This window comes from Amblyomma mixtum, chromosome 3 (assembly GCF_055824585.1).
Source record: "Amblyomma mixtum isolate Tamu chromosome 3, ASM5582458v1, whole genome shotgun sequence".
NCBI classification, from domain to species: Eukaryota; Metazoa; Arthropoda; class Arachnida; order Ixodida; family Ixodidae; genus Amblyomma; species Amblyomma mixtum.
Genome location: NC_143014.1, coordinates 319046948 through 319118840, shown reverse-complemented (window position 1 = coordinate 319118840; position 71893 = coordinate 319046948). Strand labels below are relative to the sequence as shown.

The following is a 71893-nucleotide window of genomic DNA, read 5'->3' as shown; positions in this document are numbered from 1 at the left end:
TATTCTATTATACTTGCCGCTGTTTGCTGGTTTTTTTGCGTCCTTTTAGCTTTGCTGAAGAGTACACTATGATTCCTTGTTGTTGGTCACAAGTGACTGCCCTCATTTTGTCATTGCACATAACACTACTGACTCTGTACAAACTATACTCATTGCTGTGTTAATATAGCCTGCATTCTGACAGCTTTAATTTCGTTTTGAGGCCTTTTTAAGAGCAGGTTACATTGGGCTGTATGTTGTTGTGTGCCGTGACAATGTTTGTTTTAGTTTTCTAACAATACTGAATCTTGATCTGCACACCTGGAATTCATTGTTTATAAATTTCATTTCATGGTGGTAGTATGGGCTTTGATTTGTCTTTGAGGTGGAAATTGTTTTATTATAATGCGAAGCCATTTAAAAAAACTTGGCCTATGCTTTATTTTAATCTGTGTGCTCTAGTGGAGCTATACACTCTCTCAATGCAGCACTAGTTTTACCAGATGTACTGGCCCCCAGTGTTCGTTTTTAGTTTTGCCCAACTGGTTCCCTTGCGTCAGAAGTGTCCGTAAAACGAGTATAGTACTGCTGTGATTTCTGCTCAGAATAATGCAACAACTGATCACAAGTCACACTTTTATTCGCTATTTTCTCGCCACATTCACTCTCCCTGCATAGTGGCCTAGTGATTGGAGTGTGCATCTCGCATGTTGGATGTGTCGAGTTGGATTCCCTGTGCCACTGGGTACCCCCCAGTGGTACTGTATGCAAGTTTTTGCCCTGGCATCTGCTGGATGGAATGCCTGGAAATGGGTCTTAGACCCCCTCCCCCTAGTGTTGACGAAAGTGCCTTGTGCCACAGTGCGCTTTGACCGAAGCTGCCCCTGCATCATACAAATTCATCATTGTCATCATCAACTCTCACTCTCGTTGCCTGTCCAATGAGCTCACCTCATCAGCATGTTCTCAGGGATGGACTTCTTCCGTGCTGTCCATGGTGTTAGGGAAAGCTGGTCATCTTGAACCCCTTTCAGAGCAGCGTATTGAGAAACTCAATCACGATAGTTTTTTCCTTTTTCCCCCTGATTTCTCGTCCTAAAATTTTAGATGCAGGTGTTACATAAGTAAATAAGGTATGCTTTTAGTCCACTTAAGACAGAGTAGTGTACTGTTTCAGATGTGCTTCTACTCTATTAATTGCACTCTTGGAGACTGTGGAGGTGTGTTGGGCATATTGGCAGCATTCATGGGCAGCTGTAAGCTATGCTTTTGTACAAGTAGCTATGCTCTGAAAGTTTTTTTCTGTGCACAGTCCAACGGGTATAAAAGGTTAATTAAAAAATAAATGCTCTGTCAATGTGTTATGTTATTAAGAACAACTGGCACTTGTTCTTAAGCCTGTTTAGGCAGACCTGTACTGCCCTTCCCCTGAAGCCCGAAGTTGTGCATGTTCATTCGTGAACGCAATGGCTGACTCATTTCCAACAGGTCTATAAATTTGTAGGCAATTGTCAGTTTTTCATGAGCATAAGCATAGTAGTCATCTGCTTGCAGAAATAAAAGTCGGGAATGTTTGCTCTGGAACTCACTTCATTTCGCCGCCGCGGTGGCTAAGTGGCTATGGTGCTCGGCTGCTGTCCCAAAAGACGCGGGTTCGATCCCGGCCGCGGCGGCTGGAATTTCTTTGGAGGAGAAATTCTAGAGGCCCGTGTACTGTGCGATGTCAGTGCACGTTAAAGAACCCCAGGTGGTCGAAATTTCCGGAGCCCTTCACTACGGCGTCTCTCATAGCCTCAGTCGCTTTGGGACGTTAAACCCCATAAACCAAACCAAACTTCATTTCAAGCTTGCCCTCTTGTGTTTAGACGATCTGGAAAAGCTGTTTTACAAGTGTGTATTCCATATTCGCCACCTCATGCAGATAACACCAGGTCAGCTTTTCCATGTGTAATCTTCTGTCTTAATGGATACAATCTGGCTTTCTGATGCAGGTTTGAGCTCCAGGGACCACAAGCATGGTGTACCTTCATCGCAGAACTCACCAGGTTAGAGTCTGCAGTTTTTCTCCATATATGCGTGAAGGTTGTCCAAAGAGCAGTCTATAAGATACGGAAGCTTTCATGTATGCTTTCTTGAAGGTTGTCTTTCAAAGAACAGTTTAGGATATGGAAGTTTAATTTATTGAACTGTGGTGAATGATGGTGACATGTGCCTTCGATATTCTGGAAAGTTGTTTTCCATCATAAGTGAACTATACTCACTGAACTCTCTCCGCTTTGAGTTCTGTTCATTGATGCAAGAAAATGTAGAGGGGACCAAGGCTTCCCCAGGCTTTTGGCCTTTAGCCTCACCTTCCTTAGACCAAATAAAATAAAAAAATGCCATTGTGCTTTGGGCTAAGCATAGCTGACTGCCACTTGTTTAGTTAATAACCCCTTTCCAGTCGAGTGTACTTTCCTCAGTGACTACTACGCCGGTCAGCATTCTTTTGGTCCCCCGCGTGAAGAAAGGGACTGCCACGTCACATTTTTATAGACACATTTTTAAAGCATTTTTGTTCAGCTTTGCGAGGGCTTCAGCTGAACTTGTTTAGAGTGGTACCTTGCGGGTAGAGGCCAGGCTTCCTCTCGCCAGTCTTGCAAGAAAAAACACCGTCACCCTTCTGCCTCCTTTTAATATTCTCTCATTCCATACAGCACGCAGTCCTTGTTGAAGGAGGCATATAGTTGTCTTCGTAACTAAAGTCATCTTTTCTACAAAGCCATTAGACAACTTTCAATGACATCCACCTAGGTACTGGAATGGAACTCATTCCGTGATTTTTTGGCGCCATTTAAGGCCTTTAAAACCTTGTGATAAAAAATTAATTTTGCATTCGTATGGGGAGCTATTCTTGGAAGGAACGACAAATAGTTAATTTGTGGGCTGCAGTAATTCCAACCTGATGGCTTGAAATTTTCCATACAGAAACAGCATGCAAAATGGTGTGTTGGCCCATGCCCTCAACTGACCGGACATGCAATTTTCCGCTGACAGGCACTGCACGGCAGACGACTGGAAAGGGTTAAAGGTTCACTTAAGAGAAATCTGAACTCGTCTTTTTTACCGTGGGAACTCGATCTGCGCGTTCCAAGCATTCTTAGAAAATTCGAATTATTGTCTTGAGTGGCCGATTTCCCTAACATATTAAACATCCCGGCTCCCGCTTTTTTTGAACTCATTGCTGACGGTAGGAGGAGTCGACCAACTCTTCAGCCAATCCCGTGGTGGCTTGCGACACTGCCATCGGCGGAGCGATACGTAGCGATCGGTGAAAGCAAACAGTCCACGCGTATTTTTATTTCCGTGGGCCTAATTTCCAGCTATGTAGTCTCTGACTGGATCTCTTTATTCACAGAAACCTAAAAAACAAAATAAAAGCGAAAATGAAGCCAGCATTCAACTGCTAAAAGGCACTCCACATGTTAGTTGAGTCCTCCTACCTTGAGCGGTGAGTTCAAAAAAAGGCACGAGCAGGGATGTTTAATCCAATTTAAATTAGGAAAATCGGCTGCTCAGGACAATATTTCAAAGTTTTTAAGAATGCTCAGAATGTGTAGATCAAGCTCCCTTGGTAAAAAGAGGAGTTCAGATTCCTCTTTAGTACACCTTTAAGCCCACTTGGATGGACTTTGGGCAGTGTCTTTCATGATGCCTGTAATGTAAGCACAAGGGTCAAATTTAGCATCTTTGGATGGATTACGAAGGCTGCCGTATTTTTTTTAGCAGTGATAACATTTCTAGCAGCCTAAATGCTTTTTTTGCCTGCATGCAGAATTGATTGTAGAGACATCTTGTTTCAGGCCTGAGTTTTTGTTAAGGATGATCTGTTGAATAAAACTTTTGATAGACATCCACAGCTTTTGATGAGTTGTCCACTGCATTCAACATTTATTCCTAACTCCAAGTGAGCTGTTGATTGTTGGTTCATGCATTTTATTTAAAGTACTCTGCCTGTGCTATGCAGGTTCAGTCATCCCACAGAACGACAATGGCGCACCTGCTGCGCAAGAGTCAACCAGTGAAAGGCACCCTGCGAGCCACTGCATGGAATCTACTCCTTCTGGCATGGGTAACCACCATGGTAAATGCCCAGGAAATCAGCTGCACAAATGCACCCACTGCGACGAGGGATTCCAGCTAGTGGAGCATCTCCGAGTCCAAACTGGCGACTGTCCATACCATTGTGACGACTGTGGTAGCAGCTTTGCACAAAAGGCCACCCTAAAGCAATACCAGCGCATTCACACAGACGAGTGTCCCTACCGTTGTGACCACTGTGGTTGCAGATTTACACAAATGTCCTCTCTAAAGCTACATGAGCGCAGACACACAGGTGACCGCCGTTACCCTTGTTACGACTGTGGGAGCAGCTTTGCATCAAAGGGTCAACTGGTGGTACACTGCCGCTCTCACACTGGTGAACGTCCTTACCATTGCGCCCACTGTGATAGCAGCTTTGCACACAGGAGTCTGCTGATGGGACACATCCGTACGCATACGGGTGAGAAGCCGTTTCAGTGCCAGCTGTGCCCCATGGCTTTTGCGGTACGTTCAGGCCTTGTACGTCATGCTAGATCCCATACGGGCGAAAAGCCATTCCAATGTGAACTATGTCAAAAGAAATTCAGTGAGAGGAGCAATTTGAACGATCACAAAAAGTCATTTCACAAACAATAGCAGTGGTTCGTGATGCCCTTAGTCAATAGTTTTGCTAGGTACCATTTTGTATGTCAGCTAACGAGATTCTTTTTTTTTTCTTAAGTTTTAGCGGATTGATTCCTTTTGATGTTCAAATGCTTATCCACACAATACTCGGCCGTTCGCTTATGGTTCATGTACATCATGTTTTCCTGTAATATCTTTCAAGTCGCGTTTCGTGTGTTTCTTGATACATTGTTTGAGATTATCAGTGCGAATTTTTATGCTGTGCTTTGTTGCGTAAAACAATGAGTGAGGGGCTAGATTGCAGAAAATTGAGCTATTTTTTTTTTCCAAACATTATTAGTCGTATAGTTTAGAAGAACTTCTGTTTAGGCTAGATGGTTCATTGTACTCAAGAAAAGAAAAACAGTAGTGCCGAAAAACACACACAGCTGAAGAACAACGTAGGACAAGCGCTCTGTCCTACGCTGAGCGCTTGTCCTACGTCGTTCTTCAGCTGCGTGTGTGTTTTTCGGCGCTACTGTTTTTCCTTTCTCGAATATTAGTCATGGGTGTCTAACAGCTACAAAGCTCTAGAGAGAGGCTGAATAGCCTTTATTGTAATAAGGAAAGCCAAGCCGCTGGTATACGTTTTTGCTTTTGTGATGTGAAACCAATGTAAATTATTAGCTGACTGGTTCTGTGTTATTGCTTGTTGCAGTGAGCACATTTCATTTCCTAGTTTTTGCTTGCATTTAGGCTTTCCATATAGATTGATTTTGGGCTTGAGTGTGGCAGGTTTTGTTTGTAATGGTACAATTTTTTCAGCTGCATCATAATTCCCCGGTGATATTGTCTGTAATTTTGGTATTGTATTTCTAAAGTGCATTTGATATTTGGCGCTGTTTGCAAGACATTACCAAATATCCAAGTATATGCCTTGCCTCATTTTCCCTCGCTGTGATCATCCCTACCTAGTCAATTGTCCAGTGTGTCAGTCATCTCTTTACACGCAATCATTCATACCTAGAACCATAAGTGAGTGGAATAACCTACCATCAGATATTGCTGCCGAGGTTCACCCAGAAAAATTCCACAAAATGCTGCTTACTCACATCAGAATGTGATGTTCCTGTGCACCACTGTATTCTTATAGAGTTAATAATCTTTCTTTTTTGCTCCCTCAAATACCAGTACCTTCTTTCAGATTTTTTTTTCTTAATCTGCGCTGTAACTGTTTTTTTTCTGCGTTGTTTTTGTATTCTTAATCTCAGCTGTTTGCATTTTTTTTAGCTTTTGTTGCGCTCTATTGCTGTTGTTGCTTTTTGTTTTTTATTTGTTTTTCTGTACTTCAAAAATGGTGTCTTTATTTAAATTTTCTCTCATTTCTGCACCTTGGATTTTGAGCAAAGTGTCACCAAAGTGCTTCGTTTGTCCCCCCTATGTAATACCCTTCCTGGAGGGTCTTTAGGGTATTTCAATAAATAAATTGTAGTGTAGCAGCCACGCTCTCTCACTGTGATGAACGGTGGTAGTGAAAGACGACGACGATCCTTAGGTGTGAAGCTCGCTCGCAGCCCGAACGTTTGGCTGAACCTTTGCTGAACGTTGCAGAGCGACCTAGGATCCGCTGAGTCACAACCACCATCCTACATTTGGTGGAGGCTGCTGTAAGATCCCCTCTCCTCCTCATCCTGGAGCTCCGTAGCCGCACCTTACCTTCGCCGCCAGTTATGCCTGAAGTCACCAGCCAGACAGCCCCCATCCCGTCGCCTACCATCCTCTGTTCTGGCGGGCTCCGGCAGCGAGATCCCAGCGTCTTCAGGGGTGCCGACGACCACGATGTTGACGACTGGTTGGCGACTTACGAGCGCGTCAGCGCCCACAACAAGTGGGACGATGCCACCAAGCTTGGTAACGTACTATTCTATCTCAGCGACGTTGCCAACTTGTGGTTCCGCAACAACGAGGCCGACTTGCCTACCTGGTCGTCCTTTAAGACCAGCTTCTCGGAGGTATTCGGCCGCCCAGCTGTGCGCAAACTGTGCGCCGAACAACGCCTCCGCGCTCGCGCTCAGCACGCCACTAAAACTTTCACCAGTTACATAGATGTTCTAGACCTGTGCAAACGCATCAATTCATCCATGCCGGAGGCCGAGAAAATTAGCAACATTTTGAAGGGCATCTCAGACGACGCGTTCCAAATGTTGCTCGCCAGGAATCCACAAACGGTGGTGGATGTCATTCAGCTTTGTCAGAGCTATGAAGTCCTCAGGAAGCAGAGGAATTCTACTCGCCGACCCGGCATGCTCGACGAGACCCTTCCTGCGCCGGCGGTCTGCAGTCTGGTCTCTGACTCGACCTCCCTGCTTCCCCAGATCAAGGCCTTCATACGGGAAGAAGTGGCCCGCCAACTGTCCCTACTGCCTGTGTCTGGCGACCATGCACCAGCCCTCGATCCCGCACTGCGACGCACCATCCAAGAGCAGGTCGCCGACGTTTTGCCCTCTAGCCCTCGGCTTCCGCCTGTGGCTGCCCCCCTCACCTACGCTGAGGTTGCCGCCAGACCCCGGCGCCACGACGCCTATGTGTCCCAACCATCTGTCGCGCCGCTACCACCTCCGCCGGCACCTATCCGTCGTCGCCTGCCACCTCGCCGTGCCGTCATGAACCCATGGCGTACCCCCGACAACCGCCCCATATGCTACGCCTGTGGCTTACCGGGCCACGTCGCCCGGCTTTGTCGCCAACACATGCCGAGGTTCCGGGACGAGGCAAGCCCATTCCACTACGACCCTGCGCCTCCTTCGCTACCAGTTCCCTCCAGCACCACTGCGGACTCCTTCCACCATGACCGCTCTTCATATTCTTCACGCCGGTCGCCTTCTCCCCGTCGCCGATCTATCTCTCCCGTGCGCCGGCGATCACCCTCTCGTCCGGAGGAAAACTAACAGCTGCAGTTCCGGAGGCAAGAACTGCGATTCCATCGAACTGCCTAAGTCCTCCGTCTTCACCTGCGAATGTTATCGAAGTATTTGTTGATGGCGTCGCCGTTCTCGCCCTTGTAGACACGGGCGCTGCTGTATCCGTTATTAGCGCAGCCCTTTGCCGTAGACTCCGTAAAGTGACGACGCCTGTTTCGAACTTTTGCCTCCGCACTGCAAGCTCGCACCGCATTCAACCTCTAGCATTATGTACAGCTCGCCTTGTTATCCGGGATGTTGTGTATATCGCCGAGTTTTTCGTGCTGTCCTCCTGTTCTCATGACGTCATTCTGGGCTGCGACTTTCTAACCCTTCATCATGCGATCATCGACTGTGCCCGTGCCAGCATTGAACTGTCTCCGCTCTGCGCTACTCTGCCGTGCGACACCTCTCTCCGCCTCGGTAAAATGCTGGTCGCTGCAGATACTGACATCCCTGCCTTCTCTGCTGCCCTGGTTCCCCTCACTTGCACCTGCGATACTGATTCAACTGTTCTCTTTACTCCGACCGATGCCGCTGCCCGTCGCCACTGTTTCCTCCTTCCGTTCGCTCTTCTGACTGTCTGCGATGACCACAGTGCAATCTATGTCACGAACCCTTTTTCTTGGCCATCAACGCTTCTCCGTGGCGAATGCCTGGGACATGTAGAAACAGTCGATCACGCTCTTCCATACTCCGTCTCTGAAGAACCTGCCCCTCTCCAGATAGATGCCATTGGTTCGCCTCCTGCTGCGCCAAACCAAGACACCGTTTCTGTTTTTTCCCGATCTATCGATGCCAGCCTTTCGCCGCACCAACGTGATCAGCTCGTCGCATTACTTCAACGTTTCCGTACGTCCTTCGACTTCCCGCACAGCTCTCTTGGCCGCACATCCGTCGTCACACACACCATTGACACCGGAACGCATGCCCCTTTGCGCCAGCGTCCTTATCGCGAGTCGGCCCCTGAATGCACCGTCATTACCAAGGAAGTGGACGACATGCTTCAGCGCGGCGTCATCCAGCCTTCTCACAGCCCCTGGGCCTCTCCCGTTGTTCTCGTGCGGAAGAAGGATGGATCCATCCGCTTTTGCGTTGATTACCGTTGCCTCAACAAGATTACGCGCAAGGATGTGTATCCACTTTCCCGTATTGACGATGCTCTCGACTGCCTGCAACGCGCGGAATTCTTTTCCTCATTGGACCTCCGCTCCGGCTATTGGCAGGTGCCCATGGCTGCTGCTGATCGGCCAAAGACAGCCTTTGTTACACCTGACGGCCTCTACGAATTCAATGTCATGCCGTTCGGCTTGTGCAATGCGCCGGCCACATTCGAGCGCATGATGGACACAGTTCTCAGCGGACTCAAGTGGCACACGTGTCTGTGCTATCTGGACGATATCGTCGTCTTTTCTCGAGACTTTTCGTCCCACCTGGTCCGCCTCGAGCGTGTCCTGCAATGTTTGACCGACGCCGGCCTGCAACTGAATTTGAAGAAATGCTGCTTCGCAGCCCGGCGGCTTACCATCTTGGGCCATGTCGTTTCCAAACAAGGCGTCCTTCCCGATCCTGCAAAACTGCGCGCAGTCGCCGAGTTCCCGCGACCCACTTCCCTGAAAGAGCTGCGGAGCTTCATCGGGCTGTGCTCATATTTTCGCCGCTTCGTGCGCAATTTCGCTTCCATCCTGTCTCCCCTGACTGATCTGCTTGCCGGCGACGCCAGCCTCTTGTCTTGGACACCAGACTGTGACGCGGCGTTCACCACGCTTCGGCGCCTGCTTGTGTCCCCTCCGATCCTCTGCCATTTCGACCCCAGCCTGCACACTGAAATTCACACTGACGCCAGCGGCGTGGGCCTCGGCGCCGTGCTGGCTCAGCAGAAGCCCGGTTGCGCCGACCATGTTGTTGCGTATGCCAGCCGCACTTTGACAAAGGCCGAGCGCAATTATTCCGTGACAGAAAAGGAGTGCTTGGCAATAATTTGGGCTATTGGAAAGTTCCGACCTTACCTATATGGTCGCCCATTCTCTGTCGTTACCGACCACCATGCTCTCTGCTGGCTGTCGTCCCTCAAAGACCCCTCAGGCCGTCTTGCTCGTTGGGCGTTGCGTTTACAAGAATACGACATTGAAGTAATCTATCGATCTGGCCGTAAGCATTCTGATGCCGACGCACTATCGCGTTCCCCTCTACCTCGTGACTTAGACTGCACATCTTCTGCCACCACTGATGTCTCCTCCCTTGATATTGCCGACATGTCGTTTGAACAACAACGGGACCCCTGGATCGCTTCCCTCCTCGCTCTCCTGTCTACACCATCTCAGCGACCTGCGACCCGCACTCTCCGTTGTCAAGCCCGCCACTTCGCAATACGGGATGGCCTCCTTTACCGCCGCAACTACCTTTCGGACGGGTGCAAATGGCTCCTTGTCATTCCTCGGCACCTACGTTCCGACATATGCGCCTCTTTTCACTCCGACCCCCAGTGTGCTCACGCCGGTGTGGTGAAGACCTACACGCGCCTTCGACTCCGCTTCTAATGGCGGGGAATGTACCGTTTCATTCGACAGTACGTTCGCTCCTGCCCGGAATGCCAACGCCACAAAACCCCTTCTCACCGTTCTATTGCTCCGATGCAGCCCTTGCCTTGCCCCACGCGCCCATTCGACCGCGTTGGCATCGATCTCTACGGGCCGCTTCCCATCACTCCGGCTGGACACCGCTGGGTCATAGTGGCAGTCGATCACCTTACCCGCTACGTCGAAACGTCATCCTTGCCATCCGCATCTGCGCCCGACGTTGCGTCTTTCATCCTGCATCATCTCGTTCTACGCCATGGTTCCCCTAAGGAGCTTCTGAGCGACTGCGGCCGTGTCTTCCTCTCAGACACCGTCGAAGCCCTACTTCGCCAATGCCGCATTGTTCACCGCTCTACAACGGTCTACCACCCGCAAACAAACGGCATTACTGAACGTTTCAATCGAACATTGACTGACATGATCGCCAAGTATGTTGCCTCGGACCACTCAAACTGGGACCGCATTCTCCCATTTGTGACATATGCGTACAACACTGCCACACAGAGCACAACTGGCTTCTCTCCTTTCTTTCTTCTTTACGGCCGCGAGCCTACCTGTACCATGGATACCGTGCTTCCGTATCGTCCTGATGTTTCCGAGTCTCTTACCCTTTCTCAAGCAGCGACCTACGCTGAAGAATGCCGCCAGCTCGCCCGCTCTTTTACCACGCAAGATCAGAATCGCCAGAAGTACCTTCGCGCCCCTACCAGTCCGCTTCCGTCCTATACCCCAGACTCGCTCGTGTGGCTTTGGGTTCCCTCAACCAGTCCCGGCCTCTCCACTAAACTCATCTCAAAGTACCACGGCCCGTACCGTGTCGTCTGCCAGTCCTCTCCAGTCAACTACATTATTGAACCGCTTTCGCCGCCTCAAGATGCGTGCCGTCGTGGCCATGAAACAGTGCACGTTGACCGTCTCAAGCCTTACTACGACCCGCCTACCGTGTGTGCGCCCTAAGTCGGCAGGATGCCTCCTTTTTCGCCGGGAGGTAATTGTAGTGTAGCAGCCGCGCTCTCTCACTGTGATGAACGGTGGTAGTGAAAGACGACGACGATCCTTAGGTGTGAAGCTCGCTCGCAGCCCGAACGTTTGGCTGAACCTTTGCTGAACGTTGCAGAGTGACCTAGGTTCCGCTGAGTCACAACCACCATCCTACAAAATAAATAAATGTGTACTGCATGGTTTTTGCTAGGTGTTAAACACAACCAGTCAACTTTTCATAGCTGCTCAACCAGCTGCGGTGTTTCTGTGATTAACGAAATGCTAGTCATATTTCTTATTTCGTCTTAGTTTTTAATGCTTATTCAAGTTTTAATGCTTGTTGCTTACCAGTAAACTCACTGCACGTGCATCTAGTTTATGAACTCTTAGTCTTGTGTTCCTTGAATATCAATGCCTTTATTTTACACTTTGTTGTTGATACTAGTCATTTCATCTTAAATGGCCTCCTGTTTTTGCTTTTTGTGGATGATATATAATGAGTCCTACTTGTTAACTGGTAGGCAGTTCACCTCATCTTGTCTTGGTTCCACTTGGAGCTATTCAGAGTGCAATTTTTGTTTTTCAGCAAGCCTAGAAGCTATGTTCTTGTATTTTTTTAGCGTCAATTTGGCATTCTTATGAACATATGTTTCTTCAAAAGGGTGGAAATTTGGGCTGGTTGGTGCATGATCTGAGGCTAAAAACAGCGCTAACGGGGACGAAGCAGCGTCGTGTCACTCTCTCTGCTTCGTCCCCGTTAGCGCTGTTTTTAGCCTCAGATATGTTTCTTATGTACTATGCCTTGCAAGTATTTGCATGGTCATTGCGTTTGCATGTTTGCACTGTGAAATGTTTTATGCCTTTTCCTAAATGGTAGTTTACTGGTCATTAGTGGCAATATCTTCATCATTGAACTGGAACTGCAGTTGCAGTGTTCTTCGCAGTGATACTTAGAAATAAAGTGCAATTTCGAATACTCGTTTCACTAAAATCTATGTACTAGTAAAGTACGCACATGCTTAAGCACCCATCATTTCGCATCATTTCGCAGTACATTTTTTTTATGTTAATAGTTTTCAACACTTGATACAGTATGCAGTCACATCTAAGAGGATACTTTTGTAGAATGAAATGAACTGCCAATTTTTACTCAGTATATGTTGATGCCGGTGTGTATTAAAGCTGCCATACCAAAGAAGGACAATATTTCAAAAACTGCTTCCTCACTGCAGTTACTGCATGTTTAACTCCTGCTGTAGATGGAAGCAAGTTTTATATGTTCAGATCGAGACAATTTTCCAGAGTACCAAGGTTCGTTGTGTGTCAGTGGCACGTACAGGACATTTCTTTTTGATCAAAAGAGGCGTATTGATGCAGTCTGTAGTGTATCAGCAATACTTACTACTGGCCCCTTGGTCAAGAAAACTCATTTCTGAGTGTGTAAACTTTATGACTCACATCCCACTGGCTGTCAGTTTGTGCATTTTTGAATGCCACTGGCACTTTTCCAGCAGGTGTGGAAACATGCTGCGCGTGCACGGTATGTTTCAGAGTCTGCTGGAAAGAACCAGTCAGTTTGTGCGTTGTTGAATGCCACTGGCGCTCTTCCAGCAGATAGCAGATGCCGAAACATGCTATGTGTGCATGGCATGTTTCCAAGTCTGCTGGAAAGAACCAGAACGGGAAGACACCTACTGGAGAAATTACGGCTACCTCTTGGTACACAAAGAGACAAGGAACTGATTAATAATGAAGACAGAAACAACATCCGGGTAAGACCAATACCCAGACACATGGATCCGAATTTACATCATGAAAGACGACAAGCCAGAGTCCGAGCACTCACCAGGGAACTCAGCGACAATCCCAACGTAATTTAACAAAACTTCTGTTTGGGCTAGATGGTGAATAGCTTATATTGAAATTAATTCAAGCGCAGAGGAACACACACACAAGAGGAGGAACACACAAGACAAGCCTGTGTGTTCCTCCTCTAGCGCCTGTCCTGTGTGTTCCTCCTCTTGTGTGCGCGTTCCTCTGCGCTTGAATTCATTTCAATCCCAGCGTAGTCTACACGGATGCAGCAAAGTACCAATACCAACACAAAACGATCGCCGTTGTAACAGACGAAGGAGGGCAAGAAATAACCACCGCAACGATAAACAACCCAAACATAGAAGCAGCTGAAGAAGCCGCCATTACTCTGGCAATATCGTACGGCAACGCAACAGGACACAACCTCAGTGACGGACTCCAAACAAGCATGTAGAAACTACACAAGAGGCAGGATCGACAGCATCGCCAATCATATTCTACACACGACGAGAAGACACAAAAACACTAAACATAGTATAGTGTGGGTTCCCGGACATGAGCGGATGAGGGGCAACGTGGCAGCAGACGAGTTAGCTCGAGGGTGCGTCAACCGAGCAGACTCAGCACTTTGCACCACAGGCACCTTTTGACCCAGTTACCCCCTTGTACTCAGATATACTTGATCATTACAGGGGTCAGCGGAAACGCTACCCAGCCCCACACAAAAGGCTCACCAAAGAGGAGGCGGTAGACTGGCGCAGACTACAAACCGGTACCCACCCACACCTGCACAAACTACACAAGATTTTCCCTACACAATATGCAGACGAATGTCCGTGGTGTCAGGGTAAACCTACACTAGAACATATCACATGGACCTGCCCTAAGGCAGACTTAGAGCCAAGAATAAACAACCCGAGTGTGATGCAGTGGGAGCTTGCTGGCCAGCGAAGACGAGGAAGCGCAACGATTCCTTGTGCGCCGAGCCACGATGGCAGCAGTCAAGTGCGGCATCCTGGACCAAGGACCGACCACGGCACCCAGTGACCCGTAAGGGTCACGAACACCAATTTATTTACAATAAAGTTTTTTCCATCCATCCATCTATCTTCTAGTCAGGGCGGGAAGCGATGACGGCTTTAATTCTTTCTGCGCGAAGACGCTTTGCGGCACAAGAATTCGCTCGACTGGACCGTCTTCCTTCCAAGACAAGAAGCCTCCTGCTTGGAGCGGACCAAACAAGGAGCAAAAAAAAAAAAGGATAACGCCACTCGGGCGCCCTACAAGAGGTGATCGCCCTTCCAGTCGGGAGCAGCGGGAAAAGGCGTCAGCATGGCTTCGCGCGGCTCGGGGGCAAAAAAAACAAACAAAACGGAACTCGCTGGGGCCCTGAGTGCTCCACGAAGAACGAGAAAACTCGCATTTTCAGCCATCCCATACTTTTTTAACTCGTGAGTAAATGTTGTTTACAGTTTCCTGAGATTTTCTCTTCCAGTTCTCGGCATTTAGGAGTAGCGTTAAAATACACGATGCTTAATAAATGTATTTGCGATACCGACACTCCGACTTTCGTTTTTGCCAAGCGATACCTGGTAATTATACACAAACGCATCGAAAGATAGTATCGAAGATACATATGTACAGTACCTGCAATACTGCCCATCTGCTTACCGGCTAACATTTCGTATTTTCCCGCATTTGATGACATCACAACGTTTCGACCAATCGCAAGTTTCCAAAGTCTCCACTTTTCTGGCCGATGAGTTTTCGTATTGTTGAGGTATCGAGTGTTTTCCTATTAATGAAACTTTTTTTGTCTTTTTTTGCATTTCGGCTAAGGAAATTTTGCAGCTTGACACTATCATCTTCACCATCTAAGTTTAAATCCAAAGTAAGCCAAAGCAATCGAATCCTGAAGTCGTAAACCCGGTATACCATGTTAGTGCACTGTTACCATGTGGAGCTATCGTGGAGTTTTGTGTGGTGCTCAGGAACTGTTTCCCCGGGTACTTGTAAAGGTAATATGAGGAACATTTTTTTATTTGCTGGCAGTTAAATCTCTCATGTTTTACTGAGTCCAGTTTAGCGTTGTTATTGCGCACTACTGGACGTCAGGAGAGCTTGGTTTCCCTTCGACGAGCTGACATTGGGTCAGCAGAAGAAGGGGCCGTGTATTTCGCATCTTTTATCGGCATCTGTCATAGCCGTACTTGCGGCGCGTACCTAAGCATCTGTACGGCGGCTGGCACTCCGGTTCCTGTGCTGCTGATTTTCATGCAACAGTAAAATGGCTAGCTGAGCGAGTTGGTACTGTACAGGGTCGTCCACTTAGAATGCGCTAGTACATGGCCGTGCTCTTTGGGGGGTCACTGCGTCCGAAGCGGCTGCGCATCGAAGCGAAGTGGCAGATGACGCGAAGCACCACGTCCAGGTACACCTTCTCCTGCGCCACTTTGCTGCGATGAGCGACTGTGTCGCACGCGGTGGCCCTCTGATGAGAGCGGCCATGTGCTAGCGCATTCTAATGGACGACCCTGTACATACCAAAACAGCGCAGCAACAGGGACGTTTTGCGTCGGTGTAACTGTTCGTGCCAGTTTGCCATAATTTACTATGTTGGCATTCTGCTCTTGTTGATGGGTGGCGGTGTGGTTCGCTGCGAATCACCGTCGGTTACAGAAGTAACACGCACAACAGCATTGTCGTGCGTGTTAGTTCCCCTTCCTTGTGTTACTTTCGAGCTCACGCCTCGAGAACATGAGAGATGGAGGCCCGGATTCACTGCGTTGCACCATCCGTGGAGTGTATATACTATATCATATGCAGTTCTTTCTCTCACCTTGTACGCAAGTCATGCGCCTGCGAGTGCTTCATTCTGATGGAGTTGCCCTTCGTGGCGATTTTGACATCAGATGACCGAAACGGCCTTGGTTTTAGAAAAGCGGACAAAAATTTGCAGCCTGTTTCTTTTTTTTTTTTTGGAGTCGCCGACAGATAAATCCTCAGAGTAATTAAGCCCACTTGGGACTCTTCAGTGTGAACTTACATAACAGAAGAGGTTTTGTGCTCCACCTTCATTGAAACGTGGCCTCATTTTAATGAAGGTGAAGAGTGAAAACCCTTGCGGTGATAAAGGCCCAGCATGTGCATGGGGAGGTGTAGAGTTTGGAAAAGGTGATTTCCCAGCATCTTCAGGGGTGTGTGTTCTGCCAGCAGTATACGTGAGTTGTGGAATGCCTTGCTCCAGCCGTGGATGACTTGCAGGAGGTTAGCGAAGAAAGGACTTGGAAGAGGGGAGCTCTCATGAGCCATGGTGGAGGCACACACTTCCAGTGTTGGCATACTGTCAACATGCACACAAATGAGTGTGGGTCCCAGCGTGTGCCATTGTGGTGTACCAGAGGGCACGGCATAGGCTTCGGATGAGGAGCCATGAAACACCACTCTCACTATGTTCACACTAGCAAAATACGAGCAATCATTTTGGTTCCTGCTTCTATGCAGGCCTCACCCCATTCTCTTCACTATTAGCACTCATTTGCTGCTTTCAGCCCAGTTTGGTTCCCTCACGTCACAATGGACCTGCACTTGGCATTTGAGGTTCGCTGGTCGTGTGCAGCTGAGAAATTGTTTTTTAAGGGGTGCATTTCAGTGAGATATATTTTTCCAGGTGAGGTTGTTCTGGCTTGTTTGAGAAGTGGTCATGTAGGAGAGGAATTCAGGAGGGGGTGGGGTTTCATTGCCACTTTTAGCAGCCTACCCACTACTGCACAGTGTAACAGCATTGGACTGAGGATATTTGTTTCCTTTCGTCGCATTGCATGCGCAGCTCCAGAAGCAGTATCTTGGGTAGGAGTGGGCAAGCCTTTTGTTTTTTCCCGACTCGGTCAAGAAGGGAGAAGGGCATTGATGTCTGAGCAGCTGCTAAGGAAATCAGTACACCTCTATTGTGGAGCTGTGGTGGAAGAGGGCTTTATGCTTGGTAGTGGCAGAGAAATGAATTTTTTTTTTTTACCTGTTGAGGGGGCTGTGTAGCATTTTGACATTTGTTTGGTTGAACTGAATTGGATGTTACAGTTGAAAGTGGGAATAAAAAGCTTAGACTAAAAAGTTTGCCATCCCCGTGCTTTTAATTCTATGGAAAGAAGTAATATTAAACCTGGGCTTAATTGTATTGCCAATGCTAGATACAACAGCATACAGATTTGTTGACTAAGTATTGTGGTACTAGCTTAAAGGTTTTAGAGGTTTGCATTTGGCAGTGGTCACATTTCCAGTAGCTTGTTTACATTAGCTAATTTTGGTTCATTGTACAAGTTGCATGAATGTGCAGTTCGGATGTCTTTTTGTGTGGCTGGGGAGAATTACTGGCATGAGAACCATCAGAAGGCATCAAGTTGGGTGTGTTTCGGGCTCCTGCCATTGATGATTTTTAGACATGAAATTAACAGATTTAACAAGTAGCATTGTCGTACAGTATAGAAGTGGCTTGAAAGAATTTGCAGGTATGCACACGAAACACTGGTCACAAAAGCTGCTGATATGCACTCCTACCAGCTGCCCCCCAGAAGCGCCTGTATTTTATGGAGGCCTACTTCTTTCTTTTCATCTTATTAAGTGTAGAAGCTCACCTGGATATGGTAGATAACCTATTTTGTTGCCTGCATGGGAATGGAAGCGGTGCGCTGTATATGTGGAAACATATATACAGCGAGTACGCTTGTGGAGACATGGGTGTTCTTTGTTGTTAGCCAGGTGAGCTCTGTAGTGCAGAGCTCTCTTTCTTCTGAAATTCATGGTGAATACAAGGGGGGGTACTGCGCACAAAAAGGCAAGGACAAGAAGATAACACAACAAGCGCAGACTCGCGACTAACGTTATTTGAAAACACGACACTCCTTTTATAGTTTCAAACTGTCACATCACACACATGTGGAAACCAAAAACCTGTCTTCATTGTGATACAGTTTGATAGAAGGGTCACTTACGCAATCTTTATCCTTCTGTTTGATGCAAAACGCCTCCGCTAACTCACGCGCCACCTGGTCACGGCTCCTCCTCAAAACTTTTGTATCTGTCAGCAAAGGCAGGCAAGGGTTATTGCGCGTAGCATCCGGGCATGCGCCACAATGCAGGGGTAAATTCGACCCTGTCCTTGATTTCATGGAAAGCTGGTGTTCCCTTAAGCGCTCATTCAAAGATCGGCCTGTCTGACCGATGTATACCCTGCCACAGGTGAGGGGAATCTGGTAAACGACACCCGTCTGGCAGCTGACAAAACGAGTGGCATGACGCTTCTCGCAGTCCGCTTTCCTCTTCCCTCCGGACATGACCTGAGGGCTCAATGAGGCCAACTTGCATGGGGCGGTAAAAACTACCGGCACGCTGTACCGTTTCGCCACGTTCTTCAGGTTGTGGGAAATTCTGTGAATATACGGTAGGACCGCTCGCCTCATTTCCTTAGAACGGCCACTATCCCGGCGCGTCCTATTTTTCAGTTTGCGCAGAAGCTTCTCTGCCACTGCAACAATGATTGAAGCAGGAAAACCAGCCTTCGTCGTCCTAATTACCTGATTATTGAGGCTCTCGTGCACCAGGTGAGCGCAAGACTTAGACAAGGCGCCCTGCAGGCAATACGTTCCGATAGCCCGTTTAACAGTCTTGGAATGTGCTGACCTGAACGGCAACAGGTCTTTCCGTGCACGTGGTAAGTACATCCAGCAAACGTGCTATCGGAACGTATTGCCTGCAGGGCGCCTTGTCTAAGTCTTGCGCTCACCTGGTGCACGAGAGCCTCTATAATCAGGTAATTAGGATGACGAAGGCTGGTTTTCCTGCTTCAATCATTGTTGCAGTGGCAGAGAAGCTTCTGCGCAAACTGAAAGATAGGACGCGCCGGGATAGTGGCCGTTCTAAGGAAATGAGGCCAGCGGTCCTACCGTATATTCACAGAATTTCCCACAACCTGAAGAACGTGGCGAAACGGTACGGCGTGCCGGTAGTTTTTACCGCCCCATGCAAGTTGGCCTCATTGTGCCCTCAGGTCATGTCCGGAGGGAAGAGGAAAGCGGACTGCGAGAAGCGTCATGCCACTCGTTTTGTCAGGTGCCAGACGGGTGTCGTTTACCAGATTCCCCTCACCTGTGGCAGGGTATACATCGGTCAGACAGGCCGATGTCTGAATGAGCGCTTAAGGGAACACCAGCTTTCCATGAAATCAGGGACAGGGTCGAATTTACCCCTGCATTGTGGCGCATGCCCGGATGCTACGCGCAATAACCCTTGCCTGCCTTTGCTGACAGATACAAAAGTTTTGAGGAGGAGCCGTGACCAGGTGGCGCGTGAGTTAGCGGAGGCGTTTTGCATCAAACAGATGGATAAAGATTGCGTAAGTGACCCTTCTATCAAACTGTATCACAATGAAGACAGGTTTTTGGTTTCCACATGTGTGTGATGTGACAGTTTGAAACTATAAAAGGAGTGTCGTGTTTTCAAATAAAGTTAGTTGCGAGTCTGCGCTTGTTGTGTTATCTTCTTGTCCTTGTCTTTTTGTGCGCAGTACCACCCTTGTATTCACCATGATTGACCGACTAGCCCAACAACGTACGCTCTTAAATTCTGAAATTCACTTTACAGTGTGGTAACGGTGCAGTCACTTTTTTTTTTTTGAACCGTCACGTCATCGCGTTGAATGATGCTCTGCCACCGCCGCTTCCGCAGCTGCTTGCTCCTCTTTCCACGCATCACTCTAGTGCAGTGACTCGCGGCAAGTCTAGGCATGCCTGGTGCAGCAGTGGCGCACCTTCTCTCTTCCCCTCCACTCTCCTACTCTGGCTCCTTCATGCTAGTTCCAGCTCTTTCCACTTTCTTCAACCTCTGCCATCACTGTGTCTACCCTCTCTACCGTGTTTCTCAGATTGTCTTCCCATTTGTGGATGCTGGCGTCACTACTGCAGCCGCACTGCAGTCTCAGGGAAAGGAGCCGTTAACAGCTCTTGCTGTAAGATTGAACACAGTGCAGGTGAAAAAAAGCTTCTTTACATCAGAAAATCAGTCCAATTCACCCTCTCAATGTGTTCATATAAAAAAAATTACATTCATACTCAACGTGATTCTTTAGAAAAGTACAGTGCCTTTTATAAAATACGTTTCGTACTATATGGCACAGCACGGTCTTCCAAGGGAATAGTGGTAAAATGCTATTCATGAAGGGGGAGTCTAGGAGGCATATCTCCCCACTGCTATTTATTGCATATCTACAGAGGTATTCAGAAGGTTGGATTGGAAAGAGCTAGAGATAAAAGTTAATGGAGAGCATCCCAGTAACCTCACATTTTTTTGATGACATTGACATGCTAAGTAACTCGGGAGGAAGTGCATTGTATAAATGAGTACTTGGAGACTGAAAAGAGAAGTGAGACTAAAATTTAATACAAGAGCGTAGACTGGTGGGCGAGTTGCCACGACATTCTAGGGAAAAGCAGCGCACGAACACAAACACGTGGGGAGAAGGGATGAGAGACAGTGCTGCGTCTCGTCCCTTCTTCCCTCAAGTTTGTATTAGTGCGCCATTTTTTACTAAAATTTAATGTAAGAAATTAATGTGCCACAATTTAGGGAAGAAAACATTTTACAATTAGACGGTAAGGTTTTGGATGTGGTGAGGGAATACATCTATCTAGGGCAAGTAGTGGGCACAGGTTAGGACCATGAAACGTTAAATAGCTAGGAGAACAATAATGGAGTGGGGTGCATTTGGTAGGTACTGTCAAATCATGACTTGCAGCCTATCAGCACCCCTCAAGAAGGAAGCATATATTAGCTGCATCTTCACAGTACTTGGTTATGGGGCAAAAACTCTAAGGCTAATAAAGATATTTGATATGAAATTGGGAACAGTGCAGTGAGCTAGGGATAAGGAAGTGATAGGGTTGGGATCCCAACCAGCGGCATGCAGTTGTTTTTTCTTCTGCTTTCTAATCAGTTATATTTCAGGGATAAATTAATTACACTAACAATTTCCCACTGATCGAGACCACAAATTAGAAAAAGAAACACTCCCTTTCCTTGCTCCTTGATTGCTCCTTCGTATTGTCACGTAGCAGTTGGTACAGGTAGCGCCGCGTCCAGACGGCAGAGGAACGCCAACACCGAGATGATGCCAGCGTACACCGAGACGGCCAGGATGGAACGTCGAGCTTCGTCTTCTTCAGCAGCGAACCGCGTGGCGCACGAGCTGCGTGGCGAACAGCCGCCGAGCGGCTATTGTTGTAGACGCGGCATTACCCTCCCTCTCGGAAAGAGCATCGGCCCGATGCTTTAACAAGAAAATAGAGAGAAAGAAATAAAAAAAAACACAGTAACACACAGCACTTAGTCACTGAATGTCTCGCGAAAAATAGGGCTTCATCCGCACTACATGAACAATCTCTGGTCTCTGCTGACGGCGAGTAGTCTGGGAAGCCCCATCCGGGAGAACTTCATAGGTTACGTCACTTAGCTGACGGAGAACTCGGTAGGGGCCGAAATACTGCTTGAGCAGTTTTTCGGAAAGACCACGGCGTCGAATGGGGGTCCATACCCACACTTTGTCGTCCGGGGCGAACGTCATCAGTCTGTGGCGGCGGTTGTAACGTCGGGCGTCACGGTCTTGTTGGTTCATGATGCGCACTCTTGCAAGTTGTCGAGCTTCTTCTGCGCGAAGCGTGAACTCCTGGGCGCCAACGTCGGGGTCGCGGCCATCATGGGGCAGCATTGCTTCCAACATTGTCGACACTTCGCGGCCGTACAACAGACAGAAGGGCGTCCTCCGCGTTGTTTCCTGTTGAGCCGTGTTATACGCGAAAGTAATATATGGCAGGATATCGTCCCAAGATCGATGCTCAACGTCAACATACATGGACAGCATGTCGACGAGAGTTTTGTTGAGGCGCTCGGTCAGGCCATTCGTCTGGGGATGGTAGGCGGTTGTTTTCCTGTGAGTAGTGCCACTCAGCCGCATGAGGGATTCCAAGAGTTTGGCAGTGAAAGCGGTGCCTCTATCTGTGATAATTAGTTCTGGAGCGCCATGGCGGAGGACGATGCATTCCACGAAAAATTTCGCAGCCTCGGCTGCTGTGCCGCGCTGGAGGGCCTTGGTTTCAGCGTAGCGCGTAAGGTAATCGGTGGCAACGATAATCCACCGGTTTCCCGAAGATGATGTTGGAAAAGGGCCGAGAAGGTCCATGCCAACTTGCTCAAACGGGAGTCTGGGCACTTGAACGGGATGCAAAAGTCCAGCTGGCTTGACAGGGGGTGTTTTTCTTCGTTGACAATTACGGCATGTGCGCACATAGTGTCGTACAGTCGCTGCAAGCTTAGGCCAGTAATAGCTCTTTTTGATCCGGGCCAGAGTGCGGGCGTAGCCGAGGTGACCTGCGGTGGGCTCGTCGTGACACGCCTGCAAGATTTCTTCACGGAGATTCGCTGGAACGACGAGGAGGTAGTCGCTTCCGGTTGGAGAAAAGTTGGCTTTGTACAGCACGTTGTTGCGCAGACAAAAGGAGGACTGGGTTCTTGCGAAGGGCTGGGGAACCTCCTCGGTACGTGCTTCCAGGAAGTCGATGAGAGGTTTCAACGCCGGGTCTTCACGTTGCTGACTGGAAATAGTCGCTGCGTCTACGGCTGCGATGAGAGGAAAGTCCGGTTCGTCGTCGTCGAGCGCAGCTTCGACTGGATATCTGGACAAGCAGTCGGCATCGTTGTGCTGGCGCCCTGATTTATACACGATGGACATGTCAAACTCCTGAAGGCGTAAGCTCCAACGCGCAAGGCGGCCAGAGGGATCCCGTAAGTTCGTCAACCAGCAGAGACAGTGGTGGTCGGTTACAACTTGAAAATGCCGGCCGTACAGGTAAGGTCGAAATTTTGTCACAGCCCATACCACGGCAAGGCATTCTTTTTCGGTCGTGGAATAATTAAATTCAGCACGAGACAGAGTGCGGCTGGCGTATGCTATTACACGCTCAGCACCGTCCTGCCACTGGACGAGTACAGCACCGAGACCCACGTTGCTGGCATCTGTGTGGACGAGAGTCTCCGCACGAGAATCGAAATGACCAAGGACAGGCGTGGATTGCAAGCGTCGCCGTAATTCATCAAATGCCTGCTGCTGCTGTTCTGTCCACGCGAATGGGACGTCCTCTCTTGTAAGATGCGTCAACGGTGCAGCAAGTCGGGAAAAGTTGGCAATGAACCGCCGGTAATACGCGCAAAGGCCCAAAAAACGCCGGACCGTTTTCTTGTCCGAAGGAGTGGGAAAGTTGGCGACGGCAGCTGTTTTAGCAGGATCCGGCCGGACTCCACGATGGCTGACGACATGGCCCAGGAAAAGGAGCTCCTCATAACCAAAGTGGCATTTCTCGGGCTTCAACGTCAGGCCGGCAGATCTTATAGCCTGTAGCACGGTCAAGAGGCGCTGGAGGTGTTCTTCGAACGTTGGCGAAAATACAACAACGTCGTCCAGGTATACCAAGCACGTCTGCCATTTCAGGCCCGACAAAACAGCGTCCATCATTCTCTGAAATGTTGCCGGAGCTGAACACAAACCGAAAGGAAGGACCTTGAACTCATAAAGGCCATCCGGCGTCACGAACGCTGTCTTCTCGCGATCCCGCTCGTCAACTTCGATCTGCCAGTAACCACTTTTTAAGTCCAGCGAAGAAAAGTAGCGCGCGTGCCGCAGCCGGTCAAGAGAGTCGTCAATGCGTGGTAACGGGTAGACGTCTTTCTTGGTAACCTGGTTAAGCTTCCGGTAGTCAACGCAAAATCGCAGACTACCATCCTTCTTCTTAACCAAAACCACAGGCGAAGCCCACGGGCTCCTCGACGGCTGAATAACACCATCCTGCAGCATCTCTTTGACTTGTTCAGCTATGGCTTCACGCTCCCTCAGTGAGACACGGTATGGGTTTTGTCGAATTGGTCGGGTACTGTAGTCCGTAATGATGCGGTGCTTAGCGAGAGGCGTCTGTTTGACTGCCGACGTAGACGAGAAACAGTCTTGGAACTGATGCAGTAGGCCGACTAGGCTCTCCCTATCGGCTGGGGGTAAGTCTGGGTTCACGTCGAGGATCAGCTGAGGTGTGCAAGAATTGCACGTTTCGCTCTGGAGGGCAAGGCAGTCGTTAATTTCAGCGATTCCCTCGAAGTATGCGACCGCAGTGCCCTTGGCGATGTGTTGCCGTTCGGTCCCGAAATTCGTTAGAAGGACATCTGCCAGGCCGTTCCGTAGCGTGACGATACCCCTCGCGATGCAGACCCCATGAGAGAGCACAAGCGCAGTGTTCTGTTCTGCTACGCCGTCAGCACTGCACCGGTCGTCACAAATGACAGTAACGAGGGCACAGGATCGCGGAGGCACGGTCACATCGGCGTCGATTATGCGCAGGGCCACTCTGCGTGGTTCGGTGTCGGCTGAAATCGGTCCAGGGGTCGAAAATGTTACCAGACGATCAGGAAGGTTTATGATGGCACCATGCTCACGCAAGAAGTCCATTCCGAGGATCAGGTCTTTGCAGCAGTGCGGCAGAACAACAAAAGTGCCAACAAAAGCAGAATTGGCAATGGTGACTCGAGCAGTGCATCTTCCGACAGGCGTCATGAGGTGACCGCCAGCAGTACGAATTTGAGGTCCATCCCATGCTGTCTTTACCTTGCTGAGGCGATCCGCGAGGTGCTTGCTTATTATCGAAAAGTCCGCGCCTGTATCAACTAAAGCAGTCACTGGGTGCCCGTCAACGTGAATGCGGAGGTCGGCGCTAACTGCATCGGTGTCAGGGAAACTCGGGTTCACAGAATCGGGCTGCGGCGGCATCGGGATCTCGGCATCGCGCTCCGGCGGCGTTCGGGGGTCTTCGTTATATCCGCTGTCAGCAACCTTCCCCCCTGAGGTCGCCGCTTTCAGTTTCCCCGGCGCGGGCTTGGAGACCGGCCCCGCCGTCCATCTGGGAAAGCCTGGCGGCTGGGCGACGTGATGCGTGCGGGAGACGGAGATCGGGGTCGGCAGGTAGAGGTGGTGTCATGGGCAGCAAGGTACTCCTCTATTTCGTGGGGTCGCTCACCGAAACGGGGACAGGGAGCGTCACGTGGGAAACCCCGGAGGCCGATTTCACGGTAGGGGCAACGGCGATACAGGTGGCCGGCTTCCCCGCAATGGTAACAGAGCGGCTGCTGATCAGAAGTGCGCCAAACAGCCGCCTTCCGGGCCGGTGGACGCATGGCAGGTCCTCGCTGAGGCCGCTGGTAGAATGACGGTGACGGAGCGGTTGGCGGCGGCGGGTGGTACGGCAAGCGTTGCACAGGTGGCAACTCGGAACGGAGAGCCGCGGCGTAGCTCATGGGGCGTGGCTCCGGCATGACTGGAGGAGGCGGTGAAAATGCTTGGCGAATCTCGCCGCGCACAACCTCGGTAAGAGCCGCAGCCGTCGGATCAGAAGAGGCAAGGGTCAGGTTCTGGAGCTCTTCACGGACCACCGCGCGTATGAGCTCACGCAGCGACGCATTGTCGCTGGACACGCTCAAAGAAGCCGCACTGGCGCTTGGCTCACCGCACAAAGAGTCATTTCGGCGGCAGCGCTGATGCAAGGCCCGCTCAATGGCGGTCGCCTCTTTGATGAAGTCGGCTACCGTCTGCGGGGGATTGCGGACCAAACCAGCGAAGAGTTGGTCCTTCACACCTTGCATCAGGTGGCGGAGCTTCGTGGATTCCGCCATATCTGGGTCAGCGCGCCGACAAAGACGGGTCACGTCCTCGGCGAACATGGCAACGCTCTCATTAGGCTTTTGGACGCGGGCGTCCAGGAGGCGCCGCGCACGATCCCGGCGGTCCGTGCTAGCAAAGGTGTCCCGGACCTGCTGGCGAAAGGTATCCCAGCTTTGGAGATCGGCCTCCCTGTTCTCGAACCAAATCTTGGCTCCGTCTTCGAGGGCGAAATACACGTTCCGCAGCTTCTGCGCAGGGCTCCATTGGTTGAAATCGGCAACCCGCTCAAACTGGTCAAGCCAGTCTTCAACGTCTTCGAAGGTGACGCCATGGAAGCTGGCTGGCACGCGGGGTTGCTGGAGCGTCAAGTGTGAAGCGCTAGCCTGCGCCATGGTGGTATGCTCACCAGGTCGATGAGTGCGTGCCTCTTTTGGGAGAAGACCAAACTCTGGGACCAGTCCCAGGAGGCGGCGGCTGCTGCGGTGAACGGGCGTGCAGACAAGGGGTAGCTGGTCGGGACTCGATGAGCGGCTGTCTGAAGAGGTGTTGGACATGGGACGTCGAGCCCGCAACCTCCACCAGTGTCACGTAGCAGTTGGTACAGGTAGCGCCGCGTCCAGACGGCAGAGGAACGCCAACACCGAGATGATGCCAGCGTACACCGAGACGGCCAGGATGGAACGTCGAGCTTCGTCTTCTTCAGCAGCGAACCGCGTGGCGCACGAGCTGCGTGGCGAACAGCCGCCGAGCGGCTATTGTTGTAGACGCGGCAGTATGTATGTTTTAATGAGCCCCTCATTTCCCTACTTTGTCTGCTCAGTAGCTTAATGAGGGCCTTGGTCCTGGCAGTCCCAGTGCCATAGGAAGCATAAGAGGGTTCTCTCCCAGCTTCCACGCTTGCCGTTTGATCACGTTATATCTGACACTCGCAGCAATACAGGACGCATTATGTCCGCCGCTGTGGACGAGGGCGCCACTGGTGAGCACTCTCAGGTTTATTTTACGTGTAACATAAATACCCCCTGAAGTAGAAGATTGGCCAGCTGCTGCCATAGCTCAGTTGGTAGAGCACCGGACACTTAGTTCGGAGGTTGTGGGTTTGGATCCCACCGGCAGCATGTGGTTGTTTTTTCTTCTACTTTCTAATCAATTATCTTTAAGCGACAAAATAATTGCACTATTATTTTTCCACTCATCAAGACCACAAAGAAGATTTGAAAAGAAACACTCCCCTATGCTCCTTGGTTTCGGTGACTGTTGGCTTTCTTCAAACACAGAGCAGAATAGGCTAGAGAACTACTGCAGAGCAGGGCATGTGGTCTAGAGAGTAGATAGCTGGTGGCCACTCGGGATAATAGAGTGGATTCTAAGAGATGGCAAAGGTAGCACGGAATGGGAGTGGATCATTGACAGGGGGCAGTTGCAAGTGGCAAACACCGATTCATGTCAAGCTTAGAAAACTGCGTGCATATTTCTGAAGGAAGAAGTACTGTACGTAACCAGTGCATGTATTGTACTGTACATAACCCACCTGTGTGGCCAGATGGCAAGGGCTAACGAAAAAGGTCAGAAGGAGACTAATACCCGTGCCGCATGTACACAAGAAATGGCAGTAAACGCTTAAGGCCTTAAGTTTGTTAATGCCATTATTTTTGGAGTTGGTGCTATACCATTATTGTAGACGTCCACATTTAATGTCATTATATTAAAGTCACGATGGCGATGACACTTTTGAACCAGTCAAAAATTTCACCTGTATATAAACAGTGCTAGGAGCACAGTATCTCGGGAATGTTGTTGAAATGTAATATAAAAATTATTTTGCAGAAAACACCGCTGTTCTTGCCTGACAGGTCGCAAAAGTAGCCATAAACTCGCATGTCAGCACATAAGTCGAGAGTACCTGTCAGAAATGCTGGTAAAAATCGCGGCATTCACATCGAATACACAGTAGAGATGCATCATCGGACTGAAAGGCATGAAATAATCATTTGCTATTGGTTAGGAATTTGCTGCCAACAAAGTTGCATGCTTTTCGCATGTGGAATGAAATCAATTGCTTGGGGGCATTCCCCCAAGCAATGCTGAGTTGTGGCGAACTCAGTAGGTCGCAAATGGCACTAAAGCTAATGCCATTAAATTTTCATATGTGGCACTGTACAAATGCCATTAAACTTTAAGGCAGTAAGCATTTACTGGCATCAAACTTGCCTGTATGGCATGGTTATAAGAACTGTGGCGAGGGATGGTAATAAAATGGCCGGGTTGGTGGGAAGAGAGCTGTGTTTATTTATACAATTCAAACAGGTATGGGATACCCTGTTGTAAATTTTGAAAGATCGAGTGGATGTGGAAAGGACATGTATTGCAGAGGACAGATAACCAGTCTTCTGTTAGGGTACCGAATGGGCTTTACCTGAAGCCCATGGTGGATCAGGAGCTTTGACGAACTAGTGATCTCTTGAAAGGTGGTCGGCCAAAGGCCCTTTTCTCAAACATTTCACCCCTGAAAGCCGAGCACTAGGCTAGGGAAAGCTTGTACCCATTAGAAAATGGATGGGTAGCTGGTGGCACTTGGAATCATGGATTGCAGTTAAAGGGAAGCATAGACATCGTGAGGTCAAATTTGGAAATTTGCTGGCGTCAGTTGGTGCAGGACAGGGTGACTGTAGGTCATTGGAAGAGGCTTTTGCCCTGCAACCGACTTAACTCAGCTGAATTGTGCATCTGTGTTGGTGCTTTCTGGCATTTAGAAAAGGGACTAGTACTGTTATTGTGAGCTGGTAGAAAGACTTATAGCCAGGAATTTTTCATATCTGTGGTTAGCATTTTGTCAACGTTAAAATAGAATTGAGTGTAATGGTCACCATTTGTACGGAGCGCTGTGATACAGGATGTTGCTCCCTGAATGGAAAGTTCTCATACAAGAAGTCATTTTGCTTTTGTTATCCGATAGCACGAGGAGCTGGTCGGCCCAAAAGGCGGTGTGGAATGTCACACTCAATTGGGATGTGAAATGAAAGAAGCAGAGCGAGCAGGATTAGAACCTGCAGTGACATGAACAAATCAGCTTTGATGGCTGCTGATAACAGCAGGTTACCATCGTGTTTAGGCTGCCAGTCTCTCACGCTGTGTTTTGGATGTCGTCATCTTCATCGTCTTCTTATCCGTGCGCAAGGCAGTCCGAAAATAGCATGCGGGTACATGCACATGCAAGCCAATTTTTGAATGCGTGGCCCCTTTACTGACAGGAAAAATATATTTGGCCCCCAATTTACCTAGTTAAGCTAAATTTAGCTGTTTGCCTTCGTTTAACGTTGTTTATCTTTGTTTATCATTGTTTACCTTTTTATCAGCTTGAGAGTTCAAGTTGTACCCAAATGTTCTTGCAATTGTTCCTCAGTTTTCCTGTTACGATAAGCCACCTGAGCTGCTTGTTGCAATTTGAGTTGTTGCTCCCTGTGTTCGACGGTCTCTGAAGCAACTTTTACTCAGCTGTCTACTACCCATTGCTCCATCGACTTCATCATTCGCCTCTTTCTCATTTTTTATCTGTTTCCGCGTCCCGTTCAGCAAGTTTGTACTGTCTGCCACTTTGCTTCGGCTTGACACCTCACTACAGCCACTGCATTGGTTGACTCACTTGGTGCTCTCTTCTTTTGCGTTGCTGTTCAGCTCATCGTGTACATTGTTCATCTTCAGAATCAGTCGAAGGACTGGTTTGAACCGTGATTTACTGTTTACTGCGCTGCACATTTCTCCAGTGACGTTATCCTTCGCCTCTTCTTTCTGGCATCTGCATGTGCACTCAGGCACGTTTCTTTCTCTTCATCTTCACACCCAGCCGCCGCGGTGGCTCAGCGGTTATGGTCCTCGGCTGCAGACCCAAAAGACGCGGGTTCGATCCCGGCCGCGGCGGCTAGAATTTATTTGGAGGAGAAATTCTAGAGGCCCGTGTACTGTGCAATGTCAGTGCACGTTAAGGAACCCCAGGTGGTCGAAATTTCCGGAGCCCTTCACTACGGCGTCTCTCATAGCCTTAGTCACTTTGGGACGTTAAACCCCATAAAACCAAACCAAACCATCCTCTTCACACCCTCTCTCCACTCAGCTGGTGCAACGCAGCTTCGAGCTTACCAGAGTTACTGCAAGGTTCACATTGATTTAACAGTGACCCATCTAGTGCTGGCGCACTAACAAGCACCATCTCGCAGGCATGCAGCAAATCACATGAAACAGTGGCAGATTTGAAACAACAAATTAAATTTTCATTGGTGTGGATTAATTCTATGGTATCGCATTTTGTGGTGGGTTCGGCATCTGTGAATGTTATGACCTTTGCCTTCCTGCTTTTCAGAGGATGTCCGCAGCTGTTTCGAGCAACACGCTTCGAAAAGGTGAGGAGAAGGGCAGTATATGTATTGTGTTCATTTGTATTAGTGCCAAAAATATGGTAGACACATGGCTAATTGGATTCCAGTGTCTACTCAGTGAAGTTTCTTTTCCGTATTTCCTTCAGGTGTCAAAAGTCTCACTGCTGTTCCGGGACCTGTCAGGCCTCCATAGTTCTGCCCTGCGATTTTTTGCTCTTGTGTTTCCTTGCTGGCTGTGGTGGCTGTTTGCTAGGTGTTTTTAAATGAAGTTACAGTACTTGAAAAAAAAAAAGGGGGAGGGGTCTGGGTTATATAGCGCTGATTACTTCTAGTCAGAAAGCCTGGGTAGTCTTTTCATTGCATTTTGTGTGCCAGATAGTTCAAACCTTTGTGATTAATTTGCATGTCATGTCTAGCTTTGCCAGGTCTAGACAATGCATGTGCGCTGCTGTACCTGCACCATTTGTTTTGAATTTTCCAAAACCTCAGATGTGTGTGTGTGTGGGTGGGCATGCACAGTATGGGGTTTAAAATCGGAGGAGAGAAATCCGTTTTCTCCGTTTAAGCGCGGCTGACTCAGTTCAAAACCGCGCTGACCCCACCCCGTGGTCGCGTACGCTACCGAGTGCACAGCGACCACGGCGGGCCTTGCTCTGCGGGAACAAAGGAACGACACACTGGCTGACACAAACAAGGCATTTATTGCTATAACAACAATAACGCCAGCTAGCAACAAAATACACTGAGGAATCGAGGAACTCCGACTCACCAGCACGGCTACGAGCGAACGTTCGCCCACGGTAGGGCAAAGGGATAAACTCCGAGGCCGAGCAGGACGGGCTCGGCGGGAGCAAGTTCCGACCAAGAGGCGCCCGTCGACGAAGAGCGGAGCAGTGCGCGGAAACGTCCACACGCTATCCGGGACCCAGGGAGAAGAGACCCTGTCGCTTCCCGCGAGCGCGCAGCAAAACGCCATCCGTGGCGCTGGTGTCGCTGTGACGCGAGCGCCCTCCCCAGTTAGTTACAGTAACCAAACTGAGAAGGGTGCGTTGCGGGAGAGCTAAGTACAGGGAACTAGAGCGTTGAGGGAAAGCGAACGCAGGGGACGAAGGTGTCCCCACAACAGATACAGAACACACACAGCTATTATGCATTCACTTTGTTATTGTTCTGCTGCATTAAGGTTGCCAGTGCAGTTCTGTACATCCTTTGGTACAAGCCGTACCTCAAATTACTACTTGTGTCTGATGTAATTGGTATGTGATTGCAGATTGATTGCATTTTTCCCCATAACTAATCAGAAAGTACGGTTTATGTAACCAGCTTCACCTTTGCCACAAGGTGGCTTTCAAATGCATCTTGCTGCTCAATTTTTTGTACCCGTGGGAGGGGGAGAGAGAAAGAGGTTCGGTTACCAGCAAAGGCAGAGAAGTTGGCGCAGCTTTGTAAAAACTGGAAAACTGGCTAATATAGGCTAATTTTAGTCTGCGCAAACCTGCGGGTGCAAATGGTAGCCATATGATGATGCTGTAGTCACCTCCTTCCACTGCTATAATTTATTTGTGGTTGTGGCTCTCCCTGAAAGAATTAAGGTGCAAAAACTGAGTACATAGTGAGTTGTGGCAGTAGTGAAAGTAACTTTTAAAGGGGCACTGGTAACAACTCCATTATTGCTCTTGGTAAAAATTTATTCTTTGGCTCCTTCTGGGTATGTTAACGTTTGTCCAGCAGCAAAAGATGCATCAATTGGTGAGAAAATAGAATTTAAAAATCTTCCTGCCAGTCTTCTTAAACTTGTGACATCCTTAGCGGAAGGGATGGGTTGCCACCGTATCTGAGGCAGGTCAGATACACGCCTTTGGGTGCCTGCTGTCAGTGCTAGCACTGCGAAATCTTGTGACGAGGTGAATGGGGACCGTTCTTGGGGGTGGCCTTTGATCTGCATTTTGCATCGCTGTCATGTGGTGAAGCCAACTGAACTAGAGCCTATAGTGGTAGCCTTTGGCTTATGTGCTTTGCTACCAAAGGTGTTGCTGAAACCTACTGCACTTTAATTTGTGTGAGTGATTAGGTATTCTATACATAGTGTACTGGTAACAGGATTAGGCATCTCATGATAAGCAGTGGCTAGTTCCAAGCAGCCATCTGCTGCAGCTGTGACGTTAAGCAGGTTAGGCTTACCAACACCCAGTAAGTGGTGCGCTGCCAGCTGGCTGGCAGGCGCACGTTGTGCAAGAAGCGCATTATTAGCATGGTTGCAACATATTCTTGCATGTAGGTTAGAGGTAAGCCTGTCTGTTACCATGTTTTGTATATCGAATAATCGACGTATCGCCACGAATCCTTGTACTGTTTGTTCACGCTCAAAGCCGTTGGCACTCGGCTTTATGATTTTGTTTGTGACACTAGGATTTGCCAGCCTTGTCTCGATTGATCACGGCCATGCACAACTGCTTCCGCATTGTTCCAGAGCATTGCAGTTGCTTTCGGTAACTTATCGAGAAGTTTCCTTACTGGAATTACGTGGAGTCCGGCCGAGAGTGGCAGGAATTCTGTTCGACGACCGCCAAGGGCGCTTGTTGCTGAGTCATTCAGTTGTTTGTGGGTGTAGGTTAGCCCAATAAACAGCTTCTTTTGTAAACCCTTTTTACTATCTTCCAAACTGCCAGACTGCTCCACCACTACATGAAACTATAGAACTATTTTGCGATCCTCTTTGATTTCGATATAACGGGGTTTGACTGTATATTCCACTTACACCTTGTGTTTTTAGCTGCTAACAGGTTCATTCTCGTTTATTTGTCAAGAGATGTGATGTTGGCAAAAAGTCAGATCAGAATATATATTGGGGGTATTTGTCATCTTGGGCTGAGTGCACTCCAAGATTACCACTATGTCTGGGGTGTGGCCTTCACTTGTGCCACTACAATGTGGGCTGATGTCCGTGCAGATATTTTGGGTGAGTTCCCCCGGGTGTACAACTCGGAAGATGTGGAAGCTGGCCGGATCGACTGGTGGGAGGCCATGGGGCTGCATGCGCCCTCCAAGGGGAAGGTGAGTGCAAACATGTGCCGCCATAACCAACACCTTGCTCCTTGTGCGCAATGTGGAGTGTCGAAAATATGTTTGCGTTTGTTGCCACTTTATTTGCTGTTGCAGAAAGGTCTTGCTTGGCCCTGAAGTTGAAGCACCTTCTTTCCTAGTGTGGTTGGTGACAGTCCTGATCTCAGTCTATCGTTGAATTGGGCTTGGCCCTCCATCGCTGGTAGGGGAAGTGTGCTGTAGTGTTGCTTAGAAAGCTGTTCATGATTGCAGCAGAGCAGTTTATTGCAGACAGTGAGGTACTGAAGTTGTGAGGCAGTACATCTATCGATGCCACGTGGCGACCACATGTCCACATTCTTGTACGACAAAGACCATACCGTGAGAGTAAGAGTGGGTTGAAATGCAACTAGCAGGGACACTCAGGTTATGCACAGCAGCTGATATTCCTCAAAAGAGAAATTAATTTTTTAGGAACATTGTTATATTTTTCCAATTTTTGTATTATCATTACTTGTTCGTTTTCTCACTTTCTATCATCATCGTCACATCACAGTATATCCAACACATTCTGCCAGTACTAGCCTGTTGGGAGAAAACTCTGAGCCTAACTAAGAAACCCTGAAATGAGACTGAGGATAGCAGATACAATGTTTGGAGATAGGAGAGCAGTGTGGATTAGAGAACAAACATATCAAGAGGATGCAGGGGACACTGGTATGCCATGGAATGTGCACAGATGATGGTCTCTAAGAGACATTGGGGATACCAAAGGAAGGAGCGACAGAGCTGGAAGTGGTAGAGTAGGGTGTGGAGGAGAGATCTGGAACCTTGGCTGTGGCTGGTTGCGGAGAGTGGTAATTGAAGAGCACTGGGAGCAGCTCTTGAGACGCAGTGGATTTAAACAGGTTGACAACTGAGCGAAATGTGTTATGAGATGAAAGTGAAAATGAAAAGCCTTGCTTACATTGATAGACGCTTGTGTAATATTATGGGTTAAACAAAGAATCCTTATTTTAATTCAGCACAGAAGGTCACCTGAAGTGATGCCATCATATGGCTTTGTATCAGCTTGCATTTACCCATATATGCCTAGTTTTGTGAAGGAGCTCTAAATACCTGTTGCGTAAATGCTTGCACTCTCAAGCATAGGTTCAAGGGGCTTTAATCTTTTCCTGTGCAAGCTTTGCATTGTGTGCATTCAGTTTTGTGCATTCTGTGCACCAGAAAGAGCTGTTGTTCTCTGGTAGCACTGAGCAGATACGGCATTGTGGTTCTGCAAGAAAATCGGACAAGGTTTGCTCATTGTTGTGAGAAATCCGCCACACTGGATGAGAAATGTGACGTTGTACCTTATAGACCTTATGCAAAATTGCTGCCATCTATCGGAGAAAAGGAGAACCAGTGGAAATCCGCCATGTTGGAGGATGACAGAAGCTCGTTCCGCCTCTGCTGTCTGGATTTAGGCGTGACCTGCGTTAGCTCCCTTACAGCTGTGCTGGCTCGAAAATCTTATTTACTGTCACTTGAGCCTGTAAACATGACTGAATGGTCAGTCGACGTGTTTCTGCTGCCCAAGTTTCTAAGTGACTTCGCAGACACTTACTACGCGTCCAAACCACTTTCCGAAAGCCACCGAGTACGGAGCTACAAGTTTTTCACGGAGTCCTACGTCAGTTTGCCGACGCTGAACACGAAGAAATGTACGAAGCAAGTGTAATTTCCGTTTACGGCTATAAATGTGCGCATTTCGGTCTAGTTTGAATCAGTTTTTATTTGGTTCGATACTTTTTGCGGATGGGCGTGCTGCTTGAATTGCTGTTGTTGTGGTTGCGTTTTCTGTGTTGTGTAGGCGCCGAAAGCAAACGATAGTAAACTTCACGCTCATGTTGGTAGTGTCGAAAAAAGTGGCCTCTCAACATGTGACGCTTTTCATTTTCCTTGAAAAGTTCATACAGCATTTGTTTGTTTGCCCTAGTGCTCTAGAGCCCCTAGTTTGCCCTAGTGCCCTAGACCGAGAGAGAAAACATTTTATTATTATTACCGGGCACATAGACCCCTGGGTCGCCGCACGACCCCACTACACAAGTGCTTACCATTCTTGGACTATCGCGCCGCTAAAAACACGCAGCCCGTGAATGCAGCAGTGTATATGGTTTTACCACGACGAGCAAGCAGTTGTGCACTGATATTTTTGGAGGATTCTACACGCGTTATGCATTCCCGCTACTAGTTGGAACTATAGTACCGCTTGAGCGGCTGCCCTTACGGTCCTTTCTTTTTTTTTTTTTTTACACAACACACGGTTTCGTGGAAACCGGCCGGTTCAGTGAAATCGCTACACGCATACAAGCCGTAGCTCCACAAAATAGGCACCTTTCCCTGGTCAACAGAAACGATTGACTTACTTGCAGAGCGCAAACGTTCTGTGCCACGGGCACTTGACCCTTGCTATTGTTTCCGTCGAAACAAATATTCGCACTAAAAACTAACGCGTGTAACCGCTGCAGCGGATAACGCTAGGAGCGACGGTTCTCACAAAGCGCGACCCGTACCACTGAACAGCTGATCACGATTACTCTCTTGCGAGGCCGATAATCGCAGCACTTCACGGGAAATCGCAGCAGAAAAACAGCTTTTGTGTGATATTTTCTTCGTGCCTACAAAGCTTATTTCTAATTTCATTTGCTACATGGCGTTAACGAAATGTGTTGCGCGATGTCTCGACATGTAGCCACGGTTCTGCAACATTTGTGCTGCGGACGTCGAGGATCGCAGTCCAAAAATAGAAATGCGCTCAAATCAAGCCCTCTTGCCTTTTCTCCCTGGGCTTCTTTGCGACCCTCCTGCGTACAGCAAGGCAATGAGCAATATGTGAGGATATTGAAGGCGGTGAAACTCGAGCGCGCACGACGAGCGTGTACCAGTACGTGCTGTGAATCCGGCGGCTATCCTCCAACATGGCGGAACGCGCGCGGCGACCGCTAGATGGCAGTGCATTTCGCATAAGGTCTATAGGTAGCTGTTTTGCCTTGTGTCCTACATTGTAGGATGGCTCAAAAGTTGGTATTGAGAAAAATATTTCTATCAATTAATGGATAACTCTAAATGCCTTAGTGACTGACATTTTGTGTAAAAAGTATATGCATTTTTTTAATTTGGGAAGTGTCGGCGGATATAGGTTAACGTAGGTGCTGTGAAATGGATCACGTTTTGCTTATAAATGGCAGGTTGTACTTTATTACCGTTTCCACTTTTTTCAGAACGTCCTCAACTGCAAAGATTGTTTATGTTGAAAAATGGTCGTGCATTTGCTTTGAGTAATAATGAGGAATAGCAAAAAAGTGGCAGCCCTTGTATCATGACAAAGCACATAACTACTTTCACACACATGTGAAGACGAAAGAACATGTGATACTGTATGTGCAGAATTCTAAGATGAACTTCAAGAGAACAGAAAACTTCAGCGCTTTATCAGAAGTTTGTCTTATCAGGAGTACCCCCAGACGAGATGTGTGATCATACCAGGCATGGCCAAATATCTCTTGTAGGAAAGCAATGACTGAAAAAGCCTTGCAGTGAGGAGATAATGACAGAAAGAGGATTATTGCATTGTAAGCTGCTGCGGTGGCTCAATGGTTATGGCACTCGGCTGCTGACCGAAGGATGCGAGTTCAACCTCGGCTGCGGCAGTCACATTTCAATGGAGGTGAAATTCTAGAGGCCCGTGTACTGTGCGATGTCAGAGCATGTTAAAGAACCCCAGGTGTTCAAAATTTCTGGAGCCCTTCACTGCGGCGTTCCTCATAGCCTGAGTCTCTTTATGACCCCCATAAACCACAAACCTGTTACATTGTGCATTTATTAAAAACAGTCAAACCCATGATCAGAGTGTTGACGATGGAGCTGTAGGACTTAGAGTACCACACTTATAAAAGATTTCAATGTTTTTCCTAGAAGCTGAATATGAGTTAAGCGAGTAATACTTTTTGCAGCCTCCATTTGGTTCTTGTCATTTTTATGCTGGCCTCCTCAAGCCCAGATGAGTGCAAATGTGTACTTTTTTTACTGTCTGAGCAGTACTATAATCCTCTTTCAGCAGAAAAAGCTGTGGTCTCTGTCTGTCTCTGTCTGTCTCTGTGTGTGTGTGTGTGTGCGTGTGTTTAAGGTCTCCCCCCCCCCCCCCCCCTTTGTGCTCCTGCCAGCTTGGGGCTCACCCTTCAGAGCACCCACTGCAGGTGGGTGGGGCAGCCATTGGCACAGTAAAAAGGCGTCCGCCATCTTCAAGCCTCCTCCCTCTAGAAGCCCACATAGCAGTGGAATGAAAAAGGGATGGCATAATGAAATTCAAAGATGCGATTAGAAGGTGATCAGCGTAAAAGCGAAATGTACAACCTATACTGCTAACGCAGATTTGTTGCATCACATTGCATGATTGCCTGTGCATTTATTGTTATCGTCAATTGCCGCCACCCTAGTCATCAGTACTCCCATAGCGCACTGCAAATATTTCCAACTTTTGGGAGTGTCAGAGCTGCTGTTTTTTAGTTTGTGGTCTGCACCATGCAGTACTGTTTGCTCTTTTCATCAGGAAAGCACGTTATAGCAACTTAATGCATTTTTCTTCGTGCAGTGAACTGAATGGTTCTACACAAGGGTCTTATGCCTACAGTGGCGCACGTGAACAGCTCCGTGTATTTGTGCTTCTGTCGCCAACCTATGCTTTGCTTGTTTCCCAACAGGCGGAAGCAGGCACAATCAGCATGGTGCTGCCACCACCCAACATCACCGGTGACTTGCACTTGGGCCATGCATTCACCGTCACCACCCAGGATACACTTGTGCGCTGGTATGAGCAAGTTCTCTGTTCCGAAAGACCACTGGCTATGGGTATCAGATGTACAGATCTCATCACTGGCAAATGGAATACGTATCTGAGATGAGGTTGCGTGGCTGCACAACGCTGTAAAGCTTATTAGGTGCCTTTGTATGTGTTTCGATGTCACATTTAAGTGCCATCATAGTGTGTCTATGACCTTACAATGCCCTGCATGCCAGCACCGTTAATTCTCAGAGGAAACATGGAGGAAGTGTGAAAATTGATAAGGGCGATCAAGGTGAGCAAATGACTGAATGGGTGCTGGACTGTGAACATTCTTCACCCATCAACAAAGCAACCAAGGCCACTGATAACTCAGAAGACTATGTTTTGTTTACTCTCGATGCCTCTGGTTAATTACCACTGTAGCTGCTTGTCATTGTTTTGCTTCTGTACTCTGTCTCTTTCTCTCTGCTTGCACTGTGTCTCACTCAGATTGGGCCAATGCAGTCATTTTGTCTGTCCATTATGCGTGTCTGAAGGCGCAGTGTTTTCATCACATTCATATTATTCAGCACAAACGACAGGGCGAAGGAAAGGGAAAGATGAACGTGGGCACTACTGACAACTGATTTATTGAAGGTTGAACAGAGTGGATTCCAAGAGAAGGCAAGCATAGCAGGGGCGGCAGAAAGTTATGTCGGCGGATGAGATTAAGAAGTTTGCGGGGATACAGTGGCCGCAGTTGGCAAAGGACGGGGTTAACTGGGGAGAAGTCATCATTAGGTTCTCAGTTGTCTTACCGGTCTGTGCTTATGGTTTTTGAAGAGAGTCTGCTCTTGAACAGTGCAGTAAGTTAACATTTACAGTACCATCAATGTTTGGTTTGTACGACTCTCGTTCAGGAACTTTTTTGGTTTTAGCAATGACGGTGGTGTGATGTGAATTGAAAGCAAAATGGAGATGAGAAAAGGATTGGTTCCAATTTTCAGCCAAACTTCATTGAAGTTCACAGGCTGCAATTCCATTCGCAGTCAGCTATCAAGACTATAAATATTACTAGCTTTCTCGCTGCCAATCTTACCTCTACCTTGAAGGATATAATAAGGGGCTAATAATGCTTTACCGTTTGCAGCCATTAGTCGGCTCCCACTTGACATTAAAGAATTCGACATCTAAACTTTTAGCTTTCTATGCCTTTTCCTACTGCACATGTAGTTTCATCATTTGGAGCTCTTCCTGGACATGCTTTTTTCGCTTCTTTTTCTTTTATTTTCTTTTTCTTCCTGTGGGGAAGCGCAATGTCAGTCATGGTGCTAGTTTCATGCTGTTCATTTATGGACTCATCTTACGGTGATTTTTGTGAGGAGGGGCCATATTGACAGTACTATAATTCATTCTTTTTTCTCACTTCATTGTTTTCAGAACGTAAGTTGCGTTATTTCTGGAAGTAAGGTGCGAATATAGCACAATTTCTTTTTTTATCACTGCTGCTGAAGATAGTAGCTGTAGTGACGTTCACCACCACACTCGCGAGCCGTTAGGAGAAGCCAACTTTTTGATGACCTCGGGGCAGCATGGCTTGGCAACAGGCACGCACGGGTGAAGGAGAGGGTGGGCGTGAATGTGGAAAGGGCCGATTGTTGAGAAGGAGAAGGTATTGAGAGATTTGTGTAGAGCAGGGAAGCAAAGAAGGGTGAACAGGCAGAGCACTAGGCAGCACTAAACACGTAGCAGCGGTCGCACGGCGATGACAGTGGCAACCGCTGCATGCGTTGAAGGGCAACTGAAGAGGTTTGAGAATTCGGTGAGCTTAAAGGCGTAGAATCCGTGAAACCTGTAGTTAAAGCATGCAAAGCCTTTTGGGGCTACGTAATCGCCGATTAAAACTGCGACGGCCTTCAGGCTTCTCTTCAACACACACCGCATAGGGGGGGGGGGGGGGGGAGCGTGACAACATCATATATGGTAGTCGATTATTTCCAAAACAGAAGTGCTTGCTTTTAAGAAAAACAATGCCACTGAAGGCAAAGCCTGTGAAGCGTTGTTTGCCGCATCCAGTGACGCACACCGGGCTGTGGGTAAAGGCAGTGAAATTACAAATCCCGCCTTCCACAGCGTAATCGCCAAGCTTCTCCTCACTTCTCTGATGCTGTGAAGAGGAGTGTGAGAGTTAATCGGTGATTACGTCAACATTTTAAATGTTGGCACAAAAAAAAAAAAATTTGGCATGCTTTACCTTCAGGCTTCATAGATTTGAATCCTTCAATATTGTGGAATTTTGAAAAAGTGGTTCAGCTCTCCTTTAACTCTGCAGAGGCTTTGCTGCGGTTTATAATGTTGTGCAAATTTGTGAAGTCTTGTCTATCAAAAAAATGTTGGTGTATCTATTGCTTCAATATTTTTGCGTGCCATCTTCATAGTCTTCCAAGCCCTTGGTGTCTTGGCTGTAGTTGGCTTGCACAATAATATGTTGTCACGCCATGAGGTCTCTCCATGAGTAGACAGGAATTGCATGGGGTGACTGCAACGAAAATAAGTGCGATATAAAACTGATTGTGTTGCACTGCAAGGCATAGCAAATTATCGACGATTTGATGACTTCTCTTGTGCATTGCTGTAGCAAGGCTTCAAACAGGGCTCCACAGCCGCCACCAAAGCTGCATCGTAGCTGCCAAGAAATGGGAAAACTGGAGAGTTAAAGAGCAGCTTGCCACTGGAACATGCATGAGCAGCAGGTGGAAAGTACTGCTGAGTCACATTGCACCGAACGGTCGTAGCTGGGGGAGTGCTGATTATTGGCTGCGTCTAACTGTGTGTGTCTGTTTCCTTTTACATTTTTTGTCCCCTGACGTAATGGTATCTGAGCGGACTGCCCTCAGAGGCCTCTCTGGGCTAAGTTGAGGCCTGCTTCAGAGTGCCACTTGGGCTGACCCTCGTGGTCCTCCGGGAGGTGAAATGAGTCAGGTGACCCCTGGCTGAACTCTCTCTCTACAGCAGCTTGGCATTCCACCCTTTGGTGCATTGCTCACAAGTGGGGTCTGGTGGTAAGCTGTCGCGGCATTGTGCAGGCAGCGGATGTGTGGCAAGCGAGTCGTTTGGGTCCCCGGCTGTGACCACGCAGGCATCTCCACCCAGTGTCACCCACACTTCGCGCACTTTTACGTGGGAAGTTCCCTGACACCCTTAGAGCGTGTGGGGGTAGCGGTCTCGGACTCAAAGGAGATGCCCTCGACTCAGCGTGGCAAACTCAGCAGAGACCAGCTACCAAGTGACAAGAGGTTTTTGGTCGTTTGGTGCCCAGCTTTCGCCGGTCGCAAGCCAGAGAATGGGTCGGAGCCAAAGGTTTACAAAACAAAACAAGGTTTATACAGCAAGGAGACGATACAGAGGATTTCACAATCACTAGTACAAACACATACACAGTGAATAACGAAACAATGCAACTCGTGCAAAGTTAAACTCGAGAGAGAATGCAATACAAAGGCAATATTGCACCTAAAGTGCACTAACTCACGAGAGAGAGGTAAACAAACAAAACACAATTTGTTCACCGGGCACTGTGGCAGTCCGACGACCAGAGTTCCACGACGATACCATCCCGCAGACTGGCGAACGTTGCCTCGTTGGTCCGATGCTGGCCGAGCGGTGTTTTCCCGGGAGTCGAACGGGCGCGCTTCGATGAAGCTTAAACGGCCGTCCGGACTGACTGATAGCAGTCAACGCCTTCTTTTACAGGCTCGCTTCCACGCCTGTTTGTTCTACGCGTCAGAGTAGACGCGCACATACACTTAGCATCGGCAGTGCTGTCTCCCTTCCCTCTTCTCACCGGCCGCGCGTCCCCATTGGTCAGAGTACGGGGTTCGCATCTCGAAGTTTCGAGCGTGTTCTGGCGTGGCACCGTCGCCGACAGGCGAGGGGGACGTGTCTTAGTGCACGCAAGACTTCCCCCTTTTCCCCCGGTCAGCGGTAGAAGCGACTCGGATGTTCTAGAGAAATCTTCGGCATGGATGACTCATTCCCTCAGCGCACGCCGCGTCGGTGAGCGGTGGTGGAGGGGAGAGAGAGCCACGCGCTCAGCGGGGTTTTCCTTCTCCGAACGGCGAGACGCCGTGAGCGCGGCGGTGTTTTTCTTTCTTTGTTCTGAAAAATGCGGCGAATTTTGTGACACTGCCCCTTCCTTGAAGAATATTGTGCAACAATATTCACAAATCACAAAATTCGCGTGCACATGCATGCGCTCACAAAGTCAAGGGTGAATGCCGAAGTACACACATCAATACCTTGATGCTTTAAAATACATAACACAGTGCAATAGACAGGTTGCCCTTCAAAACACGCCGCATTTCGGCGGTGCAATTCGCGCGCACATGCATGCGCTCACAAAGTCAATGGCGAAGGCCAAAATACATACATCAATACAATGATGTTTCCACATACGAAATTCAATTCAATGTTCACAATGCACATAAAAACACACCGCGATTGGGCAGTACATTAACACAACATTGCAAACAGGAGACACACAAGTATGAGGCATACTTTCGCTTATACTTCCCCGTTCGGCCTACACAGTAGGTTCGGAACAGAACTGTTTCGCTCAAGCTTTCGGCCGCACTCGTGGTTCTCTTCCTTACGCGACTCCTTTGCTCTGTCAATGTTTGCCTCTGCCCTTTCCGTCCTGAGAAATTCCTTCATATCGCACGCGTACAAAAAGGTTTCGGGGCGGCATGCACCTGCGAACAAGACAATCGACAGGTTCCAAGGCACTTGCATCACAACGCAGAGGCTCACGATAAGAACTGGTGTGAACACACTCTTGGTCACCTTCCCGAATTCGACAGTGCGGCAGGAAAACAGCTGAAGCAATGTGCCGATCAGCACGAGAATCATTTCCAGAGTGTGTCTTGCGCTGAACTTATCAGAAATTCTAGACACGTTGTTTCCGCGTGTCCTTCTTTTGCTTTTCCTTCCTTCCTTCGGCATTCGTGCTCCGTTGCGGCCACTTACTGGCTTATCCGCCAGCTTCTCACTGCTGCTTACTTTGTTCCCGCCTGTTTCTTGCGAAGAGGGTTTCTCTTGCGCGGAACGTTCCTGCGCTACATTTTTCCGTTCTTCCTTCTTGGGTGATTCTTTTATTTCCTCTTTTCTTGCGCTAGCTCACTCGCGCTTCCTTCGCTGCTTTCTTTCCTGTCGATCACTGCGACTCTCTGATGTGCAGGATTCGGAATTTTCACCCTCGCGGCGACCGTCTGGGTCTGTGGGAAATTTTGCCCCCTTGATGTTACCCAATATAAGGTCGTACAGTAATCCCTCGTTATAACGAAATCGCTTTACTCGAAATATTGCTTTATTCGAAATTTCTTTCGGTCCCGACCCAAACGCATGCATTTTAAACCACATTACTCAAAGCGCATGAAGAGCTTGACCCGCTTAGAGCGAAGTGGCAAGCGGAGGCATCGCTGCCGCCATGCGTAGGAACCGCTGCCGTGGCGGTGACCCTTTGCGCATGCAGTGCCAAGTTAATACCGCCGACGAATTAGACTCATACAGGCATAGAACAGGCCACAAAAGTACCAAACCCACGATCGATGACCTGCCTAGTAACGTGTGTCCCCTGCTCAGCGAGGCCGAATTCCATGGTGCAGCGCGCCCGAACCGTTAATCTCGGTCGGAAGCGCATTCCTGGTGTTCCCTGTGACAGAGTCCACACGAAAATAAAGTTCTCCTCGCGCTTTGCGATTCCAGAAAGCCGCGGTGTCTTGGATGCTGAAAAGTGACCAGTATACTCGATTCGCGTCAATCAACAAGACAAACGGTATAAATGCGTGGTAGGGTCACTGAATTTGGTTGTTATGGCAGGGACACATGTGCGAAAAGCGAGCGCGATTCACCGCAGCGTGAAGTTGCGAACGGCATCGCAGCGTCCGATCGCATCTCGCCGCCTGCGCCATGTCAACGACGGGCCGCCCGCGGCAAACGCAACGACGGAGCGGGAGTCAACGCGAGTGCGGAGAGCCGCAACATCATGATGACGTAGGGCGCGCTCCTGTGAGCCGGGCCGACCTGCCCACAACCGGTCTCGACGCGCGCGCGCCGAGACTGGCCGTGGCCTGCCAGCCTTGATGCTGGCCGCCGGCATCTGAAAATGCGATAGTATTGTTTGTTCAAGTTCATAGCAAGCCCTGGGGGTAGAGGTGATGACTGCGATTCAAGCAAATTTCATCTGCTTTGGTGCTGCTCCTGCCTGATGCGGTTCGCCTGCCGTCTGCTAGCTAGCTCAGTTGCTGAAGGCGTCGCGGAAATCTAAAGTTTCTTTTATTATGGGGCCGGTTGACAGTAAAGGGGTGCCGGGTGTAGCGCCTTTATTTGAGTGCTGGCCAGTCCCGAAGCGCGAACAGCTGCGGCATCGATGCAAAACCGGCTAGGCTTAGTGGCGACTAGGGCAGTCAGGGAGCAGCGCGCAGTTTGTCACCGGCGTTCCTGCAGGCGGCGTCGTTGCCGAAAGCTCCGCTCTTGCACAGGCATGCTGTCGCTGCTCGAATTTAGGAGGCAGACTTTATGGTAGCATGGCTGCTTTGTATTTTTCTTGTGTGAACGGGAAGTAAGCCGAGCCTGCCGGCCTGTCGATCAGCCTGGCCGCCAGCTTCCTCGCAGTTGTGGCGCAATTAAATCTAGACTGTTTGAGCTTTTTTTCGAGCGGTCGCTTACATCGAATTATCGCTTATAACGAATTTTTTCGCCGTCCCGCTGACTTCGTTATAACGAGGGATTACTGTATATGGGGCGTTCCATGCACAATGCAGTCAGTTTTCCGCTGTAGTACGGAGTCTGCACCTGCACTCTAGCTCCCGGTAAGCGCTTAAAGGAGCCGTCTACTAGCCGCACAAGGCTCTTCGTTCCAGTGAGGTCCTTATCTCGCACCAAGCCTCGCTTTATGATGACCGCGCTGCTTCCTGTGTCTCGCAGCACTGAAATTCTTTGCGGCCCTACTTTCCCTTCCGAGACAGGCATCCTGTGCATTCCGGCTTCGGGTCGCGCGTTCACAACGGGCACCTTCTTGCCGTTCTTCAGTTCAACAAAGCCGTTTTCGTCTTCTTCCTCCAGGCATCTTGAATTTAAACGGAGTCAGCGGGTGCTGACCAGGGCTTGACTGTTTGTTCGTCATTGCCATTCGAGATAATGTTGCGCTCTCCATTCCCATTGAGTTGGCCTACACAGAAGGCATGATCGCATTGAAAATGAACTCCGCTGATGCTTGTAATCATTGATGTAGCTTGCTTTGTTAGCTTTTGTTCTTTGGATTACTCGACTCGAGCTGAATCAGGTATGTAGCAGCATCAAGAGCACTCTGGATTCGAAGCCGCAGTCGTATACTAAACAACGACATGTGTGTAATTAATTAATTGGAGCTTTCACTGATTTTTTTGCGCATCTTTGGCTCAGTTTTCCAGTGCCCTCTGTGTCATGTTCCATGCGATTGATTGCAGCGATCACCCCGAGAACATGAACCAAATAGGTTCATAATCGAAATTCATATTCAAAATTTCGAATATTCGCACATGCTTAGTTTTCGCTTTTCACATGGAGACCATGAAGAGGGCATGTCACATGAACAAAGAATGAAAAAAAAAAAAACACCACTGGCTAGCAACATCATTTTGGCTTTTGTGCACTTAGAGATTACTGCAAGGCCTGCTCGCTTTGGGAAATGATCTCATGGGACAGAGAAGTGGCATGCCCATGGGTTATGAATGGTGCCTGTCTTCTTGTTCAAACACAGTACACCGAAAATATCTTTATGGTGAGTCATAAAAAGAGTGTTTAACATCATAGCTCCAGCTGAAAAAAACTGTGGGAAGAGACAGTGCTGTCCATGTCTCCTCACTTGTGGTTCAGTTTGGTTGCATCTTTCTCAAAGTCTGATCATCCTGTTGCGCAAGGTTGTACAGAGGCATTCAGTTGAAATGTCATTCACATCGGCAGGGCACTGAAAAGATGTTCGATACTTGCAGATGCCTTTGAAACATGGGCTTACATATCCTCCTTGTGTAAACAAAACTGTGCTAGCAGATATTGCTCTGGGTTAGCAAATTTTAGGGCGGACTGCATGAAGTAGCTTTTTTTCATTATTGTGGCCAATGCAGCTGCACTACATGGCAGCTCAGGGGACCACATGCAGTCTCACTGGCGTTTGGCTTTGCTGTCTTCTCACTCGCATAGTGGCAGCTATCCTCCATGCAGACAGCCTTCATCAGCAGCACCACCTTTGTACTTTGTTTGAAAGATAGCTACGGTGACGAACACGCAAAATGAGTTTTAACAGGTGATCACCCAGAAGGACTGTGATGAAAACACCAGTGCTGATGGACATTTAAAAACTTGTACGCTGAACATGAAAAGATAGACATCGTTGATTCAAAGTCATTGGGACTGCGATAAATATTTGAATTAATTGGGTTTTTGAATTAACCAAACATGGTAAAAAAGATGGGACTGAGCTGAAATACTCTTTTGTTGTGGGAATGCGCTACCCTTTACTGGGTGAACTTTGTGATTACTGCATACTACCTCATAAAAGCCTACCCCCCCCCCCTATTTGTGGCCCTTGCTGGAAAAAGAAAAAAAACGTTTACTCCAAATATAAGTCTATGCATTCAACCCCTCCTCCTCTCGCTTTGGGCCCCTGCTGCAGCCTGTTTTGTCGCGGCACGCATGCAACTCAATTCAATAAACACGTAATGATGCAATCACAGGGACAGCTGTTTGAAGCCAGTTGAGGTCAAAAGCAAGCAAACAGTGCTCCACCCTGCCTTCCAGACTCGTGTGGCCCAGTTGTCTAGCGGCAAAAAAAAAACTGCAAACGGTCCTGTAGTTACAATTTTAGGCACGACACATGCCTTGGAGATTATCGGAGTTTACTCTTGCGATACTTACCTCTGGTTCGAGGAAGCAACTGTCAGCGTGAACAAGTCATGTAAAGCGCACGTAATTCCGGTTTTCTTTAGCAGAACAATTTAGATTCGAATTTACGTTTTTTTTTTATGCCTGAAGCCCCATGCATCCTTGTGGGAAATGGCGCCGGCCCGGGGCACTTACTACCTGCCGTTCGTCCAGAACTGCCTTGGACACTGCAGATAGGTCAGCTACACTTATAGGTCAACCCCCCCCCCCCTTAGTTTAGGATGGTTGTTTTTCTGAAGAAAGGTCGACGGCACTTAGGAGATGCCGGTAACCTAATTCACTAACCACTGCACACCACTGAAAGAAACAGCTCAAGGCAGTGTTGCACGCAGGCTACCTTTCGCGGGACAAGCACTGGCGTGCTTGTGCTGGGATTACTGGGGCTGGGGTGCTTCACATACCAAGCATTGGCATTTGATCGGCATTGCTTTGCTGCGTCACCTTACGGCTTGTGGGGGTCGTTGCTTCACCGGTTTGGGGCCAAAGTGGGATTGGACTTTCCCTCATAGCATCCCAGATCTTTGAAGTCACTGGGCAGGTGTGGGCCACCGCCTCGAATTAGCCAGTCTAACTTGCATGAGAAGGTTCTTAAAATTATCGAGCATTTCGAATTAACATTCTTGGAATTGCCAAGGTTTTAGTGTCGTTCATTTGCCTGGACCTTGCTTTAGTGACAATTCTCGATGCTACCATCTCAAGTGCTGACTGCTAACGAGTCGGCACAACTGCCGTGTAAGCAGAGCAGATGAATATAGCAGCGAACCTCCCGTGCTCCAGTACTTCTGGCTTGACAAGCTGCAAGCCGGCGAGGCACTTGAAACAGTGTGGGTTTCTCATAAGCACGTGCCTTTTGTCTGTTTAGAAATGGCGCAGCCTATGAGTGAAGCAGTTACAGAGGCCTTTGTACGGCTCTTCGATGGGGGCCTTATCTACCGGGACAAGAAGAAGAAGAGAAATCTTAGGCGACCCTCAATGGATCGTTTGAATGTGTTAAATCATTATATCTGAGGTTGACACACAATAGTTCGTTATATCCGAGGTTAACACACGAAAGGATTTTATATTCAAGGTGGCATACTAAGGTTCTGTATATCTGAGGTTAACCCACGAAATATTGTTATATCAGAGGTGCCATAGTATGGGTTCGTCATACCAAATGCAGTACAGTAATTCTGTTCATAGTCCAGTGTCTTTGCTACGTTGTTTATGTTTCTTACTTGATATGTGCAGCGGATATCGGCAGCGGCAAAGCCTACGTCCACTGTGCCCGTCCGGAGTCTGCGACAAGATAATGCTCACCATCAACGGCGTAGACCGCCTTCGAATCTGCTGGTACACGAGGACTGGAACGGGAACGCCACTACCCCGAAGAAAAGCGGCGTCACTCCTGGACCAGCACCAACATTGTTATCAATTAGTATTATGGAAATTCGATTATTAAGTCTTAACGTTGGAATTTTAATTTGTTAATATGTGCAAGGCTATGTTAACGCACGTTGCGTCCGAGCTCCACTGGCTGAAGCTATACGTCCAGAGGAACTACAAATTAAATGAACGCATTAGACACTACCTCGAAGGCCTCGAGCCGACGCTGCGAAGCCTGGCTTTTTGCACCAGAGCCAGATACCACTGGGAACGCCGTGTTTCGCGTGTTTCACGGACAATGTGTGGTACCGTGCCGTGGTGTCCGCCTGGCCGCGCAGCGATGACACTTTGGCCGAGGTGACGTTCAACTATGGCAACGTGGAGGCTGTGAGCATCGCCGAAGTACATGTAGTGTGTGCGCAGTGCAAGGCAATGTGTGCATTGTAGAAGAATAAAGAGATTTTAATAGCCTTGTGTAACGTGTCGTACAAACTTTGTATATCTAAGACAGTACGTTTCGGAAAGGCCATAAAGCTATACCCTTAGTGTAACCGTAAGTATAACATTAAGCTAAACGCCGAGCATCGCCGCAGCTTTTAGCTTCGAGATATCCAGGCTTAACCTTAGCTAAGCCGCGGCCAATTTTTTTTGTTCTAAATCCTGAAATGGCATCGTTCATTCTGAGGCTACGAGCTCGCCAATGGCACGAGCCACCAGACTGTTACTTCAACGTTTAGTTACGGAGTGCTAGTTTATTAAATAACCAATTAGCTTGATTATTAGCACATGTTTCTCAAAAGGTCTTTCTATTGAAACCCCCTATTTATAGGAAATTTCGAAAGTGCTCACTTATACATCTGGTAGAAATAGCTGCCAACATACTCGTTCGTATGCTGTTGGTGTCATTGGCCAAATAAAATCGCGCATAATTATATAAGGGGGATTGACCATGACCAAGCGGTGACTACCAGTTTTGTTGATTGCATGCGGCAGAGGTCGATATACAAAATTTCAGCACCTAAAATAAATGTTGCACTTCATTAAATTTCTAGAGGTAAGGAACAGAAGGAAAGAAGAACATGAATAGTAATAATAGCATAACGAAAGCTTGTGATGGAAGACTGATTCTAGAGAAAAATTTTGAACTGCGGAGCAAACATTCCCGTTGGTACGTCCAAACGTAGAAGCGCCAAGGAACAGAATAACCACCGAAGACAGGCGCAAACTATGTTTTTCGAAGAGAACTTCTAACAGACTCCTCTTTAGCGATGAGTAGCTATGTCATAATAACAAAAATGATCTGCTGTTTCTGGCTCTGCAAACTATGGTCACAATGTGGAGATCGCGAGACTAGGTCTGTAGCGGTAAAAATCGTTTTGGCACACGGCAACATGGTTGCGTGCAGGAAACTTAAAGTTTGCGAAATCGCCAAGCATTGCTCCAAGGGAGCCGAAGGTGCTGAAAATCATTCAAGGAAGTGTGCGCTGATGCGCCAAATTCTGACATTAATGTGTATGTACGAACCCGTGCCGCCGTGATGAACGCACGGGTTGGAAGAGGGTCAGCGATTGGAGCACTCAGGGCTGCCTTTGCTAAAGTATCAGCTGGTTCATTGAAATGCAGGCCCTGCGTCCGGGGGCCTTTATTCGAAATAGCCGAAAATTTGTTGGGCCACTGCGCCGATAGTAATTGTGTTTTTGACATTCTACTAAAATTGTATGAACGGTGGGCTACACGCCTGTCAGTAATTCAGGAACCCACCATATCTTAGAACGGGCTTCAAAAAGGGAAGAAAAAGTTAAAAAGTTAACTGTTCAATATTAGTAACCACCCTGCTAGTTAGCACATCTTAGCTGTATTCTGATGTAATACACCGCTGACAATGCTATGCCAAAAAAGTGCTCTTCTAACACAAAAGGCCTATTTTTAAAAATCCCTGTATGCTGTATACGCATACAGGGAAAATCCCTGTAAAATCCCTGTATGGTATACACCCTGTATGCTGTATACGCGGTTTTGGTTCTTGTTTCTATTTAGTGAACTGACAAGTCTTGTCTTGGTAGGTGTTCACTTTGTAAATGGCTGCTATACGTGCCATGTGACTGGAGGGTATAAATTTATACATTGGTGTCCTCGTATAAAAAAGGTCTTTTCGTTGGTTTGTTGACCTCAAATAAAATGGCACATACCCACTACGGGGCTGATCAAAAAGAGAGTACCGCAAGCTAACTCCACTCATTGTCTGAAAAAAGCATTCTGAGGACAGTCACGTCGAGAGAACATTCAGTTACGGTGGCCGACATCGTCAACGCGCGCGCCACGGAGAACCGCCCCTCTGGAATCAGTCTTATCTCTAGCAACCAACTTCAGATATTTTCTTGTTCACTTATTAAACAATTAGTTCAGAAATCTGAAACTTTTAGCTGTGATTTCAAAAATTTTTATTTGCTTATTATTGCTGTGACATAGTGTAGTTCGTGCTCTATTGTAGGCTTTGTAGATTCGAATCAGTGATACAATCATTCCATGCTTTTTATTCCTCCATACTTTTCTTACAAAATAAAGTGCAAGCTCACAGACATCTGCATAACGACTGTTTTCCTCTGAATCGAGGTTAGATTTCCAATTAAAACGCATGAATGGTGGCGAGTCCAATGCAGGCTGCTTGTGTAGATCATCATATGCGATCATTGTAAACAGCTGTGCGCCATATTAGAAAAGTGTAAAGTTGTCACTGCCTTGCTTTTGCACATGCGCGACGCTATTAAAGCTCGATTGACTGACATATCAGCATTGCAAATGGCACGGTTGAATTGCAGAAATGTTAGCCTATCCGATAGTACGAGGTCTCTGTTGATAAGGTGGACTGCTGAGCTCTTAGTACGCGATTAGTTAAACACAGCAGCCGAGAGAAATGAAGACCAAGAAGTAACACAAACACGTCGAGGACAATGCTGCTCTCGCATCATCCTCATCGTGTGCGTTACTTCTTGCTCTTTATTTCACTCTGCTGCTATTAATTGGTCGGTGTTGATAGCTGCAGCATAAACTGTTGTTGTTGTTCGGGGCTATTTATTGGTAAGAAAAATGAAAAATAAAAATAAACATGGAACGAACAGACGTTGCTAGCCGTGGCATCTGCCATCGAAACCTGAAGCACCTGAGTTGTGGCTAGCGGGAATAAGGACAGGGACAGGAAAAGAAACAGGGGAGCGATAGAAAGGATAGGGGTAGGGCGGCAATAGAGAGTTATAGCATATTGTTACAGTCTTTGCGTTAACATCTACTGTGTGAAAGGACGCCGAACTTTACGATTAGAGCTGCTCACGCTAGATGACGTTTTAGCATACCGTCTCTGCTGTAACAAGTTACGGTAAGGAGAAAGTGAGTAATGATGATGGCAGACGCGCCGGCATTAATTACAAACAAAAATACACATGCATTACAAGCATTTCTTTCCAGTGAGATGCTACATGCTCTTTAATTATGTTTTTCTCTGCATATAAAGACATGTACTCTACTTTTGTGGTAACGGCCGGCTCAGCGGCTCTAAAAGTAGGGTCCCTACTAAAAGTACCCTGACCAGTAGACAAGTTTACTGCACAGAACGCACTAAGCTTGCGTACGCTGCGCTTACTGCGTTGCAAATTCTGTGGAAAAACGTAGCTACAACACAATCTGTTTGCAGCGCGCAGGGTCGCTTCTTTGAATGTTTGGATGCACGCTTTTAATGTAAACATATTGGCGCCATCTGGTGACAGTAAGTGAAAGAGCTTGAACTCTGAACTGGAGAAACTTTTTTTTTTTCGGAATTTAGTTGTGAATATGACAAGCTTTACTGGAATGTTTTTGTTTTTCAAGGAAGAAAAGTATGAAAATAGTGGAAACTGTTAGAGCTGGCACAAAAACTACAGTTGTCGTTGCTACTTTGGCTACGTAGGCGAATAGGTGGTGTCCAACTGACGGCGGACATTGCGTCACGGCGCAGCTTTGTCACGTGAATTTGAACTTCCGGGTCTTTTCTGTCGTTTGGTTTGTATGGGCATTGCTTGCAGACGTGCGGTTTCGGTCTTTCTTTCCTTAATACTGGTGCTCACATTGCTGGAAAAAGGTTGTGTGCTGCCTCAACCTGCAGAAACTTCATTGCAATGGAATGCAACATGTTCCGAGTGTCATCAAGTACAGGGAAAGGCAAAAACAGTGCGCCGTTGCGATCCGCTGGCAGACTGCCTGCGACGGTCAACCCTATGCTATGCTTCGAGCATTTTGTTGGCGGCAGAGATTGAGAGCGTTGTGGAAGTTGAAGAATTCGGTAAAGTAGGTTGTTTATCTCCTTGAGGAGCACCAATTTCTCGCTCGGAAGACTTCGGCTATGTGCCACAACCGTTCTCACATGACGGCGGCAGCACCGCTCGGGCTATGTTTGCAAATATGTGCTGTTCGGCCTCCGTCAGTACAGCGTGACAACTTAAGATGTTAAAGGAGAGGACGATTATTCCTCAGACATTTGTGCTGAATGCGAGTAGCTCGAATCCATAGCTAATACTCGAGGCGTGTGTGGTCACTGCCGTCAGCTGTCGAAACGGCGACACCGCGGCCATGTACGGCGGCATCTCGTTCGCTGGCACTGCTCTGGTCTCGTGCTCATGTCGACTAGAACACTAGTCGACATGAGCACGCAGCAAGTGTGGAAAATTATAATTAAGCAACCTGTTACACATAAGTTCCCTGTTTGTGTGGACCCGCATGTTGCAGTAATGTTTCTTCGTTTCCTGTGTGTGGAGAAGTGGCTGACAGACAAGGTGATCGCATTAGAAAGTGATAAGAATTATTAACCACCTTTCTTTTCATACTCTGAGTCAGTAAGTTGGGAAAAGCTTCACTTTAGGATAACACAATTAAAAAAAATGGCAGCCAACATAGCCTAGCTGTTCTTCACCTTTCATTGTACAGAACCTAGTAGAATTGACATCTGAGACAAATGCTATAATACTGAACTGTCACTGTGCAGCAAAGTGTCATTCGCACACTGTTTATGTTCTGAGCATGCATATGAAGTAAATAAATGTCTACGTCTATAGCTTGCATATGTGATGCATTGCATGCTTGCATGTACTAATATTGCACTTAATGATTAACTAATTGAGAGGTACATTGGTGATTTCAAGAAGTGCAAGATGCTACAAGGAAGGCAGAGGCTGGTCAAGTGGTCGTTGGGTTCATAACGATCAAGAGTAATAATCACGCTATAAAATTACGTTTTTTTTATTAAAAAGCCAAGGAATGCATTGTGCTCAGTCATTCCAGACTTTTTGGTATCACTAGTGTCTTGGGGATGGTTTATCAATGTGCAAGCTGTGCCGCATTGTTAACGCCAAAGCTAAAACTGAATGCAAATGCCTTTTGTTCAACATTGCACAAGACTTTGTAACAGGAACTTGTAGAAGATTCTGAAAACAACTCGTGTCAAGCTTCTGTGTGTGCTGTAAAAGCTAAAGCATGATATTTTTTTATGCTCGACCATACTATTTATTATAATTTACTATTTGTCACAAAGATCTCCTGCATTAAACTCATTTATTACATGCTGTAGAAAATGCGCTGCAAAAGGTTTTGCATGAGAAAGATATCATGTTATACCTACAGGACAAGAAGAGTTTCTGAGAATAGCTGAGAAACTTGCTCATCTTGCAGTTCAACAGTAAAGCTGCCCACGTCAAGAGCTTGTTCTGCTTTTGGCTCCTGTTGCTTACTGTTTTGTCTTTGTGCCTGACTTTGTTTCCGTTCAATAAAACTTCTTTTGAGGCTAGTTGGTGCATTTTGAATCTAAGAAAAGGCGCAGCACCAAAGCATGCAGACACAAACAAAGAAAGGAGAACAGACAAGCGCTGTAGTGCTTGTTGTGGTGCCTGTAGTGAAGCTCTGTAGCAGGCTTTGATGCCTTGTTTTAGCTTTAGGTTTTTATTAGGAAAAACAGAAGGCAAGCTCATCTTTTGCCTAGCTGCTAGTGTTGTTACTTACCTACCTTACCTTGAACATTGTGCATACAGTGCGTAAGTTATACATCTCCACATTTCTATACATAGCTAGGCATCAACAGCTGAGGTGCCAATCATTGGCGACATCTGTCTGTACACAGGCTGGTGGTTCTCCTTCAACTAGGCTCGGAGCACGAAGTACACGACAGCAAAATGGCTACAGGCTCTCCTCTGCTTTCATGGGAAGCAACATTGATTTTACATCCTTGAAGCTAGTGAACGTTCAAGAGATGACACAAAACAAAGCATTTATTTTTGTACATTTTTTTCATCTACCTTATGCAGCAACCAGCATCGGGAAATCGAGTACAGAAATTCTTAACATTCAGAGGTGCAAGTTAGATGTAAATGGCTTGTAATGTCCCACACCACCATGCAGGGTGTGTATTGCATTGCAGTGCAGTTGCAGTGCATAACTATGTATGGTTCATTTTAGAAGAGGGCAAATACGGGCTGGTTGGTACATGTTTTACGAATTAGGAAAACAGCGCAATCAAAGACAAGAGAAGGACAAAACACCAGCGCTGACTAACAACCAAATGGTTTATTGCTACGGGTGAGGCAGCATATAAATGAAAAGGCACGAGTAAAAATACAAAATAAGCATGAGAGAAAGATACCGCACAACCACACAACTTGACTTCCTTTCCTTGAGTTCCTTTGATAGTGGATTTATCGATGGGCTGCTGATACAGGTGTTACCGAGCTTTCTGATATGGCAAGATTCCGAAATGAGCCTTGTGGTCTCATCTTTATAACGGGCGATGATAGTGGTCCAATTGAGGTGCGCTTCGCAATCTTCACACTCAGCACAGTGCACAGCAAGATGGTTTCTGTGAGACTTGTTCTCTATATCTTAAGATATAGAGAACAAGTCTCACAGAAACCATCTTGCTGTGCACTGTGCTGAGTGTGAAGATTGCGAAGCGCACCTCAATGTAAAGATGAGACCACAAGGCTCATTTCGGAGGCTTGCCATATCAGAAAGCTCGGTAACACCTGTATCAGCAGCCCGTTGATAAATCTACTGTGGAGGCCAGTGTAGAGGTCGCCCAGGAGGCGACCGCGGCCACGTTTATTTGAGGCTTCCTGAGAAGAGGTAGCAACAGAGCAGCGGCGGCAGCGTCCGGCGAGGCCGAAGTCCTCGAGCCAGCGTTCTCCTGCGCGTGCCCACCACTTCGTCGTCTTCCACGTGCCGAAGCAGTGGTGCTACACTACTATCAAAGGAACTATCAAAGGAAAGGAAAGGAAAAAGGAATCAGTGGCGTGCTTTTTTAGTCAAGTTGTGTGGTTGTGCGGTATCTTTCTCTCATGCTTATTTTGTATTTTTACTCGTGCCTTTTCATTTATATGCTGCCTCACCCATAGCAATAAACCATTTGGTTGTTAGTCAGCGCTGGTGTTTTGTCCTTCTCTTGTCTTTGATTGCGCTGTTTTCCCAATTCGTAAAATAGTTAATTTTGTTTGTGCGAAAAGTTCTTGTGCATCCACCAAAGCTGCAGTAAGCGGACGCCTCTCACTGCTGGAATAGCTGCCATGTAACTTCCGATCTGGGCTCTTGGCGCACATAAGTAGAGGTTTTCAGCCACAAAGTCTCGGTGCATGCTTGTCGGGGCATAATTCGTACATGCAGAAAGACTACAGTAGTGCTGAAAATTCAACACATTTGTAATGCAGTTGCATTTTTGCATTACAGCTCAACTAAAAGTAAATCACATGAAAGAGTTGTTAAGAATGCCAGCTTCTGCAGTAATTATTCCATAAAGCATAGCAAATATTCAACCAAAGCAATTAAGCTGACAAGTATACAGGAACCAACAATAAAACTGATTGTGCCCCTTGCTAAGGTTGTAGAACATTGATAAGTTCACAGACTTTTGAGAGAAGGAGCGACACGTGGGCAATCAGGGACGCCGTAGTAGAGGCCTCCATATTAATTGGAACCACCGGGAGTTCTTTAACGTGCGCTGACATCGCGCAGTGCACGGGAGCCTTTCGCGCTTCGCCTCCATCGGAAACACAGCCGCCGCGTCCCGGATCAGGTCCTCCAACTTTGTAGCCGAGCGCCCTAACCGCTAGGCCACCGCGGCGTGTATAGAAAAAGTATCGAAAGTCCCCCGTGGATTTGCACGGTTCAAGCTCCTTGCCGTCGTAGCCACCCTGCTACAATGTGCGCACCAGTGCGCTCGTACGTAATGCTAGGCTGCGGTTGCTGGTAGTCCATATATTCAGCGCCTGGAAGCGCGAAACCTCAACGAAATATGTACTCTAATATATATTAGAGAACTATGTAGCAGCCATATGATAACGGTAACAAGAAGCGGACTTTTCAGCGAGTGAATGAAGCGTCCTAAACTTCAGCGCGAACAGACGACGCATGCCAAAACGTTCGCACTTACAACGCTTTTCCGCCCTTAATTCCAATACGGAACATCGAGCGTGGGCATGATAATTACATTTTTACCGCTACAGACCTGGTCTCGCGATCTCCACATTGTGACCATATTTTGCAGAGCCAGAAACGATCATTTTTGTTATTATGACATAGCTACTCATTGCTAAGGAGGAGTCTGTTAGAAGTTCTCTTCGAAAAACATAGTTTGTGCCTGTCTTCGGTGGTTATTCTGTTCCTTGGCGCTTCTACGTTTGGACGTACCAACAGGAATGTTTGCTCCGCAGTTCAAAATTTTTCTCTAGAATCAGTCTTCCATCACAAGCTTTCGTTATGCTATTATTACTATTCATGTTCTTCTTTCCTTTTGTTCCTTACCTCTAGAAATTTAATAAAGTGCAACATTTATTTTAGGTGCTCAAATTTTGTATATCGACCTCTGCCGCATGCAATCAACAAAACGTAGTCACCGCTTGGTCATGGTCAATCCCCCTTATAAGTATGCGCAATTTTATTTGGCCAATGACACCAACAGCATACGAAAGAGTATGTTGGCAGCTATTTCTACCGGATGTATAAGTGAGCACTTTCGAAATTTCCTATAAATAGGGGGTTTCAATAGAAAGACCTTTTGAGAAACGTGCTAATAATCAAGCTAATTGGTTATTTAATAAACTAGCACTCCGTAACTAAACGTTGAAGTAACAGTCTGGTGGCTCGTGTCATTGGCGACCTCGTAGCCTCAGAATGAACGATGCCATTTCAGGATTTAGAACAAAAAAAATTGGCCGTGGCTTAGCTAAGGTTAAGCCTGGATATCTCGAAGCAAAAAGCAGCGGCGATGCTCGGCGTTTAGCTTAAGGTTATACTTACGGTTACACTAAGGGTATAGCTTTATGGCCTTTCCGAAACGTACTGTCTTAGATATACAAAGTTTGTACGACACGTTACACAAGGCTATTAAAATCTCTTTATTCTTGTACAATGGACACATTGCCTTGCACTGCGCGCACACTACGTGTACAGAGGCGGAGAAGACGCGCGTGTAGTGAATACGGTGCTGGCTGTCTTAGAAGGTTGCTTTAGTGTTGTGTCCCCTTATTGCTTTTGTGTGTGTGCGCCCCCGCATCCTCCTCCTAACGACCACTCGCATCCTCCTCCTAACGACCACTTGCCCCTCGTCGCACGCTGTCGCCAGATGCCCCCCCATGGTGCGCCCCCGCATCCTCCTCCTGTTTTGGGAAGCCACTCCCTCCCGTGGACGCTTCTCCGCTACCTCCTTTCTTCGGGCGGCCAGTTCGGCTCCTGCCTCGGTCGACGCTGGTCGCACCCTCATCGGCTTTAAATAAACGAAGTCTTAAAGTACCGTGTGCGTCTTTCGCTGCATTCAACACAGCGACCGGACACGACAGTGGCGACGAGAAAGTGGATTCGACCCGCGCTACGCAACGCTATTGACAAGCCATGGCTACGCGAGGGTTTCCCAATCAGATACCAGAGTTCAACGGCTCATCGTGGTCATCGTGGGTTGGACGCCTTCAGTTCTACTTTGAAGCTAACAACATCACAGACCCAGCCTTGAAGAGGGCCAACCTGCTGACGCTGTGCGGGGAGCAGACCTACGATACTGTCTGCGCCCTTATTCAGCCAAGCACACCAGCGGCAGTGTCTTACGACGACATCGTAAAAGCGCTACAAAAGCACTACGACCCAAGGCCATCCGAGGTCTACAGCCGGGCTCGCTTCCAACGACGAGATCAACTGGGAGGAGAAACTGTGAGCTCAAGAAGCTCGCTGCCGACTGCAATTTTGGAACGCTGTCGACAACAGCTACCGGGCAGGAGGGAGACGCAGCTTCTTCTGCTAACACCACCATGCTTCCCTTGGACGTGATGTTACGCGACAGATTTGTGTGCGGACTGAGTGACGAGTCACTGCAGCAGCGCCTGTTCGCTGAGAAGGACCTCACATTCAGCAAAGCTTACGACATCGCCGTTCGAGCGGAGAGCGCCGGTCACCAGCAGAGAGGGATTCGCCGGAACACCGAGCCGGTACACCAGACAAGCAACCAGGTGCGCAAGCCTTCTGTTGTTGTAAAATCGGTCAAAAAGGCACAACGCTGCTGGCGGTGTGACGACCAACACAACCCCCAGGGATGTCGATTCCAGTCAGCCACGTGTAATTTTTGCCACAAGCGAGGGCATATCGAAAGAGCATGCATTACGAAACGGAGACTTGCCAAGCTAAAGTCACCTTCCCAGCCTAATCACAGCGTCAACGCCTCAGAGAATACGCCGCTATCTGATCTCCATGGAACAACATCAGCAACACCATCTGTGTTGTACGACCTGAACACCATGAATCTCGGCACGCGACCGAAGATTTTTACAGAAGTAAGCGTACATCACCAGCTGATTAAGTTCGAGGTGGACTCCGGCGCAGCCTGTACTCTGATCAGTGAGGACACGTTCCGAACTTCATGGCCATCTGACGCACCCGCCCTGCAACAAGACGACACGCACCTGCGAACGTGGTCAGGACAGAATCTGCCACTATTGGGCTCTGCCAACGTGCAGGTTAACTACCGTATTTTCCGGTGTATAAGACGCGGCTTTTTTTCGAAAATTTTGCTGGTGCGTCCTATACAAGGGTGCGTCTTATATGCGAATTTTTCATCTTTTTTTGCGCGTTCATCGATTACTCCAGTTCATGCTCCAGCTTTTTTCACCTAAAAAATATCACTACCAATAACGCGGTTGTAACACGGTTAATACTTCAATACCGGGACCGCCGTGCGCGACATTCTAGGTGATCTATATTATGAAACGGCGGGGATGACGACTTCCGGGATCACAAACGCGCGGCTGTTTCGGAGGCCCCAAGCAAAAGTAATGAGAAGCGCCAAAAGATGGTGACAATCGCGCTTCTCGCCATTGTCAAGACAAGCCGGCGTTCTTTTTTAGTCACCCTTTGCAACTTTTTTTTGCTCCGTGTACGTAGTGCATGTTTCAGCCGAGTTGCTTCCAGAAATGGGTGAACCTTTTGATAGCGCATCTGAAGATGAAGACTTCGAAGGTTTCAAGTAGAATAAAATGTTATGGACATATGGGGAGCTGTATCGTTTTTCCGTTCTTTTTTGCTAGAACGTGGACGAGTATGGCATGAGTGTTGCCTTTTTCGATCACTTAGCGTTGCTTAAGAATTGCTCACAGGTACGGTGCATTTCGCGATAGTCGCGCAAGCGTATTTAATTAAGCCTCACTGGCCTAACTGGGTAAACTGGGGTGCGTCTTATACACGGGTGCGTCTTATATACGAACTTTTCCAGTGACAGCTTGCATATATGGCAAGTGCGTCTTATACAAGGGTGCGTCTTATACACCGGAAAATACGGTACAACGGCCAGACCCATACGCTACCTCTGCTTGTTGTGAAGGGCACAGGATCAAGCCTTCTAGGGAGAAACTGGTTTTCTCCACTAGGCGTGATGATATGCGGCATACACCAGACGCCGAGCCAGAACATGGTTGAGCAACTGCAAGAGAAATACGAAAGACTATTCTCGGAAGAGATTCCAGGAAACGAAGGGCCCCCGGTCACACTGGAGTTGTTGGACAACGCGCAACCCAAATTTCTGAAGGCCAGGCCGGTGCCGTTTGCTCTCCGAGATTCAGTTGAAAAAGAGTTGGACAAACTGGAGCAGCAAGGTGTCATCGAGCCGACGCAGCATTCAGAATGGGCCACACCACTTGTCGTAGTTCGCAAGAAGAACGGAACCATACGCCTCTGCAGAGACTACCGGAGCACCGTCAATCTTGCGACTAAAGCGTCCTCTTACCCGCTACCGACACCTGAAGAAGTATTCAGTGTACTACGTGGCGCAAGAGTCTTCAGCACATTGGACCTCACCCAGGCGTATCAGCAGCTGAAGGTGAGCGAGTCAACTGCTGAATTATTGGCAATTAACACACTGAAAGGCTTGTACAAAGTCAAGCGACTGCCTTTTGGCGTAGCTGCAGCCCCGGCCATATTTCAAAAATTCATGGAGACAGTGCTTCAGGGCATCCCAGGAGTTTGTGTCTACCTTGACGATGTCATCATCAGTGGCACTTCCACTGAAGAGCATGCAGTGCGCCTAGAGCTCGTTCTCGAAAGGCTAGCAAACGCTAATTTGTGCATAAGCAAATCGAAGTGCTGTTTTGCGGTGCCAGAGGTGCAATTTCTGGGACACCGAATTGATGCGGAAGGCATTCACCCTACCGAGGACAAAGTGCGAGCGATCACAGAAGCACGAGCTCCAACAAACAAGCAGGAGCTACAGGCTTTTCTCGGACTCTTGACGTTCTACGACCGGTTCTTGGAACAAAGAGCTACCGTGGCCAAAGACTTATACCAACTCCTTCGGAAAGATGTGACATGGACATGGTCGCCACGCCATCAGCAATCATTCGATGCCCTGAAAGACCTGATTCGAAGATGTACAGTCCTCCGCCACTACGACGAAAGGAAGCCTCTGCTTTTGGCTTGCGACGCATCACCGTACGGAGTCGGCGCGGTTCTATCGCAAACTGACGAGCAAGGAAGGGAAGCTCCCATCGCCTTCGCCTCACGTACGTTGTCGCAAGCAGAACGCAACTACGCGCAACTTGACAAAGAAGGGCTAGCCATCGTCTACGCGGCGACACATTTTCACCAGTACATTGCTGGCCGGAAGGTGACCTTTATAACCGATCACCGACCGCTATTGGGCATTCTGGGACCACAAAGGCCTATGCCACCAACTTTGTCTCCGCGAATGACACGTTGGTGCATCAAACTCTCAGCGTACGACTACGCTCTGGTCTACCGCAATGGGAGTAAACATCAAAACGCCGATGCGCTAAGCCGTCTGCCACTAGACGCAACTGTTGACGAACCATTTCCACCAGGAGACGTTCTGATGTTCGAAGCACTGCCAGAACCTCCGCTTACAGCAGGCACAGTTGCAGCATCTACGCAGAAGTGCGCAACTCTCCGGCTAGTTTACACAGCTGTTCAACAAGGCAACGTGCATAAACTCAAAGGGGACAACTTCGACGCTTACCGCAGGCGAGCTACAGAGTTGAGCACCCATCGCGGCTGCATCATATTTGGGTCCCGAGTTGTGATGCCGAGAGAACTACGCGCACAAGCTATGTCTCTCATCCACGCCGGACATCGGGGCATCGTTGCAATGAAAAAGTGTGCCAGAAGCTACATGTGGTGGCCTGGCATTGACAACGACATCGAAACAGTGGTGCGAGAATGCAAGCCTTGCCAGAGCAGCCGGAGCGCCCCGCCGAAAGCTCCTGTCCCAGAATGGGAAAAGCCAGACACACCATGGCACACACTGCACATTGATTTTGCAGGACCAATTGAGGGCTGCACTTTCCTTGTGGTCGTAGATGCCTACACAAAGTGGCTTGAGATAAGGCAAATGGGACAGACGACTTCGGCAGCAGTCATTGACAACCTCCGATCACTATTTGCAACGTTCGGCCTGCCGCGCAAGGTAGTGTCGGACAACGGAACACCGTTTGTGTCTGCGGAGATCCTCAAGTTTTATCGCGACAACGGGATCTCATCAGTTACATCGGCCCCCTACCACCCAGCGACAAACGGACAAGCCGAGCGCTACGTAGCCGAGCTAAAACGCGCCCTTGAAAGAGATCAGACAGGCTCGCTGCAGCGCCGCCTTGCGCGCTTTCTCTTCAAGCAGCACACGACGGTTCAGAGCACAACAGGCGAGACCCCCTCGAAAATGATGTTCGAGCGTGAAATACGAACCCAGCTCACAGCCATCCTCCCCGAGCCAAAGGCAGAGACGTTCCGGGAAGAAAAAGCAATTCCGCGCTGCGGCACGCTTAATGAGGGGCAGCGCGTCCTCGCCCGACAGTTTCTGAAAAAGCCACGCTGGGAGGAAGCTACAATTGTCAGACGCATAGGCCTGCGCTCTTGGCTCGTCAACATACATGGCACAGTAGCACGCCGACATCTCAACCAGCTGCGTAGATTTACGACGCCGTCTGAGAGCTGTCCGCCAGCGGAGAGAGCACGTGCACCATCTTCCCACATAGCCTGGCACCTCTTCCCGGAAGAAGAGACTTCGCCCAGGACAGACCTAGGAGACACAGCGAACAACAGCCAGCCTACAAGTGTTTCTCCCCCGAGCGCACAAAGCCAGCGCGCCTCCACGCGTGAGCGCCGACCCCCTGCACGATACCAGGCAACTTTCTAAGGGGGAAGGAAGTGTTGTGTCCCCTTATTGCTTTTGTGTGTGTGCGCCCCCGCATCCTCCTCCTAACGACCACTCGCATCCTCCTCCTAACGACCACTCGCATCCTCCTCCTAACGACCACTTGCCCCTCGTCGCACGCTGTCGCCAGATGCCCCCCCATGGTGCGCCCCCGCATCCTCCTCCTGTTTTGGGAAGCCACTCCCTCCCGTGGACGCTTCTCCGCTCCCTCCTTTCTTCGGGCGGCCAGTTCGGCTCCTGCCTCGGTCGACGCTGGTCGCACCCTCATCGGCTTTAAATAAACGAAGTCTTAAAGTACCGTGTGCGTCTTTCGCTGCATTCAACACAGCGACCGGACACGACATTTAGAGACATGTAGTGTGGTGTTCATTCCTTTCGGGTGTACACCAAGATATGAGAGACAGGCATTTGCTTTCCTTAAGAGCAATTGTCATTTCATTTCAGTTTCCTTAAGGCTCTTATGGCGCAGTTCGGGTATCCACCGAGAAATGAGAGAGGCAGGCGTCGTTGCCTTTCCTTAAAACCAATTTTCTTTTCATTTTCGTTCCCTTACGGCGCGGTTCGGGTGTTCACCCAGGTGGCGGCGGCGGCGGGCACCTGCGCCGTGCGTGATGTCACTCTGTTTCACGCATGCGCAGAAGTGGCAAATCTGGGCTCCGGCTCACGCGAAGCGCAGTGTTGACTAGCCTAGTGAAGCTTTTCGCTTCAAAATTCCTCCTCCAAAGCCCTGCGGCGCTAGGAAATCTGCTTCTTTTTCTCTTACAAACCCAAAACTGAACGCATGAAGAGCGCAGGAAGCCTGGTGAAAACTCAACGTGTCTTATCTTTACGCTTCCAGAGAATCGCGTTTTCTTGAACAACGGGGCACACTTGTGGCTTTTTACATGCTTAGTCAGGTGCGTCCCCGAGCCCCCGTCAAGTGACCTGGCGTGCTCCTGGAGGCGTACATTTAGACAGCGTCCCGTCTGCCCCGTGTAGTGTCGACCGCATGTTAGGGGAATGGAATACACCACACCGCAAGCACAGTCCACAAACGGGTTGGAGTGCTTCACCCCACAAGCGTTCCTTCTTTCCCGCGGTGCGTCACACCTCTCAATGGCGGCACATACCCGCCCTACCTTATTCTTGGCTGAAAATACCAAGTCCACCTCATAACGGCGAGCCACCTTTTTAAGGCTGTGAGACACACCATGTATATAAGGGATGCAGGAGAACTTTTTCCGTCCCTGTGCGCTCTCTTTATGCGACCTAGTTCCCTTTACAGTTTGTTTCTGTACCGTAAGGATCCGGTGCGACACCGAAGCCAGCACAGAGCCCGGGAACCCCGCGCTTTTTAGTCTGGCCACCTGATAAGCGAACGCTTTGTCCATCCGATGGAAACAGGACTTTGTGAAAGCCGAATTTAATGCATTCAACGCAATGCTATTCTTAATCAACTTCGAATGGCCGGAAGAAAAATTCAACAAGGGTTTCTTTGACCTTGGTGAAAACGACCAGCACACATGGTTGCCCTCGAAAAACAAGGAAACAAGGAAAATAAGGCAATAAAGATAACACTACACCACACCAGTTCCTAGTCATCGTAACATTAATATTTAGTAAATTCTTTATTCTTTACTCAGATATACCCCGCTTTACCCACGGCATGTTAACAGGAAGATTGACAGCTTTGGAAAGAAGAAATCATTGCTACAGCACACTTGATCACTGTACAATCAGTACCACTCTGCTACGATTCACACAAAGAATGAATTAACATAAAGGTTCGTCCTAGTCTGGCATTCTCGAATTTCGAAGTCATGATCAGTTCGCTTGGATATGCAACGCAGTGGTTCTAAGTAAATATTGTTATTAATTCCACTCGTGTTATGGAATTCTGGGAACAATAACTTCACATGTAGTTTTCTCGGATGCTAGAACAGTGCTTCCCATTCCAATTCACTTATCATTTTATAGTAGTTTTTCCCTCACTCATACCATTGCATTGCAAACATTAGTTTAACTTCAAAAATTAGCATTAGGATATTTCTGTTTCAAATGCGATACTGATCAAATAATAACTATAAAACAGGATTACAAATATCGTATATACCCGCGTAATGAACCCACTCGCATAAGACCCCCCCCCCCCTTCCCCCCACACTTTTGTACTTTTGTCGGTGAAAATTTACTTTAAAAAAAGGCTAGGTTTTGCCCTGTCTGCAGTGCAGACCTTGGCAGTGCGCCAAGACGTGAGCGCCGATAACATCACGGCGTGTTTATATTTTGTCGAGAGCTCCTGTAGAAAGGAGAGCTTAGAAAGCCAGCAAGCGCTCGAGCATCGGAATTAACCAGAATGCTATAAAACATCCTCTACACTGAAATAATATGAAGGAAGCAGGACCTTCAGACTCCCAAGCGATTTGATGAGCTCGAGAGCAAAAGTGCCTAACCCCTCACCACCCTGCGTGTTTTTTTTTTCAGCCCCGCGTAAAGAACGCGCACGTGACCTTGTGGGTCGGTGTTCAGCACGTTTGCTTTATCTTGCCGCGATTTCCCGGTGCTACCGGCTATCACAAAATCAATCATCGGATTGCACTGTGATACAACAAACACCTTTCGAAGAGAATGATGCTAAACACCAGCAACACGAACACGTCTGACCGCGTGCTTTTGTTCATGATGGATGGATGGGTGGATACATATAAAATTTCGACTCTGCCAAAAAAAAAATCTCTTCAGGCGTTTTTCCCACGTAATAAATCCTCCACCCAAATTTTTGTCAATTTTTAATTCAAGCCCAGGCCAAATACCTAAGGTAGACACGCCACACCACCAGGGAAGTCGCTGATTGCAAGGCCTACCTCCTGAACAATGGTTGGGGCGCTGACTGCAAGATGCGTCATGTTTATTTCGCCCTCAAAGACTACGCAAGGACCTGGTTTATCAACAATTAATCTTGCCTTCGAACGTGGGACACGTTCAAAACCGAGTTCCTCCAAGTCTTCAAGGACAGCACATTACGCAAGGAGAAGGCTGACATGCTTTTGCAAGCCTGAAATCAATGCCACGACGAGAGTGTGATGGTGCATGTCGAGGAAATGAAGACTCTTCCAATGTGCAGACTCAAGCATGTCGGAGGAGAGGAAGGTCAGCTTCCTGATGAAAGGGGTCAAGGAGCAGCTGTTCGCCGGCCTGGCTCGAAGTCCTCCAGTGACTGTAGCTGACTTCACGAAGGAGGCGAGCTCCATCAAAAAGCCTCTTGACATGATGGCCCGGCATTACGACTGCAGAACAGCATCGATGCTCACGGCCACTGTGGAGGGGGCGACGATGAATTCAGCAGAATCTCTACGTGAGATTATTTGATCCATCGCGCAGGAACAGCCGGCGAAGCTCTTTGCGGCTAACGTACGGCCTCAGGTTTCCACACTTGCTGACCTTGTGCGCGAGGAGGTGCAACAAGCTTTAGGTACGAGTATACCACTACCTCTCTCAGGTCCTGTGCAGCCAGCCACAGCACCCCAATCTCAGCTACGCTGCCATCACACGTTGTTTCATTCCGTCCAAGCCGAACCCACATTACGATGCACCTGCCTCTGCTGTTACACGAACTCAACCTCTCCAACCGAATTCTCCACAGTGTCTAGGATGACGCAGAACGGATCCCTCAGGCCGCTACGCACGATGGAGCATTCGACTTGAAGAGTTCGATATCACTGTCATTTATAAATACGGTTGCACACATGCAGACGCAGACTGCTTATCTAGTGCTTCCGAGCAACCAGCTCCAGATGACGGTGCTGACGACACTGCTGATGACGAGGAACTGCTCCTGAATGGAATACATACAAACGATTTCACCGAGCATCAACGCACCAACCACGCTCTCTGCGATGTCATTTGTTATCTTGAAGGTGCCAGCAGGAGAGTTCCTAAAGCCTTCAGGCGTGCTTTGTTGTCTCTCTGGATATGTAACAGTGTTCCCTTCATGAAGAATTTCGCTGCCAACACTAGGCAATACTTGCTGCTGGTTGTCCCCGTGACCCTATGCAACGAAATGCTTCACGGCTGCCGGCCATCTTGGTGTTGCTAAAACACAAGCCAGAATTCAGGACAAGCACTATGGGCCTCGCCTGGGACCTGAAGTTCCACATTACGTCCGCACTTGCCGGGATTGCCAGCGCCATAAGGTTCGGCCCGTCAAGCCAGCCGGATTCCTCAAGCCCATTGAGCTGCCTTCGCAAGCGTTTCAACAAGTCGGCATGGACTTGCTCGGACCCTTCCCTACACCAGGCTCCGGCAAAAGGTGGATAATCGTAGCCACTCATTATCTCACAAGTTATGCAGAGACAGAATCCCTTCCGAGTAGCACCACCCTCAAAGTAGCCCAGTTCTCTGTTTATCAAATCGTCTTATGTCATGGTGCTCCACAGTTTTGATTACTGACAGAGGGGCTGCCTTTTCCTCTGAGCTACTGCACCATATTCTAGTTTTCAGTCACACCAGTCACTGTAGAATGACTTGTTATCATCCCCAAACTAACGGATTGACGAAACGCCTAAACAAGACGCTTGCAAACATGCTTTCATGTACGTGGACGTGGAACATAAAACCTGGGACAACGTCCTGCCCTACGTCACGTTCGCGTACAGTACAGCCATACAAGAAAACCACCAACATGACGCCGTTTAGCCTCGTTTATGGACATCAGGTCACGACAACACTCGATGCTATGCTGCCTCATGTCAAGAACCCCCAATGCAGTGACGACGTTGCATCCTTCTTGCAACACACCAGAGCTGCCAGCCAACTCGCACAGCTTCGCATTCAGGACAACAGGGCCAGGACGTGCAATGCTACAACATATGGATGTGGCATGTTGAATACCCCCCCAGGTGATCTTGTCTGGGTTTGGTCCCCAGTACGACGACGAAGACCGAGTGAAAATCTCTTGCGCCGCTATTTCGGTCCCCACCGAATTGTGCGATGCCTTGGAGCCCTGAATTATGAAGTCGTCCCTCACGAAACTCAACAATCTCGACGCCACTCCCGCTCCAAGGTGGTCCACGTGGTTCGCCTGAAGCCCTACTACGCAAGGACACCCTAACTTTCCTCGATACCCCTTGCTTTCGTTTCAGCATCGGGTCGGTGCTTTCGGAGTAGGGGTGGGGGGATAATGACAAATCCAGGTGCTAACAAACAACGACACAGAGGGGACACGGCGCTTATTATGAAAAATCCATGCGCTAACAAACCACGACACAGAAGGGACACAGCGCCTCGATTTTTCATAATGAATGTTTACCAACTAGCTCAGCTTTCCGCCCAGTTCGGGCTAATGACGCCAGTGCTCATGCAGACAAAAGCGCCCATCAAGAAGAGAAAGAAGGGGTTTGACAGAAATGCCGTAGAAGCACATGTCCAGGACTATGCCGCTGTTGACCCTCGGCCGCTTAACACCAACGTGACAATATACGGTTTATCACAAGATTACTTACATCCCAGAATTTTTCTCGCTTTTCGTACAGCAATGATGTTTTTCAACAAGCAGAACTTATCTGCACAGTTTCACTCATTAACCAACCGCCGTTATCTCATATGGAACACCTTTTACAGCAGACGCCATGGTAGTTAATTGCATGTAGTAGGGATGTTGTATTGTAGAGTGTGTTGTCCTCCTCAGTGCCTGTTAGTGTCTTTTGTGTCATCTCCCTTCCATGCTGTTTCCTGCGTTGGCTCCTGGAAGGCCACCGTGATTACAGCTAACCGTTTTCAGCGTGCGAGCCAAAGCAAGAGACTAAATAGACCTTTCTCAAATGCACTTGAAGACAGACGCAGTAATGCCCCACCACACAGATCCCCCCTCTCCTTGCCCTTTGGCTTTGGCAATGCAGCGACCAATAATGGAAGGTTCTAGCACCAACTAGAAAACCCGGGGAGAGAGGCACAGCTTTACGTGGGCTGAAGTGCAGCTCCCTCTCTCCTAAAGGCCTGAGTAATGTGAAACAAGGCGTCCAACACCCTTGGTTTACTTCCTTTCTCCAAGTGCTTTCTCCACAGCTCTGTCAGTATGCAAAGTGTACGAATTACACAGACACATTTCCGTGCAGGCTACCCTACCTGCAAAGCCCATTTAAAACTGCACATTCGATAACCTAACTAGGAATCATAATAATGGCATTTACATAAACGTGCAAGAAGTCAAATTCCCACAATACATTCAGAAAATTGCTGCCATTTCACGGCAGTTTAACCGCATTCAATATTACTACGCTGGTCATAGCTGTCTTCCTGCACACACTTTTTCTTTTGCTATCACCAGCCACACTTCTAGAGAGCTACGATCATTAGGCGCAAACCGCCACAGTGCGATATATATGAGGTGAAGCTTATGGTACCTAAGCAGCAAAATTTTCAAACTAGTGCCTTCGTAACCACGCCAAATATTGCGCTGTGATGACATATTGCACACAAATTGTGGCGACGGAGGCGGCCCGCCAAGCTGTCTGCTCAGAGCTCACACCACTCCTCTTGCACGCAGCGCCCTCTCATACCACCCTGAGTTTTCATCGGTGAAGTGGCCCGCTCTCCGCCCATGGGCGACACACTTCCCAGTTCTAGTACACCACAGCTGTGACAGTGATGCTCGCTCTCATCTATATTAGGCAAAAATAACGAACTTTTGGTTGAATAACGATCTGCACAGTATTGTTGGCACCTATTTTAGTCAGAAAAATTGAACTTTTGGACTCGACAAAGTCTGAAATACCAGTTGTGAAAATGTACATGTTCCTATGAGGCGCACGACAGTTCCTCAGCAAAGTCCGAAATATCGTGCAAGTCCGAATTATTGAAGCTCGAAAAACTGGTTGGATACTTACTTGGTTTTAGCAAACACTCTCTTTACGATAAATCGTAAGACAGCAAAATATATGCCTGGAATACTAAATACCTACCTTCATAAACAAATGAATACCGCACCAAAAACAGCAGCAATGCAGAAAGATAGAACTGGCTCACCTCATCAATTGTAAACGTGTAGAGTGAGTAATCGAGGGATGCCCCCAGCCTTTTCAGCTGCCTGAGAATGTTGGCCTCTTTCCTGCACAGTAATGGAAGATTTAACACCCAGTGTGGACGCAGTCCCTGCAGACTCACTCTGTTTATGATAACCACCAAACAGTCAAGGCAAAACTAGGATCCATAGTTATACTGAATTCTCAGTGCGGATGACAGACACTAGAGTGCACAGCCAGCAATCGCAACGCTCCGGAACTGCTCAGCACTGGTCACATTATCACTCTCTGCCCATTATTCCCTTTGGTGTTATCCTTCTCTGACCCTTATTCCCTCCTGTGGTCCAAATGTGACAACAGCTGTGGCAATGTATGCTAGGCAATAGCAGCCTGTGTAGCCCTACGGTCTGTGTTTTGCTGCCCCCCTCCAATATTCTCAAAAATGTTAAATGCACTTCCTGTAGTGCTGATTTCATCATCATCATCTTCATCAACAGTAGCAGCAGCAGCAGCAGAAGCAGCCCGACTGCGCCCACTGCAGGGCAAAGGCCTCTCCCATGTCTCTCCAATTAAACCTGTCCTTTGCCATTTGTGCCCCCCCCCCCCTCCCCGCAAACTTCTTAATCTCATCCGCCCACCTGACCTCCTGCCGCCCCCTGCTACGTTTGCCTTCTCTTGCAATCCACTCCGTTACCCTTGAGGACCACCGGTTATCTTGCCTTTGCATCACATGCCCTGCCCAAGCCCACTTCTTCCTCCTGATTTCGACTAGGATGTCATTAACCCGCGTTTGTTCTCTCACCCACTCCGCCGGCTTCCAATCTCTTAAAGTTACACCTATCATTTTCCTTTCCATAGCTACTCATTTACGTGCATCACTTTTGGCTCAATTCTGGTCAGCAACCAGAGCAAATCAACTGCTCTTGTCCTTCACTTCTTGTCCTGTCTTGTCTTGTAAAGGACGACAGTGGCAGCTAGATGCTTCTAGATAAATGTTTTCCTGTGTTTTCATTCTTTTCCATATTTGATGCACTGTTGACTCACCATCTCTTCTAGGTGTACTGCATTAGCTGCGTGGCAGACGCCCCTGCAAGGGCTGCAATGCAGAATGTCCTGCAGTTCAATGGTTACTATGGCTGCTCACGGTGCCTTCACCCAGGAGTTTGCATTAATGGTAAACTAAAATTTAATTGTGATATTTTTAAGAGGCTAACTAGTGGCGTTATTTATTTTGCAGGGTGCGTAAAATAGCCGGTCAGTGCAGGCGTCGTCGAGGACCGCAATGAGCTGGGTATGCTGAAGGACATGAAGGAAGCTGCAACAGCCCAGCGGACAGTTCGTGGTATGAAAGGTCCCTCACCACTTGTTAATGTACCAGGATTTGATATAGTGTGGAGCTTTAATCCAGACTATATGCACTGTGCCATGCTTGGCGTTGCCCGCCAGTTTACTGAGCTGTGGCTTTCAGGCATTGGTGAGCCATACTACATTGGTGATCCCACGCGGCAGTCCATAGTCAGTGAACGACTCTGCGGTCTTAAGCTGCCACAGTGCTTCAATAGGCCACCACGTGCCCTGAAACTCCGCAAATATTGGAAGGCAGCTGAGTGGCAGTGTTGGGTTTTCTACTACTGCCTGCCTTGTTTGAAGGATGTCTTGCCTGACGAATACTATAAACATTTTGAACTTTTTGGTTCAGCACTATACATGTTGTGCAAAACCTGTGTGACCGCTGATGACATCAATATGAGCACTTTGAGGCTTACGGAGTTCGTCGTGATGACCGATTGATTACCAGTATGGTGGAGCACAGATGACATCAAATGTTCATACACTGCTGCATCTACCAAAAGGTGTGCTGCTTCATGGGTCATTATAGGCACTGT

The 71893-nt window shown here is 48.2% G+C and overlaps 1 protein-coding gene and 1 pseudogene across 2 annotated transcripts in view; both read left to right on the top strand.

Annotated features, from left to right (window-relative positions):
- Positions 1–14927: 14927 nt before the first annotated feature.
- Positions 14928–50882, top strand: LOC149355751 (valine--tRNA ligase-like). Its single transcript, XM_089583999.1, has 5 exons — positions 14928–15018; positions 30100–30139; positions 33066–33169; positions 37900–38006; positions 48171–50882. The coding sequence occupies exons 1-5, from the start codon at positions 14956–14958 to the stop codon at positions 48379–48381; spliced, it is 525 nt and encodes a 174-aa protein (XP_089440125.1). The 5' UTR covers positions 14928–14955; the 3' UTR covers positions 48382–50882.
- Positions 50883–66120: 15238 nt separating this feature from the next.
- Positions 66121–71893, top strand: part of LOC149355750 (uncharacterized) — a 7177-nt pseudogene continuing 1404 nt past the window's right edge. The window contains exons 1-3 of the transcript XR_016289355.1: positions 66121–66315; positions 71064–71181; positions 71245–71893. The exon at positions 71245–71893 is cut by the window's right edge and continues 1404 nt beyond it. The product of XR_016289355.1 is annotated as an uncharacterized LOC149355750 (transcript). The remainder of the gene's footprint in view (positions 66316–71063; positions 71182–71244) is intronic.

What these genes read in the sequence shown, in the direction of transcription:
- LOC149355751 (XM_089583999.1), top strand. Translation starts at nt 14,956, where the DNA reads ATGTGGAGCTATCGTGGAGTTTTGTGTGGTGCTCAGGAACTGTTTCCC. An exon ending in TTCCCCGGGTACTTGTAAAG is followed by an intron (nt 15,019 to 30,099) that starts GTAATATGAGGA and finishes CCTGCTTTTCAG; the next exon opens with AGGATGTCCGCAGCTGTTTC. An exon ending in CAGGATACACTTGTGCGCTG is followed by an intron (nt 38,007 to 48,170) that starts GTATGAGCAAGT and finishes TGATATGTGCAG; the next exon opens with CGGATATCGGCAGCGGCAAA.